General features: G+C 46.7%; 2 protein-coding genes across 3 annotated transcripts in view; one reads left to right on the top strand and one right to left on the bottom strand.

Annotated features, from left to right (window-relative positions):
• Positions 1-10,316: 10,316 nt before the first annotated feature.
• Positions 10,317-42,159, top strand: FOXK2 (forkhead box K2; the record flags this gene model as incomplete). Its single annotated transcript, XM_089662916.1, has 9 exons — positions 10,317-10,511; positions 18,991-19,132; positions 19,215-19,361; positions 24,472-24,665; positions 29,601-29,776; positions 30,301-30,597; positions 30,816-31,025; positions 33,051-33,110; positions 40,130-42,159. Coding segments are annotated over 9 exons (1,630 nt in total), but the record flags the coding sequence as incomplete, so codon positions are not given.
• Positions 42,160-59,384: 17,225 nt separating this feature from the next.
• WDR45B (WD repeat domain 45B) overlaps positions 59,385-65,717 on the bottom strand; it is a 21,164-nt gene continuing 14,831 nt past the window's right edge. The window contains exons 7-8 of one of the 2 annotated variants that reach the window (XR_016308532.1): positions 60,149-62,601; positions 59,385-60,042 (exon numbers count right to left, since the gene is read on the bottom strand). Coding sequence is in view for 1 of the 2 variants with exons in the window: in XM_089662915.1 (XP_089519041.1) it covers positions 62,495-62,601 (107 nt within the window). In the remaining variant the exon portion in view is untranslated. Of the gene's footprint in view, positions 62,602-65,717 lie in introns of both variants that reach the window. The other variant, XM_089662915.1, reaches the window with a different exon arrangement.

The raw sequence follows: 65,717 nt of genomic DNA, 5'->3' as shown, positions 1-65,717 counted from the left end.
CGTGACACGTTTGGGTATGGGGAGACTACGTGATTCGTTTGGGTATGGGGAGACTACGTGATTCGTTTGGGTATGGGGAGACTACGTGATTCGTTTGGGTATGGGGAGACTACGTGATTCGTTTGGGTATGGGGAGACTACGTGATACGTTTGGGTATGGGGAGACTACGTGATACGTTTGGGTATGGGGAGACTACGTGATACGTTTGGGTATGGGGAGACTAACGTGACACGTTTGGGTATGGGGAGACTAACGTGACACGTTTGGGTATGGGGAGACTACGTGATACGTTTGGGTATGGGGAGACTACATGATACGTTTGGGTATGGGGAGACTACGTGACACGTTTGGGTATGGGGAGACTACGTGATTCGTTTGGGTATGGGGAGACTACGTGACACGTTTGGGTATGGGGAGACTACGTGACACGTTTGGGTATGGGGAGACTAGGTGATACGTTTGGGTTTGGAGGGGTAGAATGTGACTCGCTCATCCCATATGACTGTACTGGTTCTTGGTGATTGTCCCTGGGCTGTTACATGGGGACAGGAAGAGTATCATCCCTGTGTAAGCTCTGATTAGACCATGTGTGTCCCCTTGTGGAGATGGTCTCTTTAGTCTGCTCTATGGGTATACTATAGTGTATGAGGGTCAGTGCATAGGTGCTCGTGCATCCCATGCAGACAGTGGGCATAGCCGCTGTTCCCAGTTTGACAGCTTTGTGTGTAACCATGAACTTGTCTTGCAGCGGCTGTGTCCCAATAAAAGGGACTGTCTTCACCTATGCGGGCAAACATGGCCGTTGCGCATGTAAACAAGAGTGTTCGTGAGCATTTTACTTCCACTTGCGTCTCTCCATGGTATAAACGAAAAATACCCCCCCCCCCCCCCCCCCGATTCAGGCCTGATCAGTGATGGTCATCGGGACCACAAAAAGGGGATACATTCAGGCCCCTGCAGTCTCAATGTGGCTGCAGATTGAGCTTTGTGGTGTTCAGTAAATGGTGCATTTCTGGGTTCTAAACACCTTCCTCCAGTTTCACAGATCTTTTTTTTTTTTTTTGTACTTTTTCTCAGGGAATTGGCGATGAACAACATCGTTCTCTCCCCGATTCCTGTTCAGATCAATAGTCATTCGGATTGCTTTTCTTCCTGCGCTCACCGCAATACGATTCCTGTCATCAGCTGGGAAATTTCAGGCTGCATCTCTGCTTTCAGGATCTGGAGGGGGGCCATTTGGGATGGAGGGGCTGGAAAGCGGCGTGCCTGACCCAGAACCAAGTCTTCTGCCTGTGAAAAGGGGAGAAGACTACTTTTTTTTTTTTTTTTTTTCTTTTCTTTTTTTTTTTAATTCAAATTACTTTTATTCAAAAATAAAGATCACGTCAATAAACCACATGTTCCATGACATGACATAGCTGCTTGACAAAGGATAGACCTTAGGTGTGCGTTTTTAATTCCCTTACAAGCAGCGTTTATCACATAGTACAACAGATAACAACTTACAAACATAAACCATTTAGTAAACACTGACGTACAAAGCCATCCACCATACTGCCCCGAACTACATCACCGGCCTAATATCCAAGTACCACCCAACACGCACACTCCGCTCCTCACAAGACCTCCTTCTCTCTAGTTCCCTGGTCTCCTCCTCCCATGCCCGCTTCCAGGACTTCTCCAGGGTGTCACCATCCTCTGGAACTCCCTGCCCCAACCCATCAGATTATCGCCTACTCTCCTCTCCTTTAGGCGCACCCTGAAAACCCATCTCTTCCGGGAAGCCTACCCCACCCCCTGCTAACCTGCCGACCTCCTCCACTCTTCCTACCACTCCATCCCCCACAGCTATCTCCTCCTGTACCACCACCCCCTCCCTCCTAGATTGTAAGCTCCAAGGAGCAGGGCCCTCGATCCCCTCATGTTTTGCATTGTATTGGTATTGTTCTGTCACATGTTCTGTCCCCCTTTGTAATGTACAGCGCTGAGCGAACTATTGGCGCTTTATAAATACTGTAATAATAATAAAAAAAAGCAAAACTGAATCTGAACAGCTGGGTTGGACTATACCTAAGAAAATGGTAACCTGGGAACGCTAATGAGGGGATCACCTGAAGTAACCTCCTGAGAATTAGATATAGGTCATTGCTCCAAACAGGTGATACCTATGGCCCCTTTTGCACAGGACGTAATCCGCCATGGTGATCCTCCTGCTCAGCGGGGAATCTGTCCGCTGAGCAGACGGATAACAGGTACCTGTCCGCTCAGCTTGTGCAGAGCGGACACGAACACAGCCCACTGTTTCTTATGTGGTGGTCTAATGTAAACTGACCGCCGATCCTTTTTACATCTGACTGTCATCCAATCCACTAGACCAGGGGTGGGCAACTGCGGCCCTCCAGCTGTCATGGAACTACATGTCCCATGAGGCATTGAAAGCCTGACAGTTGCATCATGACTCGCAGAGGCATGATGGCACTTGTAGTTCCACAACAGCTGGAGGGCCACAGTCGCCCACCCCTGCGCTAGACAGAAAGGGTAGCAGATCCCCCATTTCCGTCTGTTTTCAGTAGATCGGATACGGGCGGGTGCAAACGGTCGCATACAGAACAATGGATGGTCCGTTCGGTCTGCCTGTGTGACTAGGCTAGGTTCACATATGTGCGGGTGGTGCCGCTGCGGATCCGAACAAAAATCCACCCGCACAGAGGAATGCAGACCTGCGGGCAGGTGCCATTAGTTGGAATGGCACGCCACCCGCACTGGAAATCGCAGCCATACTGGGAGCCAAGGTTCCCATGCGGGCTGAGTTTTCAGAAGTGTGGGGACTTCTTCCCTGCGTGTCCTGGGGCATGGGTGTCCAATCAAATGAATGGGCTCTCGTGTCCGCGCAAAACGTGGCCCGCAGGACCGCGGAGATGTGAACCTGGGGCTATGCATGAAGGAAAGCCTATCTTGTAACAGTCTATGAAGAGTTAGTTGCAGGGGGCTAGGCCTGGAGTATCCAAAAATTCGCACATTTTTTCGGAGAATTTCTCAGTGTTTTTCTCCTGGATTAGAATATTAATTTGTTCTATCCATTTACTACAAGTAGGGGGGTTGGGAGAGAGCCAAAGTTCAGCTATTCCATTCCTAACAAGGTAGAAGATGTGTTAAGGCAGTGGTCTCCAAAGTGTGGCCCCGGGGGCCAGATGCGGCCCTTGGGGCACTATTTGATCCACTGATACCAACAGTCTGGCATTCCTCCCATTTACATCAATGAAAGGGGCACAACGCCTTCCAATGACACCAGCGATGCAGTCCAATGGCATCAAGGATAGGGTACAATTCCTCTGACTGACACCAAACAATAGGGCATTATTTTTTCCCACTGACGTCAGGACCTTTTCTACTCCAACTGGCCACAGTCTGGCCTTCCTAGGACAGTAAACTGGCCCTTTGTGTAGAAAGTTGTGCAATTGTCCTTTCCTATGCTGTTGTAGAGGACCGTACCTCGAAGTAGGAGATGCTAGACAGATGGAGTTATGGATCTCTATGGGATGTTGCTGCGCATGCATGGCCAGGCCACATAATCTGCCAGTGCGGGATGTATAGGTACAGCCATAGGTATAGTCGTAAGCATGCATTTGGGAAGGGGGGGGGGGTGGTAAAAAGACGTACAGTTTTCCCTGTGCAGTGTAGTAGAGCCTTTCATTTAATTTCCTAGATTGTAAGCTCCCAGGATCAGGGCCCTCCTATCCCTCCTGTATTGAACTGTATTGTTGCTGTATTGTCTCCCGTTATATTGTAAAGTGCTGAGCAAACTGTTGGTGCCATAAATCCTGTATAATAATATATAAATCCTGTATAATAATAATATATAAATCCTGTATAATAATAATATATAAATCCTGTATAATAATAATATATAAATCCTGTATAATAATAATATATAAATCCTGTATAATAATAATAATATATAAATCCTGTATAATAATAATATATAAATCCTGTATAATAATAATAATATATAAATCCTGTATAATAATAATAATAATAATATATAAATCCTGTATTATAATAATATATAAATCCGGTTTTATAATAATATATAAATCCGGTTTTATAATAATATATAAATCCGGTTTTATAATAATATATAAATCCGGTTTTATAATAATATATAAATCCGGTTTTATAATAATATATAAATCCGGTTTTATAATAATATATAAATCCGGTTTTATAATAATATATAAATCCGGTTTTATAATAATATATAAATCCTGTTTTATAATAATATATAAATCCTGTTTTATAATAATATATAAATCCTGTATAATAATAATAATAATATATAAATCCTGTATAATAATATATAAATCCTGTATAATAATAATAATAATAATATATAAATCCTGTATAATATATAAATCCTGTATAATAATAATATATAAATCCTGTATAATAATATATAAATCCTGTATAATAACTTCCTATGCAGAAAAGTCTAGGAAGAATATATAAGGAGAGATTTTAGGTAGTTATACTTGCATTCGTGTTTTTTTTTTTCCTGTATGTAATTGGACTGAAGAGTGAGTAACATTCACCTGCATTCCCACCTTTTGCTCTGCTGATGTGGTTTAATGAGCCTCTATATCAGGCGAGTGCTGAGCAAGTAGCAGTATCGGCTCATCCTGCATGTGCACAGGGGGGGGGGGGGGTATCATATTCCTGCAGGCCTCTCTGGTATTTTCCATTCTAGGATTAACCCATCTGAGCTGCATAAGACGATATTTTAATACAGTGAATAAGTCTACCCCCCCCCCCCCATATCCCCGCAGGAAGGTTTTGTAGGCTGCGGTGTTCATCGGTGCACTCGGATGCTTCTATCTGGTTGTCGTCGATTGGGCAGTTAGCAGCCAAGATGGGGGAGCGACTCCTGACTTCTGCCTCTGTTCGGTGTTCACACATCGCCGATCTGCTTTGACCCCAATTTAACTTCCCCCTATCCAGACAAACTGGTTCTTTTAAAGTAACCCCATAGTATTTATTTATTCCAGGTATTTATATATTGCTGTCAATGTACGCAGCACTTTACATACATATATTGTACATCACATCAGTCCCCGCCCCCGAGGAGCGTACAATCTAAGGTCCCTAACTCACATTCATACATACACATACTAGGGACAATTTAGACAGGAGCCAATTCATCTACCAGCATGTCTTTGGAGTGTGGGAGGAAACCTGAGTACCGGAGGAAACCCACGCAGGCACAGGGAGAACATGCAAACTCCAGTCAGGTGGTACTGTGGTTGGGATTCGAACCAACGACCCGAGTACTGCCAGGCTGAAGTGCTAACCATTTAGCCACTGTGCTGCCCATAGTAAAGAATTTAAATGAAGCCGGCTGTGTCTGTAGGAAAAACAAAACTGAGGGCCGGTTCACACTACAACAATGCACTTCAGATGCATTCCTGATACTACACTTCACACCACACTCAACCACAGTATGGTTCTGTGCAGAAAAAAATGCAGCATGTACTTTTTTTTCTGCATTGGAAACTGCTGCTGTCCAAAGGGGCCCCCTGTGCTCCTTCATCCAGAGTGGAACCATACTGGAACACAGCAAACTGCATCCACTGAAGGGCCAGTTCACACCACAAAAACGCACTCCGGATGCATTCCGATATGTTTATGCTTACAGTTAACACCACGCACAGTTCCGGAGCAGTTCTGATGCAGAAAAAATGCTGCATGTTCTACTTCTTCTTCTGCACTGGAAACTGCCTGGAATTGAGTGCACTAGTGTGAATTAGGGCCATTGGAATACATGGAAAACACTGTGCATGCATTTTTGATGCAGAAAAAACCCCGCACTGGACTACATCTAGTGTGAACTAGCCCTGAATGCTCACCTTGCCCACTACATATGATGCTGAACTCCTCTGCGATCCTGAGAAATCTTTGTGAAGTCTGCTCCAAAACTTCCACTTTCTGGAGGTGCTTCACCGTATTCTGTGGTCCCTCCTGCTGATCTTCACGCTTTATGGATTATATTAGTGATGTGGAGGTTGGCAGGAGAAACCAGTGAGAGCTGCAGTGGGCCCGAGACAGTGACGCACCCGGAACCTTTAAGAGATTCACTGTTGTGAATGTATATGTTGCACGCTGAGTGTTCGTATACTTTTAGAGCAGCGGTGTCAAACGCAGTTTAATCGCGGGCCACATCAGCATTATGGTTGCTCCCAAAGGGCTATTTATAATTGTTAGACTAGGTGTCCAGAGCACCCCCCCCCCTTACATCATCAGATGTCCAGAGCACCCCCCCCTTACATCATCAGATGTCCAGAGCACCCCCCCCTTACATCATCAGATGTCCAGAGCACCCCCCCCTTACATCATCAGATGTCCAGAGCACCCCCCCCTTACATCATCAGATGTCCAGAGCACCCCCCCCTTACATCATCAGATGTCCAGAGCACCCCCCCCTTACATCATCAGATGTCCAGAGCACCCCCCCCCCCTCATCAGATGTCCAGAGCACCCCCCCCCTTACATCATCAGATGTCCAGAGCACCCCCCCCTTACATCAGATGTCCAGAGCACCCCCCCCCTTACATCGGATGTCCAGAGCACCCCCCCCTTACATCAGATGTCCAGAGCACCCCCCCCTTACATCAGATGTCCAGAGCACCCCCCCCTTACATCAGATGTCCAGAGCACCCCCCCCTTACATCAGATGTCCATAGCGCACCCCCCCCTTACATCAGATGTCCAGAGCACCCCCCTTACATCGGATGTCCAGAGCACCCCCCCCTTACATCAGATGTCCAGAGCACCCCCCCCTTACATCAGATGTCCAGAGCACCCCCCCCTTACATCAGATGTCCAGAGCACCCCCCCCTTACATCAGATGTCCAGAGCACCCCCCCCTTACATCAGATGTCCAGAGCGCACCCCCCCCTTACATCAGATGTCCAGAGCACCCCCCCCTTGCATCAGATGTCCAGAGCACCCCCCCCTTGCATCAGATGTCCAGAGCACCCCCCCCTTACATCAGATGTCCAGAGCACCCCCCCCTTGCATCAGATGTCCAGAGCACCCCCCCCTTACATCATCAGATGTCCAGAGCACCCCCCCCTTACATCATCAGATGTCCAGAGCACCCCCCCTTACATCATCAGATGTCCAGAGCACCCCCCCTTACATCAGATGTCCAGAGCACCCCCCCCCCCCTTACATCAGATGTCCAGAGCACCCCCCCCTTACATCAGATGTCCAGAGCACCCCCCCCTTACATCAGATGTCCAGAGCACCCCCCCCCCCCCTTACATCAGATGTCCAGAGCACCCCCCCCCCTTACATCAGATGTCCAGAGCACCCCCCCCCCTTACATCAGATGTCCAGAGCACCCCCCCCCCTTACATCAGATGTCCAGAGCACCCCCCCCTTACATCATCAGATGTCCAGAGCACCCCCCCCTTACATCATCAGATGTCCAGAGCACCCCCCCCTTACATCATCAGATGTCCAGAGCACCCCCCCCTTACATCATCAGATGTCCAGAGCACCCCCCCCTTACATCATCAGATGTCCAGAGCACCCCCCCCTTACATCATCAGATGTCCAGAGCACCCCCCCTTACATCATCAGATGTCCAGAGCACCCCCCCCCTTACATCATCAGATGTCCAGAGCACCCCCCCCTTACATCATCAGATGTCCAGAGCACCCCCCCCTTACATCAGATGTCCAGAGCACCCCCCCCCTTACATCAGATGTCCAGAGCACCCCCCCCTTACATCAGATGTCCAGAGCACCCCCCCTTACATCAGATGTCCAGAGCACCCCCCCCCCTTACATCAGATGTCCAGAGCACCCCCCCCTTGCATCAGATGTCCAGAGCACCCCCCCCCCTTACATCAGATGTCCAGAGCACCCCCCCTTACATCAGATGTCCAGAGCACCCCCCCCTTGCATCAGATGTCCAGAGCACCCCCCCTTACATCAGATGTCCAGAGCACCCCCCCCCTTACATCAGATGTCCAGAGCACCCCCCCCCTTACATCAGATGTCCAGAGCACCCCCCCCCCTTACATCAGATGTCCAGAGCACCCCCCCCCCCTTACATCAGATGTCCAGAGCACCCCCCCTTACATCAGATGTCCAGAGCACCCTTCCCTTACATCAGATGTCCAGAGCACCCCCCCCCCCTTACATCAGATGTCCAGAGCACCCCCCCCCCCTTACATCAGATGTCCAGAGCACCCCCCCCCCTTACATCAGATGTCCAGAGCACCCCCCCCTTACATCAGATGTCCAGAGCACCCCCCCTTACATCAGATGTCCAGAGCACCCCCCCCCCCCTTACATCAGATGTCCAGAGCACCCCCCCCCTTACATCAGATGTCCAGAGCACCCCCCCCTTACATCAGATGTCCAGAGCACCCCCCCTTACATCAGATGTCCAGAGCACCCCCCCTTACATCAGATGTCCAGAGCACCCCCCCCTTACATCAGATGTCCAGAGCACCCCCCCCCCTTACATCAGATGTCCAGAGCACCCCCCCCTTACATCAGATGTCCAGAGCACCCCCCCCTTACATCAGATGTCCAGAGCACCCCCCCCTTACATCAGATGTCCAGAGCACCCCCCCCCTTACATCAGATGTCCAGAGCACCCCCCCCCTTACATCAGATGTCCAGAGCACCCCCCCCCTTACATCAGATGTCCAGAGCACCCCCCCCTTACATCAGATGTCCAGAGCACCCCCCCCTTACATCAGATGTCCAGAGTACCCCCACCGTCAGAAGTCAGGAGCCCCCACCCTCCCTTACATCACCTTGCACCCCCACGTACCTTGTGCTGCTGCCAGGAAGAAGCTGGGAAAGCAGTGCAGGGTCTGGGGGAGGATCAGAGGAGGGCTGGAGTTAGTTGAATGCTGAGATCAGGAGGGGCGGAGCTGAGGGTGTGCTGCAGCTTTGCAGAGAGGTGCAGGATCTGTAGGAGGAAATCTGTCATCCTCTCTGCTGCTAACTGCTGAGACGGGTTCAGGGGGAGATATTGAGTCCAACCTCTCTACGGCTGCATGGTGAAGCGCAGGATCTGTAGGAGGAACTCTGTCATCCTCTCTGCTGCCGACTGCTGAGACAAAGGGGGGGGGGGGGAGTGCGATGACGAGGGGGTTCCGCAGCTGCAGAGGAGGTGTGGGGGCTCACAGGCCTTGTGTGTCTTGGACTGTAGATGTGTTTTGGTACACAGAATGTAGAAGACGTATATGTTGCAACACAAGGTGATGTGCAGACAGATGGATCCTGAGCTGCTGTGTATTGAGTGTTTGTATTGGCAGTGTGTGTGTTGTGTACATACAGTATACAGGACAAACACCGGCACTGCCGTCACCCAGTTAGGCCTTTGGTCTATTTTGGCTGTAGGCTGTCGCCGGGCAGATTTCCTCACACACTGCCAAAGTCTGAGCTAGATTAATGCCCCGGGTTATTTTCACTTCATACTGGCCCCCTGCCATATCGTGGGTCGGTCCGCATTACAACTACATAGTTAGAAAAAAAAAACTTGGCCGTTTTCAGCCTTGTTTAAATAAATAAAATGTAACCCCTAAACCTAGAATTCCAAAGCAAAAGTAAACGAGGGCGAACGCCGATTCCCTCCTCACCCGTGCATAGCAATGGGATAGATTTCTCTGAAAGATGGAGGCTACCGTTAAAATTGCCAGCTCTGGCTGACAAGCTGATTATTTATTTCATGTACTTATATAGCGCTGTCAATGTACACAGCGCTGTACATATATATTGTACATTCACATCAGTCCCTAACCCTCAAGGGGTGTACAATCTAAGGTCCCTAACTCACATTCATACATACACATACTAGGGACAGTTTGGACAGGAATCAATTCACCTACCAGCATCTCTTTGGAGTGTGGGAGGAAACCGGAGTACCTGGAAGAAACCCACGCAGGCACAGCGAGAGCATGCAAACTCCAGGCAGGTGGTGCCATGGTTTGGGTTCGAACCAACGACCCGAGTACTGCGAGACAGAAGTGCTAACCATTTAGCCACTGTGCTGCCTGTATGTGAATACTCACGCCTGCAGTTCCTTCCATACTTTTGTCTGTAGAGGTCTGGGTGGAATCTAGCATCCTCTGTCTGGGTTGCTGCAGTTGTGTTTTCTAGATCTACAGAAATACTTGTTAGGCCTCAGCCATGTTCTGGGTGATTCTGTCCATTAATTGCGTTTCCTCCACCATGAAATGTAATGTGATGCTCTGTTTCTGTACTGAACCCCATTTCTCTTTCTCTCTATTCCACAGATGCACCTTCAGGTTTCCCAGCACAAATATCAAGATCACGTTTACTGCGCTCTCACGTGACAAGAAAGAGAAGCAGGAAGCCCCCGAATCCCCCATCAAACCAGTGCAGCCGCAGATTTCCCCCCTGACCATAAACATTCCAGAGAACATGGCTCACCTAATCAGCCCCCTGCCTTCCCCGACCGGAACCATAAGGTGAGGATGATTCTGCCTGTCTACTCGGTTACAAACTTCCCATTACAGTATACAGGCGCACCTCGGTTTACAAACGCCTCGGTTACCGTAATTTTCGGTTACGAATGAAAATCCATTGAAAATAATACCTCGGTTTACTAATTCTTTTTCGCAATACGAAGTGTATGTTGCCGATTTTTAAATGCAATTGCCTTTTTTTTTTTCTTCACTATAGCTCACAGAATTAGCTGTCGCTTTCCCTGGAGCTAAAGGAAACTTTGTTTCTTTTATCTCAGGAAACAAACTAAAAGGAGACATTATTATTATTATTATTATACAGGATTTATGGCGCCAACAGTTTGCTCAGCGCTTTACAATGCAACGGGAGACAATACAGCAACAATACAGTTCAATACAAGAGGGATAGGAGGGCCCTGATCCTGGGAGCTTACAATCTAAGAGGGAGGGGCTAGTGGTACAAAAGTTAGTAACTGAGGGGGGATGGACTGGTATGAAGAGTAGAAGATTCCATTGTTAGCTGACTGCTAGATAGGCTTCCCTGAAGAGACAGGTTTTCAGAAATCGCCTAACATTGTTTCTTTTATCTCGGGGAAACAAACTTAAAGGAAACATTGTTTCTTTTAACTTAAGGAAATAAACTAAAAGGAAACTTTCTTTCTTTTAGCTGGCTGGAAAGTGACAGCTGATTCTCTGAGCATTAGTGAAGAAAAAAAAAGCTGGTAATTACATTTTCAAATCCGGCACTGACCTATAGTGAGTGACTTTTTTACTTTTTTTTTCTTGCCTCTGGAACAGATGAATTGGTTTTCAGTGCATTCCTATGGGAAAACCGCGCTTCTGTTTATGAATTTTTCGCAATACGAAACGTCCCGGAGAACGCATTAAATTCATAAACCGAGGTACACCTGTACTTAAAATGACCAATGGCAGTCCTTGCTGTGCTGTACTAGACGGCGTTGTGACCTGTTTATTGCTGCCACTTATGTTACCGCTCTCTAGAAATCTCTAGATAGCAGCTGTATACAAATACAGTTTACCTGCACAAATCCGATGTCTGTAGCTGGATTGCCTGAACGAGCTGTTGACATACGCTATATGATCACCCAGACCAGGTTCAAAACCATAATCGGTCCCAGTATACACCTATCCTTTATTTTTATTTTTATTTTTTTCCCCTGAAGCTATGATTAAGGGGCTGTGTTCTGACCCCCAAAACATGTTGGTTGTGTAATAAAATTTGTTTTGATAAAATTATTTGTCAGGACGATCAATTTCCTGTGTGGTGCTTCAGTCTTAAGCTGTTCATATGCTGTTTTTTGTTCAGCCTGTATGAACGAAGGAAAAAAAAAAGAAAATTCCTCCACCCATGCAAAAAGGTGGATTGAGTAATCTCAACAGTTCAGCAGTAAAAAGTCTTTGTCCATTGAAGAGTTGTTACCCTTGTGTGTTGTCACCTTTCATGACAGAGTCATAGTAGGAAACCTGGGAGCTTTATGAGGTCTGGAACCCACTCTTGTACCAGACTTGATGAAAATGGTCATAATTGACCATTAAAGTGTTACTAAACCCACAACAGTACAATCAGTCTGTAGATGCAGTAAAGCATGCTTGTTATACTCACTGTGGAACCTAAGGGGTTAATCCTCCGCATTGTGTAAAAAGGCTGTTTGATCCTGTCTTCAGAGTCGTGGTAGTTCATTGAGAACTACAAGCCGACAGCTGCTAAGGCTGTTGGGACTTGTGGTTCGCTCATTCACATAACCCTGAATCAAAAACGCGGCCATGTAGACGGAGCCCCGCACTGCTGCGCCAGTTTTAACCACCTCCCGTCCGGCTGTTGTACATAAACAGCTGAACGGTGGCAGTGCAAGGTCGGGTGGCTGTTTATAAATGGCCCCCCTGCTTGTGCACGCTCTCTGGGAGCACGCAGCACCGCGATCCAGTGCTCACTGTGTTCTCCGGACACAGTGGAACACCACTTGTCGTACGGGACCTCTGTGCGAGGTCCCGATCATGTAATCACTGATTGGCCAAACAGTGATCACATGCAGAGTAGCGAGCAAGATGTCACTTGTGACATCATTGCTTACTATGTGTGAAATCTGTGAATGATCACAGAGGTCACAAGGTACAGGGCTATTCACAACAGCCTTGTATCATGTGACAAGCTGTGACCAATAACAGCTCACACAGTAGTTCTCAATGGCTGCAAGAATGCAGCCAGAGAGAAGTGATTTCTTTAACAGCCTTTATGGGTGTAAAAGCAATCAGTGTAAAAAAAAAAAAAATCTTCATACCCCCTACAAGTAGTACAGTGTCACCACGGTGACACTATACTGCTAGGGTGACAGTATGTAAAAAAAAAATCAAAACATAAATATAAAAATGTAAAAAAAATTGTTTAAAAATTATAATTTTTGGTTATAAACTAATTTGGGTTGGTGTTTTTTTACATAAGATAACTGCATAAATCTTGGCCAAGATTTATGATGAAATATTATTTATTTGCAAAATTTTATAAGAAAAACACTTTTTTTTTTCAAAATTGTTGGACATTTCATTTACATAGCAAAAAAAGTAAAAATCCCAGTGGTGAATAAATACCACCAAAATAAAGCTTTATCTGTCTCAATAAAATGCTAAAAAATTCATCTGGGTACAGTGTTGCATGACCGCACAATTGTCATTCAAAGCGTGATAGTGCTGAAAGCTGAAAATTGGCCTGAGCAGGAAGGGGGGGGAAGTGTCTGGACTGGAAGGGGGGGGAAGTGTCTGGACTGGAAGGGGGGGAAAGCGTCCAGACTGGAAGGGGGGGGGGGGGAGCGTCCGGACTGGAAGGGGGGGGGGGGAAGCGTCCGGACTGGAAGTGGTTAAAAAGTGACAGCTGGTAGGGGGAACTTGTCCCCATACTGCTCTCACATGGAGTGAGGGGGGATCGGGCAGCGGCTGCAACATTGGGAGCTTGTTATATAAGGTGAACTTACCCTTTAACATTTGATTTTGATATTCATGGATTTTCAAGAATAAAGACAACTTATGTTGTCTCAGAAAAAATTTCCATCCTACTCTTCTTGTCATTGCAGTCGAAAACAAGTGGTGATTTGACCAAAAATGAAAAATCGAATGTTCTTTACAGAAGACTGCTCTCCAAGTTTCAGTGAAGGTTAAACGGTTTCTTTGGACCAAGGATGTCCCGACAAGCTATTTACTAACCTATGAAGTGGCTGTTGCCGTATGAACTGTATGTAGCCTCAGCTACACACGGTATACAGCGCTGTGTTCCTGCAGTGTATCAGGGACTTCCCACCCCACTCCTGAAAACAAATCCAGTCAGGCTGAGTGTTGCTCATCCATTTACAGGGATTTTTTATTTCTGTGAATGAATACAAGGCTTCCTGTGATTGACTGAGGCAGGCGTTTGATGTCACAGTCTCTGATCAGAGGAAGCCTTGTATTCATTCACAGAATACAAAGTCCGCTGTTAATGGCTGAGCAGCCTGACTTGATTGTGTTCTGGGAGCGGGGTGGGAAGTTACCGACTTGCCTGAACACAGCGCTGTATAATATACACTATATTGCCAAAAGTATTGGTTGGCTGGCCTTTCCACGCCCATGACTTTAATGCCCCCCCAGTCTTAGTCCGTAGGGTTCAATATTGAGTTGGCCCCGCCCTTTGCAGCTATAACAGCTTCAACTCTTCTGGGAAGGCCGTCCACAAGGTTTAGGAGGGTGTCTATGGGAAGGTTGGACCATTCTTCCAGAAGCACATTTGTCAGGTCAGGCACTGATGTCGGGGGAGGAGGCCTGGCTCGCAGTCTCCGCTCTAATTCATCCCAAAGGTGTTCTATGGGGTTGAGGTCAGGACTCTGTGCAGGCCAGTCAAGTTCCTCCACCCCAAACTGGCTCCTCCATGTCTTTATGGACCTTGCTTTGTGCACTGGTGGGCAGTCATGTTGGAACAGGAAGGGGCCATCCCCAAACTCTTCCCACAAAGTTGGGAGCATGAAATTGTCCAAAATGTCTTGGTATGCTGACACCTTACGAGTTCCCTTCACTGGAACTAGGGGGCCAAGTCAAACTTCTGAAAAATAACCCGACAGCATAATCCCCCCTCCACCAAACTTTACACTTGGCACAATGCAGTCAGGCAAGTAACGTTCTATTGGCCACAGCCAAACCCAGACACATCCATCGGATTACCAGAGAAGCACGATTGGTCACTCCAAAGAATGCGTCTCCGCTGCTCTAGAGTCCAGTGGCAGCGTGCTTTACACCACGGCATTCGACGCTTTGCATTGCACTTGGTGATGGAAGGCTTGGATGCAGCTGCTCGGCCATGGAAACCCATTCCATGAAGCTCTCTACACACTGTTGTTGGGCTCATCTGAAGGCCACACCAAGTTTGGAGGTCTTTAGCTATTGACTCTGCAGACAGTTGGCGACTTCTGCGCACTGTGCGCTTCAGCATGCGCTGACCCCACCCTGTCATGTGACGTGGCCTACCACTTGGTGGCTGAGTGGCTGTTGTTCCCAGTGGCTTCCACTTTGTTATAATCCCACTAACAGTTGAGCGTGGAATATTTAGTAGCCAGGAAATGTCACGGATGGACTTATTGCACAGGTGACCACCTATCACGGGACCACGCTTGGAGTCACTGAGCTCCTGAGAGCGACCCATTCTTTCACCAATGTTTGTAGAAGCCGTCTGCATGCCTAGGGGCTTGATTGTATACACCTGTGTCCATGGAGGGGATTGGAACATCTGAATCACGATTGGGAGGGCGGGGCCAATACTTTTGGCAATATAGTGAATGTAGCTGGGGCTTCATATACTGTATACGGCAGCCACAGCATTTGTTAATGAAGTAAAATTATTATACAGTATTTATTTATTATTATTATTATACAGTATTTATTTATTATTATTATTATACAGGATTTATTTATTATTATTATTATTATTATTATTATACAGGATTTATGGCGCCAACCGTTTGCTCAGCACTTTACAATATAACAGGAGACAATACAGCAACAATACAGTTCAATACAAGAGGGATAGGAGGGCCTGATCCTTGGAGCTTACAATCTAGAAATAGTACAGTTTGGACCAACTTGGTCTATACAAATTATTTTAACTTTTCTAGAACCTCAAGATCAGCTTTAATTTGGTGCCTGATTAAAGTTATATTAAAGGTTTGGCTTTTTTTTTTTTTAAACAAATGTTATACTTTACCTGCTCTGTGTAATGGTTTTGCACAGAGCAGCCCCGATCCTCTTCTCAGGTCCCCTACCGGAGCTCCTGACTCCACCCCCTTGACCAGTGCTATCAATAGCAAGCTGCTTGCTATGGGGGTTCTGGTGCGTGCTCGCTCTGGAGCCATGCTCTAGGCTCACTGGCCGTGATTGAAAGTAGTGGGAGTCAGTGGCTCCCGCTGCTGTCTCAGCCAATAAGGAGAGGGACCCCGGGACAGCCGAGGCTCCCTTGCACTTTGCTGGAGTGTGCTGAGGCTCAGATGAGTATTAGGAGGGCTGTGGGGGGAGCAGCTCATAGAATTGCAGGAAGGTAAAAAAAAAAAAAACCTTTACAGCTACTTCAACTTTATTGGGATATCCTTTCATTTCCAGGACAGGGACATTTCTGTACGACACAAGAGAAATAAGTGGACTGGTTTTATTTCTTTAGTTTTCTATCCAAGCTAACAAACCAGACCCTGTAATACAGATGAGTGCAGCGATCTATCCTGTAACAATCGCACACATGTGACTGAAGGTTGGAGCTGTGATTGGTGCCGGATCCCCGCTGGGGACTAGTCGGGCGAAGAAGGCAGCGAACACAGCAGAGTACAAGATCGGCCTTTCATCGTGTTCCAGTTATTTCCTCTTTTCTTTTGTTTGTTATAATCTAAACACAGACGGTTCTACTTTCCCGGGATAAGGATCCATAAACAAAGCGATCATCCGAGTCAGCCATTGCCTACGGTGGGCGGCCTTGTTTTTTTTTGTAAAGACAAATTCTCATTAAATGTCTCGTTCTGGTTGTAGAAGGTTTTTCTATACTTCCTGTTTCAAAGTCTGACTTGAGATCTCACCTAACAGGTGCCGTGACCACAAGACCATAGGGATGGCGAGCGCTTCCTTCAATGGCAGAATAAACTGATTGGGAAGGCCAAAGGAGATGTGAGAGAAGGACGGCTGACATTTTCACTATGGCCTTGTGGGTGGGGGAATACACAAATGTAGGCGTGCAGATCTTTTCATTGTGGGAGGGGCAGACAGACTACTGCAGGGAAATCTCCACAATGTGGGAGGGGCAGTCACAACCTACTGCAAGGAAATCTCCACAATGTGGGAGGGGCAGTCACAACCTACTGCAAGGAAATCTCCACAATGTGGGAGGGGCAGTCACAACCTACTGCAAGGAAATCTCCACAATGTGGGAGGGGCGGTCACAACCTACTGCAAGGAAATCTCCACAATGTGGGAGGGGCAGTCACAACCTACTGCAAGGAAATCTCCACAATGTGGGAGGGGCAGTCACAACCTACTGCAAGGAAATCTCCACAATGTGGGAGGGGCAGTCACAACCTACTGCAGGGAAATCTCCACAATGTGGGAGGGGCAGTCACAACCTACTGCAAGGAAATCTCCACAATGTGGGAGGGGCAGTCACAACCTACTGCAGGGAAATCTCCACAATGTGGGAGGGGAAGTCACAACCTACTGCAGGGAAATCTCCACAATGTGGGAGGGGCAGTCACAACCTACTGCAAGGAAATCTCTCCATTGTGGGAGGGGCAGGCACAGACTGCTGCAGGCAAATCTCCACAATGTGGGAGGGGCAGTCAAAACCTACTGCAAGGAAATCTCCACAATGTGGGAGGGGCAGTCACAACCTACTGCAGGGAAATCTCCACAATGTGGGAGGGGCGGTCACAACCTACTGCAAGGAAATCTCCACAATGTGGGAGGGGCGGTCACAACCTACTGCAAGGAAATCTCCACAATGTGGGAGGGGCGGTCACAACCTACTGCAAGGAAATCTCCACAATGTGGGAGGGGCAGTCACAACCTACTGCAAGGAAATCTCCACAATGTGGGAGGGGCGGTCACAACCTACTGCAAGGAAATCTCCACAATGTGGGAGGGGCGGTCACAACCTACTGCAGGAAATCTCCCATTGTGGGAGGGGCAGAGATGCAAACTACTACAAGGAATCTTCCCATTGCAAAAGGGGCACAGACACAAATTACTGTAAGGAAATTTCCCCGATGTGGGAGGGGCAGAGACACATTACTGCAAGGACATCTCCCCGATGTGGGAGGGGCAGTCACAACCTCCTGCAAAGAAATCTGTCCATTGTGGGAAGAGCAGAGACGCAAACTATTGCAAGGAAATCTCCCTGTTGTGGGAGGGGCAGGGACACAAACTACTGCAAGGAAATCTCCCCGTTGTGGGAGGGGTAGAGACACAAACTATTGCAAGGAAATCTCCCCATTGTGGGAGGAGCAAAGACGCAAACTACTGCAAGGAAATCTCCCCATTGTGGGAGGGGCGGTCACAACCTACTGCAAGGAAATCTCCACAATGTGGGAGGGGCAGTCACAACCTACTGCAAGGAAATCTCCACAATGTGGGAGGGGCAGTCACAACCTACTGCAAGGAAATCTCCCCATTGTGGGAGGGGCAGGGATGCAAACTACTGCAAGGAAATCTCCCCATTGTGGGAGGGGTAGAGACACAAATTATTACATGTATCGATCACTGTATTAGAGGGATAAATGCACAAACAAATACAGGGAAAGTCTTCCCGTTGTGGGAGGTGCCAATAAAAAAAAAAAATCAACGGCCAGGAAATTTTCACCATTGTGGGAGGGGCAGAGACAGGCAAACTGCTGCAGAAATAAAAGCTCTGGTCATTGTGAGAGGGGTAAAAAGAGACTACTATGGGAACATCTCTGGTGAGATTTCTCTGTGGTAGTTTGCGTCTCTGCCCCTCCCTCAGTGATGAGCGTTGCCTGCTGCAGTTTGTGCTTCTGTCCCTCCCACAATGTTGAGATTTCACCATAGCAGTTGGTCTCCCCATACTACAGTCTGAGGGCCCATTTTTGCCATTTCTTAGATTGTAAGCTCCCAGGATCAGGTCCTCCTATCCCTCTTGTATTGAACTGTATTGTTGCTGTATTTTCTCCCGTTATATTGTAAAGTGCTGAGCAAACTGTTGGTGCTATAAATCCTGTATAATAATATATAAATCCTGTATAATAATAATAATTATAATCTTTCCGACCAAATTAAAATGAATGACGCTGCACCATACCAACGCACCATATCGCTTGTTACCGCACAAAGGTTACCGCAAAAAGATGGCGTAAACCGTTTACATATACATTGCAAATTTCTGTTTGGAGAGTTGATTTTTTTAAAACAATTATTGATGTTTAGTTCATTGAATATTTCTCTCCCTTTCTCCATGTAGCGCTGCAAACTCTTGCCCCTCTAGCCCCCGTGGTGCTGGCTCATCTGGGTATAAAATGGGCCGTGTTATATCTGCAGACCTGATCTCTGACAATTCCCATTTGGAGAATGACAAAGAAGCTTCAGGTGGAGACAGCCCCAAGGTAACCTCTTATCTCCGCTTTCCCCGTCTATCGTCTGTACCCCTCATTATTACATATGTGTTGATGAATCTTCTCCTTCTAGGATGACTCGAAGCCCCCGTACTCTTACGCACAGCTAATAGTACAAGCAATTACCATGGCCCCAGACAAGCAGCTCACCTTAAATGGTATCTACACGCACATAACGAAAAACTACCCCTACTATAGAACAGCGGACAAAGGCTGGCAGGTAAGTGCCCAGGAAGTGTGAGGGGGTGTAGAGCCGGAGAATGGGTTGTGGAGGGGGTGGGGGGGTGTACACTGTAGGCCAGACACACAGGGATTGATTTACTAAAACTGGAGAGTGCAAAATCTGGTGCAGCTGTGCCAATCAGCTTCTAACTACAGGTTGTTCCATTACGTTTTGCCAATAAAACCTGCAAGCTGATTGGTTTCTATGCAGAGCTGCACCCGATTTTGCGCTCTCCGGTTTTAGTAAATCAACCCCAATAGTATTTTGAAGTGCAGATTTTTGGTTGCCCGTGATTGGTTCGCTGAAATGAACACACCTTCACCTTCGGTTTGCAAACAGTTCACCACCATCCACTTTGCTAAATGAACAGCTTTATTTAGTATTGAGTGAGCTTTGCATCTAGGACAGGACATGCTTTGCTGGCAGGATCAGCAGGTAAAATTAGTGGGGGGAAAAAACGTAGCCACCATATCCAAGGACTGTCCATCTGCAATATATTGTATTTTTTGTTCAGTAAGAAAAGTCAGAATATTGTGATGTCCCTTTAACTGCTTTCCCACCGCCCTATAGCAGATATACTGCTACAGAGCGATGGGTGCGCAAAATCACGTGTATTTATACACGTGATTTTGCATTTCCGGGTAGGGGGCGTGCGCCCTTCCCACGCTGCTGTTCGTGGCCTCTGCTGTCAACCACCGGGTCCCGGACGGTGGTTACTATCTGGCACCTGGTGTTTGAGGAGCATTACAGATGGAGGGAGAGAACTGTATGTAAACAACACAGTTCTCTCCCTTGCCAGCTCCATTTTTTTTTTTTGTTCTTTTTAAATACTTTTTTTTTTTTTTTATTTAAATTAAATCCAAGCTAAAATACCCTGACCTTGACCCTAATGCAGGCCATAGATGGGCCCGTTGCTGATGCTGACACCAATGTCCACGAAAAACAGCCATTTTCCAGCATGTCCGATAAAAATAAATTAGGAGATCCGCGAAAAACGGCCGATGGGCTGGGCCCACTAACGGCGTGAATATCGGCCGATTTTTCGTGCGGTCGGAAATGTGGCTGATAAACGACCTGTCTATGGCCTGCATAACTTTAACCCTGACATCTTGCGCAAACCCTGATCTAGCCATTTTTTTTTTAACTTTTTTTCACACTTGTTTGTTGTACAATATATCTTTTTGTCCATTCAGAGGAGAAAGTGCACACAGGAACAGGCTTTACAGTGCTTAATCCAGGGGTGTCCAAACTTTTTTCAAAGAGGGCCAGATTGGATGAAGTGAACATGGTGGAGGGCCGAACATTTTTCCGAACATTCTTTGAACCATTACAATTAAATGCAAATAAATTATTTTTTGCCAAGTTAATTGCAAACGACATACTTTTCATTTCATAACATTAAGATCAACTGACAGCTGAGTTTTCACAATGTATTGAAAATAAATTTAAAAAAAACTTACCTGCACTAATGTGAAGGGTGAAAAAGGTAGCTGGAGCTGAAGTCTCTGCTCAGCAGCCGGGAGGGGAAGAGAAACACACTTCACGCTGGAAGCCCGGCCCTGACGACACCGCCCTCTGTCGCTCCCAGCGCGGCGCAGTCACGCATGCGCACTGCTCTCAAGCAGAAGACTGTCTGCCACAGAAGGGAGGGCCGTGCGACAGCCGCATTTACACAGACCAGGGAGAACGTACCGCAGTCAGGCATGCGCACTGCCCTCTGCTCTCAAGCAGAAGACTGTCTGCCATAGAAGGGAGGGCCACATTACACAGAGCAGGGAGGGCTGTTGGAGGGCCGTATTAAACCGACCCCCGAGCCGTAAATGGCCCGCGGGCCGGACTTTGGACATGCCTGGCTTAATCGCTGTGATAAACAGAGGCTATCACAGGGATCGGGTTTCTGGTTCCCAATTGCTAGTACAAGACACTTGGGGCTCTCAGTGATAGCTCCGTCCCTGTGCTGGGAGTACCCTGTGCAGTGTGCTCCCAGCAGAAAGATATGTATGCATATAAGCGGCCACACAGTAGACCCAGTTCAGTGAGGCCGTATATCTGTGTACAGTTGGTGACAAGGTATTCATCTCCAGCCAGGAGAACAGACAAAACAGTGTCTGCATGCTGAGAACGATCTGTCAAGTTGGCGACTTTTCACCTTTGTGGCTGCCTCACTGTCCATTTCCTTTTACTCTGGAAACATCCATCGTCTGTCCAGTGCGGTGTGAGATGGCCGCGGGCTTCCACGAGGGTTTGTTTTGGCTGAAGGTGTGCTTGATATCAGTCTGTCGTTTTGATCCTTTCTTGTGTGGACACGTCTGTTCCTTCCTGAGCTGACTCAGCACTTCGCTTTCATGATGCTGCTTATCGGCACATCAATTATCGGGTCTGGGGGGGCTTCACGCACTTACCCGGGTACGTTTCACTGAGGTTGTAAGTACTGACCGAATAAAAAAAACCTGTGCACATGATAAAAACACAATGCTGGCTTTTGCACATAGAGGTTCTCCGCTAAACCTGATCCTCGCGCAGGAGGCCAGAGCCCCTTCCTACATGTCATCTTGTTGTAGCCTCACCTTCTCCCATGCCTTCTGGCTTTGTTAGGGAGCGGCTGGAGTTGTCAGTGATGTGTCATGTCAGGCTGACAATGGCCAGATTAAATTTTCGGTGGAAAGAAGAGATTTTAACTTCACTTCATAGCAGTGTGACTGCTAAGGACCGAAGCAAAGTGTCACCATTTTCACTGTGAATGGCTGTATTCTCTGTACAACACTACAGAATGTCAGAGCTATATAAATGTAAAATATTAATATTATTCAGGATTTATATGGCGCCAACAGTTCGCTCAGCGCTTTACAATATAACGGGAGACAATACAGCAACAATACAGTTCAATACAAGAGGGATAGGAGGACCTGATCCTGGGAGCTTACAATCTGTTATTATTATACAGGATTTATAGCACCAACAGTTTGCTCAGCGCTTTACAATATAACGGGAGACAATACAGCAACAATACAGTTCAATACAGGAGGGATAGGAGGGCCCTGATCCTGGGAGCTTACAATCTATATAGTGTATGACTGTGGTGAGGCATTAGAGTGTAAGCTCTTCTGGTGCAGAGAATTATTATTATTATTATACAGGATTTATATATCGCCGACAGTTTGCTCAGCACTTTACAACATAAGGGAGACAATACAGCAACAATACAGTTCAATACAAGAGGGATAGGAGGGCCCTGATCCTGGGAGCTTACAATCTAGGAGGGAGGGGCTAGTCGTACAAAAGGTAGTAACTGTGGGGAATGGACTGGTAGGAAGAGTAGAAGATTCCATTATTAGCTGAGGGCAGGATAGAATGATGTGATTGGCTCGGTGTTCTCTGTACAGCACTACAGAATATGTCAGAGCTATATAAATGTATAATATAATTATTATACAGGATTTATGGCGCCAACAGTTTGCTCAGCGATTTACAATATAACGGGAGACAATACAGCAACAATACAGTTCAATACAAGAGGGTTAGGAGGGCCCTGATCCTGGGAGCTTACAATCTATATCGTGTATGACACGGGGCATTAGAGTGTAAGTTCTTCTGGTGCAGAGAATGATGTGACTGGCTCAGTGTTCTCTGTACAGCACCCTGGAATATGTCAGAGCTATATAAACGTATGTGTTCAGCTTATTGGAATGTCAGAGTTCTTTAGGGTCAGGGTTTGAAAGGTGTAATGTTCTTTGGCAATATGCTGAAGTTTTATCAACTGTGTAAATCCGATATTTGATTTCTAGGATTTGTCTGGTTTCCTTAAAGTGTGTTTAAAACTGAGAACAAAAATATATAAAAAAAAACAAAAAAAACTGCAGCTTACCAATCCTTTGATGTAGTGGCTGAGTTTGATTTCACTCTTCCAACTATTTTTTCCCCTGGTGATCCTACTGCCAGTAACATGCTTCTTGTCCCAGCATGACAACACTCAACTTAGCATAGAGAGGCTTGGTTCTGTGCAATTGCCAGCTAAAGTAGCGCAGTGCTGAATAGCAAAAAATGGCCTGGTCATGAAAGGGAACAATTCTTTCAGAGCTGAAGTAGTTAAGATGTACAGATAAAGATGGTCTGTTACCTCAAATAAATATATATATATATTTATTTTATTTTATTTTAGGTAACAGACCACGTTTATCTTTAGTACATCTTAACCACTTCAGCTCTGGAAGATTTGATCCCCTTCATGACCAGGCCATTTTTTTTTCTTGTTGTTCAGCACTGTGCTACTTTAGCTGGCAATTGAACAGTCATGCAACACTGTTAGATTGTAAGCTCCTAGGATCAGGGCCCTCCTATCCCTCTTGTATTGAACTGTATTGTTGCTGTATTGTCTCCTTTATATTGTAAAGTGCTGAGCAAACTGTTGGTGCCATATAAATCCTGTATAATAATAATAACATTGTACCCAAATTAAATTTATATAATTTTTTTCACACAGAGCTTTCTTTTGGTTGTACTTGATCACCATTGAGGTTTTTTATTTTTTAATATATAAATGAAAATAGACCGAAATTTTGGCAGAAACCCCCCAATATTTTTTACTTCTATAAAACATATCCAATAAAAAAAATTAATTTCTTTAGATTAGGCAAAAAATGTATTCTGCTACATGTCTTTTGGTAAACAAAAATCCCAATAAGTGTATATGGATTGGTTTGTGTGATAGTTATAGTGTCGGCAAACTATGGTAAATGTACTGTAATTTTTATTTTATATACTAGTAATGGCAGTTATCAGCGACTTATAGTGGGACTGTCTGTGATAGTGCGGCGGGCAATGTGACTCCAACTGACACGGGCATCTTCAGTAACACTAATACAGTGATCCGTGGGAAGGAGTTAGCATCTAGGGGCAATCAAAGGGTTAACTGTCTAGCAATGTGTGATGTGTGTTGCATTTACTAAGAGATGTGACTGTTTTATCTCTGTTGTGCAGGGAGAAAAGAACAGCCACATCTCTGTGTACAGAGCCCTGTGTTGTTAGTAACCACAGGGCTCAGTACTGTCATTCGCGATGATTTTTCACATAAATGTTTGATGATAATTCTAATTTTCTGTGTTTTTAGAATTCTATCCGTCACAACCTTTCTCTCAACCGGTATTTTATCAAAGTTCCACGATCCCAGGAGGAGCCTGGCAAAGGATCTTTCTGGAGGATAGACCCAGCGTCCGAGAGCAAACTTATAGAGCAAGCTTTTAGAAAACGAAGGCCCCGGGGTGTGCCGTGTTTCAGGACCCCCTTAGGACCCCTTTCCTCAAGGTAAGAAGTGGACGGCCTTGGTACAGAAAGCACGATCATTGGCCTGTTTGTGGAATGATGCACAGCGCCTATTTCTCTGCATTATATATAACCATTTACACTTCAGCATCCTATGACTCCCTATATCCCGGCACCTTGTGTTGGTGGAGGTGTGAAGAGGTTTGTTCTTGTTATGCCATCCATAAAGAGAAGATCAATACCCTTCACTGTCTTTAGGCATCGAGTCAACGCTTAGATATGGGAAGCCAATGCAGTTGCTGTTCCCTGTCTGTAAACCTCCTGTCCTTATCTATACACAATTCTACTGTCAGGTACAGAATGGGGCAAGGTCATGTGCTTTAATAGGTCACAGATCTTGTCCCAAAATGGGGAAATCATTTGCAATGTACAGCAGTATACACAGTGATAATTATAGATGGGCACCTACTCCTTAACTAGTTACCAGTAACAGTACTGAGACACTTTACATGGACACATCCTATACGTTCACTAGAGACCAGTGACATCACCGAGACCCTTCATATTCATGAGAACACAGCCTATCCATCACTAGAGACCAGTTACACCACCGAGACCCTTCATATTCATGAGAATACCACCTATCCATCACTAGAGACCAGTGACATCACCGAGACCCTTCATATTCATGAGAACACAGTCTATCCATCACTAGAGACCAGTGACATCACCGAGACCCTTCATATTCATGAGAATACCACCTATCCATCACTAGAGACCAGTGACATCACCGAGACCCTTCATATTCATGAGAATACCACCTATCCATCACTAGGGACCAGTGACATCACCGAGACCCTTCATATTCATGAGAATACCACCTATCCATCACTAGAGACCAGTGACATCACCGAGACCCTTCATATTCATGAGAACTCAGCCTGTCAATCACTAGAGACCAGTGATATCACCGAGACCTTTTATATTCATGAGAATGCATCCTATCCATCACTGGAGACCAGTGACATCACTGAGACCCTTCATATTCATGAAAACTCAGCCTGCCAATCACTAGAGACCAGTGATATGACCAAGACCATTTATATGTATGAGAATGCAGCCTATCCATCATTCGAGACCAGTAACATCACCAAGACCCTTCATATTCATGAGAACACAGCCTATCCATCACTAGAGACCAGTGACATCACCAAGACCCTTCATGAGAATGTAGCCTATCCATTATTAAAGACCAATGACATCACTGAGACCCTTCATATTCACAAGAATGCAGCCTATCCATTTGCTAGGGAGCAGTGACATCACCGAGACCCCTCATATTAATGAGAACACCACCTATCCATCACTAGAGACCAGTGACATCACCGAGACCCTTAATATTCATGAGAACTCAGCCTATCCATCATTCGAGACCAGTGACATCACCGAGACCCTTCATATTTGGTGATGTCACTGGTCTCCAGTGATAGGTTGAGTTCTCATGAATATGAAGGGTCTTGGGGATGTCACTGGTCTCTAGTGATGGATAAGCTGAGACCCTTCATATTCATGAGAACACAGCCTATCCATCACTAGAGACCAGTGACATCACCGAGACCCTTCAGTGATAGGCTGAGTTCTCATGAATATGAAGGGTCTCGGTGATGTCAGTGGTCTCCATTGATGGATAGGGTGTGTTCTCATGAATATGAAGGGTCTCGGTGATGTCACTGGTCTCTAGTGATGGATAGGCTGTGTTCTTATGAATATGAAGGGTCTCGGTGATGTCACTGGTCTCTAGTGATGGATAGGCTGTGTTCTTATGAATATGAAGGGTCTCGGTGATGTCACTGGTCTCCAGTGATAGGTTGAGTTCTCATGAATATGGAGACCAGTGACATCATCGAGACCCTTCATATTTATAATACTGTCCTGGCTTGTGTTTATACTGTACATGTATGTAGCATTCAGCTATGCGTTTGTTTTTTTTTAGAGAAGTGATGGGTGTATTTGTTCACCCCCGTCATGTATCTGCCTCCATTCTATGCGTTTCCTATTCTCTGATTCCGTGTTCCTGCGTGTAGTGAGATCATTGTATGTTGCTTGCCTCTATCCCCCTTATCTGTCCTCACACCCACTTAGGCCTCTTGTGTGAGTTGAGCGGCTGTACATGTGGCTGAACAGCGCTGCTTTCCACATTAGCCATTGTCTGCCTCTCTCCTGCCCTTCTCTGATATCCTTTCCAAGGCAACGCATTACTCATCCGTGCCTGGAATTCATCGCACTTCCAAGCTGCTCTTGTGCCCGGCGCCCTCTGCTGGTGTTTGTTGCTACTCTGCAGGCTTCTTACCATGGCTGTGGTTGAGCACATGTCTGGAAATGTCTATACTGTGTATAGGATAATGTAAACCAGACTCCGCCAGGTCAAAGGACCCTGCCGATTGTTCCGAGAGGAGAGATTGGCAGGCCTTCCTGGATTTTCCCAATTGGTCGCTAATTTCCTCCTTTCTCAAATGAGCTAAGCGTCTGGCTATTCTTACTGTCCAAGTGTGACTTTTCATGCTCTGACTTGACGCTAACATCGTGTTTAGGGTCCGTTCAACTGAATGAAAACTATACATTAGAGGGTATCTGAACCCAAAAACACAATACGTAGCACCTTACCAGTCCTTGCAGTTGTGGCTGCATTCATTTTTTTGAACCTGCCGATCCTTCCAGATCCAGGCACTATATCTATGGAGCAGTGTTGTTGCCCCAGGCTGCCGATCCTTCCAGATCCAGGCACTATATCTATGGAGCAGTGTTGTTTCCCCAGGCTGCCGATCCTTTCAGATCCAGGCACTATATCTATGGAGCAGTGTTGTTTCCCCAGGCTGCTGTCTTCTAATTTTGAACTACAAACACTGCACTTGGTCTGGCAATGTGTACAGGAGACTCGGATTTCCCAGGTCTCTATCTCCTCATTGGCTGAGCCATTGGCTTCTGCTTCTGTCAATCAGCCTGTAAGGAGGGGGTGTTGAGTCCCGCTGTGCTGTCTTATGGATGCAGAGAGCGGGGCTCGGGAACGTGTGTGTGTGTGTGTGTGTGTGTGTATTTATATGTGTATGTATGTATATATATGTATGTGTAAATATATGTGTGTGTGTGTGTGTATATGTGTATGTATGTATGTGTATGTGTATGTATGTGTGTGTGTATGTGTATGTGTGTATGTATATGTGTGTGTGTGTGTATGTATGTGTGTGTGTGTGTGTGTGTATGTATATGTGTGTGTGTGTGTGTGTGTGTGTGTATATGTGTGTATATGTGTGTGTGTATATATATATGCCGAGTGACAGCTACAGCATGGTCATCCAGTTCTGGGAGGGAGTCATAAGACGTCCTCCTAGAACGCACCCGGCGCTGTCTGTGAGCTGATCACATGACACGGTAAAAGGCCAGTCACAACAGCCTTTTACCACCCGATCAGCTGTGGCCAATGACAGCGACCTTTTTACCACCCGATCAGCTGTGTCCAATCACAGCTGGCCACTATGTAAATACACTTGCCGGTTATCGGCAGTACTCTCCTCACGCTGTCAGTGAGGAATGTAATGCCAGTAACCGGTGGCTGTCAAAGCAGACATCTGCACTGATTATCAGTGCAGCCCCAAAAGTGCCCATCAGTGCTACCTATTAGTGCTCATCAGTGCCCATCATTGCCCCCATCACTGCAGCCTCATCAGCGCACATCAGTGAAGGCGAAAAACTACCTGTTTGCAAAATTTGATAATAGAAACAAAAAAAACTTTTTTTTTTTTTCTTTTTTTCAAAATTTTCGTTCTTTGTGCAAAAAAATATAAAAACCCAGTGGTAATTAAATATCACCAAAAAAAAGCTCTGTTTGAAAAAATTATAAAATTTCATATGGGTACAGTGTTGCATGACCGCGCAATTGTCATTCAAAATGCAACAGCACTGAAAGCTGAAACTTAGCCTGGGCAGGAAGGGGGTAAAAGTGCCCGGTAGGCAAGAGGTTAATTTACAGTGATTTCCTCTCACTTCCTTTTTGGCTGTGGGACAGGAAGTGAAGGGAAATCTCCGCAATGAGACACTGACAGTGAAAAAAAAATCTGACGGGTTAAATCTCTCCCTTGCTCTATCCAAGATTGGGGGGGATTTGACTGTAGTTCGACTTTAGAAAAAATTTTAATAGCCCAGAAAATAAAACTAATAGTCACCACATCTAAAACCCGATTATTGTAATAGATTACGTTTTTGTTCTGCGTTGGGTATGTCTAAACTCTCATCTGCTGGGGCCCCATCTAATATGTGCCCATCATGTACACTGCATATGGGCAGCACAGTGGCTAAATGGTTAGCACTTCCGCCTGGCAGTACTCGTGTCTTCGGTTCGAATCCCAACCACGGCACCACCTGCCTGGAGTTTGCATGTTCTCTCTGTGCCTGCGTGGGTTTCCTCCGGGTACTCCGGTTTCCTCCCACGCTCCAAAGACATGCTGGTAGGGTAATTGGATGTCTAAATTGTCCCTAGTATGTGTATGTATGAATGTGAGTTAGGGACCTTAGATTGTACGCCCCTTGAGGGTTAGGGACCTTAGATTGTACGCCCCTTGAGGGTTAGGGTCCTTAGATTGTATACCCCTTGAGGGTTAGGGACCTTAGATTGTACGCCCCTTGAGGGTTAGGGTCCTTAGATTGTATACCCCTTGAGGGTTAGGGTCCTTAGATTGTATACCCCTTGAGGGTTAGGGACTGATGTGAATGTACAATATATATGTAAAGTGCTGCGTAAATTGAAGGCCCTATATAAGTACCTGGAATAAATAAAAATAAATGGCTGCATGTCATATCTCAGGGCGAGAGTACTGATGGTGACAACATTGGAACATGTGTGTATAATACCTGAAATAAATAAATATTGCCATCTCTGTATCTATCTATGGAGGTCTACATTCTGATTTGTCTGTACTCTAGGAGTGCACCAGCATCTCCAAACCACTCCGGCGTTTTGTCGGCACACTCGAGTGGAGTCCAGACCCCGGAGAGCCTGTCCAGGGAAGGCTCGCCAGTTCCGATGGACCCGGAACCAAGCGCCATCCAGCCAAAGCTTGCAGTGATCCAGGAAGCGCGGTTTGCACAGAGCGCCCCAGGTGAGAACGATGGACCCACGGAGAGGTTAGACATTAGCTTGGTATACAGCTCCTTCAGGCCACTGTCTGTCACCTGGAAAGATGGGGACCTAAGAATATGGACCTGTGTGCCGTCCTTGTTTTCACACCTCAATATAAAACAAATTAGTCATGGAGTTGTTATAAGTTACCTGGCTTAAAATTTAATAAAATATTAACAAAAAAATAAAAATAAAAGGGAAGTTTTGTATTTTTAAACTTTTTCATGACCATAGATCAACAAGAAATTTTATCTTTTACTGTTGGAATGGATGAAATGTGAAAAATGTAATAAAATATTAATAACAAAAAAAAAATAAGTTACCTGGCACTGCTATATGTTAGTTCTGGGTACCTGAGCTCTGGAGTAGCAGAATTTGGAGAAGTGGATATTTGTCATTCCTGACAGCGGGCAATTTTTTTTTTTTTTTTTTTGGATTACTGATCGTATGCTGAATATTCGATATAAAGGCGTCTCATTGATGCGGGTTTTTCTTCTTATACAGGATCCCCCCTCTCCAGCCAATCAGTCCTCATCACTGTGCAACGGCAGCTCCCCCAGACTATAAAACCAGTGACGTACACAGTGGCCACCCCTGTTACCACCTCCCAGCAGCAGCAGACCGTCATGCAGACCGTGCATGTGGTCCACCAGATCCCTGCGGTGTCTGTTACCAATGTTTCAGGCCTGGCTCCAGTCAACACCTACACGGTTGGGGGACAGGCAATGGTAGCCCAGGCCGCAATGGTAGCCCAGCCTAAACTAGAGCCGCAAGAGAACGGAGATCACAAAGAGGTGAAAGGTAAGACCTGCGATGTCAGTGTGTGGACAGTGTGTGTGTAAAGAATGATTTCTTACATTGTAAAGATCTCGTCTACAACTTCACCATGTTCTTACCCCGCTCTGTAATGACTTGGCCCAACCGAACTCTATGTATAAAAAAATATATATATATTTTGCTGATGCCTGTTGCTCTTGTAGACACTCTCACCTTCCCGCTGTCTGTCTGTTTCCCTGCAGTGAAAGTAGAAGCAATTCCTGCGATCAGCCACCAAGCGCTCAGCACAGCCAGCCGAATCATCCAGACCTCTTCGTCTGCCCCCCTCCAGACGGTTACTATAGTGCAGCAAGCCCCTCTAGGTCAACACCAGCTCCCCATCAAAGCCGTTACACAGAACGGGACACATGTGGTGCCCATCACCACTGCCATACAAGGACAGGTCACTACAGGTAAGAGAATCCCCTCATGTCTGTGTATGGGGCTCTGCGGCCGAGAATCATCCTGTCTGCCGATTACTACTGAGGGCTGAACGCTTACTGAAAGAACTGACCCTCCACTCCTTGAAATTCCCACCCTGCTGTCCACCCTGGCAGCTTTACCTCCCCCCCCCCCCCCCCCCCCCCAGCTCACTCTTATCTTACACCACCCACTCTCCACCCTGCTTCCTTCCTTCTGCAGCCCTCTTCACCCTGCCCTTCCTTCCTTCTGCAGCCCTCTTCACCCTGCCCTTCCTTCCTTCTGCAGCCCTCTTCACCCTGCCCTTCCTCCCCTCTCACCACATTCCCCCCTTCCTCTACCACCTTCCCCACCCTTCCATACCATGCACACCGCCCTCCTCCTACTACCCTTTTAACCCCAGCCCCCTTCGTCCCACCACCCTCCTAATCCTACCTCCCCTTCTTCTTAATACCTATACTCCTCTCCATTGTAATTAAAGGAAAAGTTCACATTTAGGGTGGAACCTGTAACGTGTTCCAGCAGCTGCAGCCCTCCCCTTTCCCTCCCCTTTCCCTCCCCTTTCCCTCCCCTTTCCCTCCCCTTTCCCTCCCCTTTCCCTCCCCTTTCCCTCCCCTTTCCCTCCCCTTTCCCTCCCCTTTCCCTCCCCTTTCCCTCCCCCTCCCTCCCCTTTCCCTCCCCCCGCCCTCCCCTTTCCCTCCCCCCGCCCTCCCCTTTCCCTCCCCCCTCCCTCCCCTTTCCCTCCCCCCTCCCTCCCCTTTCCCTCCCCCTTCCCTCCCCTTTCCCTCCCCCTTCCCTCCCCTTTCCCTCCCCCTTCCCTCCCCTTTCCCTCCCCCTTCCCTCCCCTCCCCCCGCCCTCCCCCTTCCCTCCCCTTCCCCCGCCCTCCCCCTTCCCTCCCCTTCCCCCGCCCTCCCCCTTCCCTCCCCTTCCCCCGCCCTCCCCCTTCCCTCCCCTTCCCCCGCCCTCCCCCTTCCCTCCCCTTCCCCCGCCCTCCCCCTTCCCTCCCCTTCCCCCGCCCTCCCCCTTCCCTCTCCCTTCCCCCGCCCTCCCCTCTCCCTTCACCCCCCTCTCCCCTCTCCCTTCACCCCCCTCTCCCTTCCCCAGCCCTCTCCTTCCCTCCTCTTTCCCTTCCCCTGACCTCCCCCGACCTCCCCTTTTTCCCTTCCCCCGACCTCCCCTTTTTCCCTTCCCCCGACCTCCCCTTTTTCCCTTCCCCCGACCTCCCCTTTTTCCCTTCCCCCGACCTCCCCTTTTTCCCTTCCCCCGACCTCCCCTTTTTCCCTTCCCTCCCTGTGACAGCAAGCAGGGGATCTTCTCCGTATGCCTGCTGTTACTATTTTGAAAATAACATGGCTGTGTGCCCAGACGGCCGCATTCAGTTTCCTGTGAATGCACAAACTACAACTATCGTCAGCCATTGCTATCTGAATGGACTTCCAGGTCACTAATGAGCGACCTCGTAGTTCATTCAGAAGCTCTGCAGCTTGTAAACAGTCGGCCCGTATGAAGGTACGGGCTGAAAGCTGCAGGGCTTGTCTGCAGGAGTCTGGCATTGCACCCCTGATCTACTGATCACAGGTACAATGCTTTTCAGGCTCCTTAGGGGGAAAAAAAAAATAAAATCACTTTTTCCCTGCAAAAACATGCGCCTTTATTATTTTTTCCCTAAAGGCGCCCTAATCCTTGTAAAGCATTGACATTTTGACGATAGAACCCCTTGGCATAGTAAGCGCAGCTCTCAGTATTAGGCAGACAGAGAAGACGGCAGCAATTGTGTCCTCTTTTGCACTCTGATGCCCCCTATGTCTGTCAGTTTCTTGGGCCCCTCTGCATCTGTCAAACTCTGGGGCCCTCTACGTTCAACTTTTCTCTGTCTGTTAATGTGTCTGTCAATATCAAATCACATGTCCAATCCCTCCCACTTCCCCGCCCCTCTTTCTAAATTTGTTACTTAATCTCGGGACGGTTGATTAGTCCCGTCTAGTTATTCAAATCTTGAGCTGAATATTTCTTTCAGCAAACTCGAGTTCCCACCTGATTGACAGAGCTTGGCAGTGGAGAGGAAATGGAAGCCGAGGTAGGAATTATTTTGCGTTTACTCTTACTTGTTCTGTGTCACAGGCAGTATACATTCAGGGCCCATCACTCGCATGTGTTAGCCACTTAAGAGATTACATACGAGTGAATGCGATTAGCTGCGAGAGCCAGCAGCCCCCCCATTGCTTTTAGTGGGGCTGCCCACTGGCAGGAACCCCCACTTGGAGTTCTTGCATCTAATCGCAGGCAGAGTGCGCTCGCAGGTGTGAATGCACGCTTTACATTGTGTGTGGGTGTAATGCACAGCAGACAATTGGGTTCCCTTCAGTCATATGCCCATTTCTGCTGCCAATTGATTTGGCTTAGCTCCGCCTTCTGCGTAGAATTGTCTTTAAGCCCCGGTTCACACCAGTGCAGCTTTGAAATCGCACTACTTCAATTTCAGAACCTCAGATCAGTGCGATTTGGATGTTCGATTTCATTGCCACTCGCGACTTCATTTAACAGAAGTCAATGCAAGCCGCTATGAAATCACCGAAAAGCAGTGCAGGAACCTTTTTCAAAGTTCCTGCAACTTGAATTGCAACGATTTGACTGGTTCCATTGCCGCAAATGGAGGTGCAACTTTTCATGCGATTCTGTCAAATCTGTTGACGAATCGCATTGGTGTGAACCGGGGCTTTGAAAAAGAAATCCAGCAAAGTCTGCAACTACCAGCCTTCACTTTATTATAATATTATTACTCTGATTAATAGTTGCATTGGTGTCCGGAAAATTCTGCCAATCAGGGAATTTGATACATCCTCAAACACTGGAAGGAAAATATCACCCGCAGCAACACACATTACCCACGCTAGAGCCTTGTGGTGTCCTTCATTTTCAATGGCACCTCAATGCAATCAGGCTGCGTACCTACATCGCAGCACACGGTACCCAGTAATGCATTACCATATAGCTTGGTGCACTACATCGGGGAAAAAAGTTCAGGTGCTTTTTTTTTTTTTTTTGGTTGGCAGCCCATTCATGTGAGTGAGATACCTTAAAGGATAAGTTCACCTTTTAAAAAAGGAAGTAATTTTTTTGCCGTTAAAAATATTAGCATTTTTTATTAATAATAATATTTTTTTATTATAATTTTTTAGGCGCCTGTAAAGCATTACACCCGTGATCTGCTGATCTCAGGCTCCTGCAGACTGTCTGTGTAGTTGTCTGCTCGTACCTCCGATGTGGTAGACAGTTACTGAGTGACAGGAAGATCAGTTAATTACCTAGAGCTCTCATGGGCAGTCAGGTAGTTAGTTGAGAACAGGGGCAGACTGACCATTTGGAAACTTGGGCACTGCCCGGGGTCAGTAGGGGGCCCCATGAGATGCCCCTGGTACCTTTTCATAGGCTTTTTTGAGTTTGGGCAAGGACACAGGGGCCCCATGATCCCCTGTTGCCCGGGGGCCCCATGAGTTGTCAGTCCGCCCTTGGTTGAGAACTACAAGCAGTCAGCCGCAAAGGCTGGCAGTACTTGTAGCTCATTCATTCACAGATCTCTGTAAATGAATGATGCGGCCGTGTGGGCGGAGTTCTTTTTGATAAGTGACAGCGGGTGCAGGGGGGGGGGGGGAGGGAAGATCCCCGGCATGCTGTCACAGGGAGGGGGGAAAAGAGCAGGCAGATGCTGAACGTGTTACATGTTGCACCCTAAATATGGATGTAACATGTTCACAAAGGTGAACTTATCTTTTAATGGCAATACACCAAAATGAAAAGATGTAAAGGAGGCCAAAAAGGTGGGGATTTTTGTATTTCTGCATCGCTCATTGAAGGACACAGCTGAAGTCATCACAGATGGGTTTGAAGGAACATTAAACCTTCCTATTCTGGGGTCTCCCGCCGGTGCTCCAGGCTTCTCCTCTTCAGCAAGTGCCCCCATGGTAAGCTGCCTTCCATGGAGGCACCTGTGTGGGCTCACTCCCCAGCTGCTCTGTCTTCAATTATTGACACAAACTGGGTGACCCAGCCTCACCCCCCCATCACAGCATTTGATTGACAGAAGCGGAAGCTAGTGTCTGCTATTAATCTGCTCAGCGAATAGGAAGATAGCAGCAGAAGCTGCTGCTCTCATGCACATCGCTGGGTGCAGATCAGGTTTGGAAAATAATTAGGGGGGGAGTCCTACCGCACAGAAGGGTTTTTTTTTTCCTTAATGCATAAAGTGCATTAGGGTAAAAATCCTTAAGGCTTTAGAAGCACTTTGGTGTCGCCACCTACAGGATGCTAGAAAAAGCATGCCTAAGGGACGGCCCTCTGGTGGTGGCTCCCCCCCCCCTTCCCCAAAGCTGCATAACCAGAATCCATTTGTTCCTGGAGTCCTCAGGAGTGGGATGCAAAGGGGTTTTCTCCCTTTTTTGTTTTCCCCGAAAATGGATTTGTGTTTTTTGGGGTGGTTTTTATGGTTTTTGTTTTTAGGGTTGAGGCTGCTACTGGTCGATGGTTCTGACTTTTACAGTTTTGTTTTAAGGTTGTTGTCTTAGCAGATGCCAGCATAGCCGGAAAGTTTGCATTTGGCGGTTTGAGTTCTGCGGTTCTTGGTTTTGTTTATGTGCCCCCCCCACCCCTCTGTTTCTGTCTTTCTGGCACTGCTTTGGGACATCCCACCCACGATGACTTCAGCTGTGTCCTTCAATGAACGATTGAGAAAATGGGATTTTTATACTCGCTGCAAAATCCGTTCATTGAAGGACACAGTACCCATCCAGTCTCTTTTGCCTGGTTTCTACCCTCTTCCTTCTGGCTACCAGCTGATTCTGGCATTGCAGCTGAAGGATTTGGCCACCACCAGAGGGCGCCCTGTAGGCTTAATTTTAGTTGCACCTAGCACCCTACTCCTGTAGGTGGCAGCATCAAACCCATCCGCCATGACTCCAGCCGTGTCCTTCAATGAATGCAAATACAAAGATTTTATAGTGAGTACAAAAATCCCATTGTTTGCGTCATTCAGCATATTTATATAACTTTTCAAAAACATTTTGTAAATGAGAAATAGACTTCACAGAATGTATTGTGTAAGAAAATGCCTTGTTTTCAAATTCTGGTTCACACAGCAAAAACTAAAAAGTTAAAAGTATTGTAAATGTGTTGTTTTTTTTTCCGGGTTAAGACCCTGTAAAGCTCAAATGCAATGCTTGTTTATGTGATAAGCAGGTGCTGAGCCATTGTCATATTATGACTGTACTGAAGCATCATACATGTGACTGCCACGTATTGCTAAGAGAATCAGTCGCACTATTGTATCACAAAGTCAATAAGTTCAGCACCATTTATATAATACATCCTTATAGGAAAAAAAAAAGAGGATAGACATGACTGAACGAAGCCAGTTCCCTTCTGATCAGTCCTTCCTATGGGCATACAACACCCTAATGTAATCCTCACCAGAACTGGCAAAAACTTGTGTTGAATCCTCACATTTAGCACTTGGTCCTGTTCAGATCTGTGCTGTGGTTGGGTATTAAATGCACTTTTTTGTGCTGTAGCACCTTCCCAGACAGAAGCCCAATTTATGGACATTCCTGTGCGCATCACCTCCCCAGACTGAAGCCCAATTTATGGACATTCCTGTGCGCATCACCTCCCCAGACAAAAGCCCAATTTATGGACATTCCTGTGCGCGGCACCTCCCCAGACTGAAGCCCAATTTATGGACATTCCTGTGCGTGGCACTTCCCCAGACTGAAGCCCAATTTATGGACATTCCTGTGCGCGGCACCTCCCCAGACTGAAGCCCAATTTATGGACATTCCTGTGCGCGGCACCTCCCCAGACTGAAGCCCAATTTATGGACATTCCTGTGCGCGGCACCTCCCCAGACTGAAGCCCAATTTATGGACATTCCTGTGCGCATCACCTCCCCAGACTGAAGCCCAATTTATGGATGTTCCTGTGCACGGCACCTCCCCCCCCCCCCCCCCCCCCCATGTGATGTGCACTCCTTGTGTAAATAGAATGAATGGAAACCTCCACCTAATACAGGGTACCGCTGTGCAAAATCTTCAGAATTAATATGTGACTCTAGCTCCAGCTTCTCTCTATGTGTTGGTCACTCACCACTCCCTTTTCTCTGCCTATGCTGTCCATTACAGGTCCCTTTCTTTGGTGCTCTGTGTGCGCTGACCATTAAATCTAATTGGATATTGGTTTTCTTCAGAGCAGGTGGTCAGACAGCGTGGGGGGAGGGGTCCTCTGCAGACTATGCTAGCTCAGCATCCACAGCACCTATCGGAACAGGAAAAAGTGCTACATGCTTTTTGTGTCCCCGCGGGTAAATATTTTACTTAATCTCCATGAACTCAGGACAACTGGAATGTTGCAGTAAGGATGAACAAGTGTTTGGATTTGTAACAGGTTTGTATCTATTCACATCCCCTATAAAACCACAGTAAGCGGTTATACACAGGGAGCGGATCTATCATCCCGCGGTATATAACCGCTTGCCGGGGTTTTATAGGGGATGTGAATAGATACAAACCTGTTACAAATCCAAACACTTGTTCATCCTTACTGCAACAGGTTTGTATCCACATCCCCTATAAAACCACGGCAAGCGGTTATACACCACGGGATGATAGATCCGCTCCCTGTGTATAACAGATTTGTATCAACTAGATACACATTTGTTACAAATATACACCGTCACATCCAAACATTTACATACTGCAGCCTGTAGGGCTAGGTTCACACTAGGACGGGTCCTTGCCATTGGATACTAGCAAACGTTTTGAAGGACACTTTCAATTTTAATGCTAACTTCCTAATGGGGGACAGACAGATATAAAACCTGACAAGCATTCTAACCCCTCTCTACTCTATCCAAAACAATTTTGGCTTTAGTTATACTTTAAAGTGGTAGTAAAAAAAAAAAAGTTAATATCCTAATGTGATAGATACACAGCATACTACACTGCTCAAAAAAATGAAAGGAACACCTTGAAAACGCTTCAAATCTCAATGGGGAGAAATCTCCTGCTGGATCTCTATACTGGTATGGACGGGGTGATGTGTAAGGAACGTAAGGATGCCCCATCGTTTGAATTCAGTCCTCTGTAGGTCGATCATTTCCATCAAAGACACCCCGAAAATCAAAGTGAAAAAATTATGCAGCAGGCGAGTCCATTTTGCTGAAATTTCAAAATGGTCCTCAGTAGTTTGTATGGCCCCAACTTGCTTGTATGCATGCCTGACAACGTCGGGGGAGGCTCCTAATGAGGCCACGGATGGTGTCCTGAGGGATTTCCTCCCAGATCTGGACCAGGGCATCACTGAGCTCCTGGACAGTCTGAGGTGCAACCTGGCGGTGTCAGATGGACCGAAACATGATATCCCAGAGGTGTTCTATTGGCTTTAGGTCAGATGAGTGTGGGGGCCACTCAGTGGTATCAATTCCTTCATCCTCCAGGAACTTCCTGCATACTCTCCCCACATGAGGCCGGGCATTGTTGTGCACCAGGAGGAACCCAGGACCCCCTGCACCAGTGTAGGGTCTGACAATGGGTCCAAGGATTTCATCCTGATACCTAATGGCAGTCAGGGTGCCATTGTCTAGCCTGTAGAGGTCTGTGGGTCCCTCCATGGATATGCTTCCCCAGACCATCACTGACCCACCACCAAAACGGTCATGGTGAACCATGTTACAGGCAGCAGAATATTCTCCACGGCTTCTCCAGACCCTTTCACGTCTGTCACATGTGCTCAGGGTGAACCTGCTCTCATCTGTGAAAAGCACAGGGTGCCAGTGGTGGACCTGCCAATTCTGGTGTTCAATGACAAATGCCATGCTCTAAGGTGCTGGGCAGTGAGCATGGGGCCCACTAGAGGACGTCGGGCCCTCAGGCCACCCTTATGAAGTCTGTTTCTGATTGTTTGGTCAGAGACATTCACACCAGTGTCCTGCTGGAGGTCATTTTGTAGAGCTCTGGCAGCGATCATCCTGTTCCTCCTTGCACAAAGGAGCAGATACCGGTCCTGCTGATGGGTTAAGGACCTTCTATAGCCCTGTCCTCCTAGAGGAACTGCCTGTCTCCTGGAATCTCCTCCATGCTCTTGAGACTGTGCTGGGAGACACAGCAAACCTTCTGGCAATGGCACGTATTGATGTGTCATCCTAGAGGAGTTGGACTACCTGTGCAACCTCTGTAACCTCTGTAGGGTCCAGGTATGGCCTCATGCTACCAGTAGTGACACTGACCCTAGCCAAATGCAAAACTAGTGAGAAACAGAAAAGATGAGTAGGGAAAGAAATGTCAGTGGCCTCCACTTGTAAAACCATTCCTGTTTTGGGGGTCGTCGCATTGTTGCCCATCTAGTGCACCTGTGGTTAATTTCATCAACACCAAAACAGCTGAAACTGATGAACAACCCCCTCTGCTACTTCACTGACCAGATCAATATGCCAGGCGTTTCATTGCCTTGATGCTAGACTCTGATTACAAAGTCTTCCTTTCATGTTTTTGAGCCGTGTAGTACATTATGACACTTACCTGTAAAGCGGATCCCTCCAATGGCGTGCTGTCACTGCTGACAGGGCTGTCCTCTTCTAGGTTCTACCGCTCCGGCCATTTGAATGGCTCGGCCGCAATGACGTCATGAACGCAGCACAGCACTCTGATTGGACGGCACACTTGATCGCGTGCCGTTCATTGCTGTTGTACTCCTGTACCAGTGACATCACTCATGTGAATCTCGCAGCCATGCACGTTCAGGAGAGATTCAGGCAAGGCGAGCTTTAATATGGGCTGACCTGGAGGTACGAGTGGAAAAGCGGCTTTACATTTTAGTAGTGCAACTGATGCTCTTCTCAAGTACTGACTTCATGTTTTTTGTATGTGTTCAGATTAGCGACAGATTGTGGTAATCGCATTCATTTACCTAATTCGTTTTCTACCCCATCGATTTTTTTTTTTTTTTTTTTTTTTTTTTTTTTTATAAATGATATTGTATATTCTAATTGTCGTGTGTATGAATGTTCGAGCGCACATACCGCGTACTGAGTGTCCTCCTCCTACCTTGCAGCTGCAGCTAGCCCCCTCCACATGTTGGCTACCCATGCCTCTGCGTCAGCCTCACTCCCGACCAAGAGGCAGAGCGGAGACCAGAACAACCAGCCAGACATCAAGAAACTCAAGTCAGAGGAAACGGAAGGTTTAGTCCTAGGCGTGATCGAGAACGCCCAATCGGAAGGAACCGTGGCAGCGTCCAATGAACAAGACAACCAAAAATAGGAACCACGCACACATTCTTTTTCTTTTCTTTGCTCTTTTTTTGTTTTGTTTTGTTTTGTTTTTCTTTTTCCCCCCCCCTTTCATTGCGGAAGGATGACATCTCTCCCCCCCCCCCCCCCCTTTACCAATTACAGCGTCAGAGGTGCCAAAAAAAAATGAACGCTCTCTCATCGTACGCACTGGGGGGGGGGGGAGGAGGCCCTGTGGTAAAAATGATGTTCCAAATCAGCACTGAATCCACATGGGCAGCCATAGAAAACCTCAAACACCTGAGAAATATAGAAAAGATTTCTGATGTTACTCGGCCGCCTCGACTTCCTCCCCCCCACCCCCGCCCGCAGTACACACAGGTTGTATGGACATGCGCAAAAGCTGACAAGTTTTTAAATTATTTTTTTTTCTCCCTTTTTTTAAAGTCCTGTACTGAGCACATTATTGTGGCAAGGATGGCAATTGCTTGATGTGGTCTGGATCTGACAAGTGATAGGTTGTATATTCCTTTTCCATGGAATATATACCGTGTACCTACCGGCAGCTAAGTCCTCCACCTCTCGCCCTTTGCATAACGGCCTGGAAAGGTCTCCTCGGCGGAAGGGGTTAGGCGTTACTATGAATTTCTCTTGCAGTATTTTTTTTTTTTTTTTGCTGTACACGGGACTGTTTTTTGTTTTTCCCAGCAGATCAGAATAATGGGTCATACATTTCATATATTCCAGCCACTCCAATGATAACAATGTTTTCTGTTGCTTTTTAGTATATATAATTTTTTTTTTTTTCCCCATTTTTGCAAAACGAATGTAGATTTTTTTTTTTTTTTTTTTTTTTTTTCTGTTTGGTTAGATTCCCACCTTCACGCATTGGATATTTTATCTGAAAAGAATACACGTGGATTCTCCAATATTTTAGTCTGAAATTTTCAGATATTTTTTTTTTTTCCCTCGTGGTTATCCTTTTTTTTTTTTTTTTTTAATGGAGCATGCCTGTTTTTGGGAGGAAGAAAGGAAAAAGAAGAAAAATAAAAAAAACCATCCGATACCTAAAGAGACATTTTAACAAATTGTAAAGAAACTGCTATTGATTTTGATCAGAGCTGCACTTAACCCTTTGTCCCCTTCTGTTCTGTGTCCCGGCCTAATTTTCCCATCTCTCACCCCCCCCCCCCCCCCCACACTGCCCCAGCCCCTGTCCCGCCCCCTCCTTCCTTCCTTCCTTCTAAGGTTATAAAAAAGAAAAAAAAAAACACAAAAATTATCTTGCTTAATATTGTGTATGTTATGGCAAAGGCTGCTGTTGAAGTCCCACTTAGGAGAAAAAAAATCCAAACGGCAAGAAGGAAATGATAAAAACAAAATAAACAAAAAAATAGTAAAAGAAAAATGTGTCGAGGGTAACTTTTCATCCAACCGCCGAATCCAAATGTTAGCGGCAGAACATGTTTTGTCCTGTTTGGTTTCCGTTATGTTTTTTTTTTTTTTTTTAATTGTTTGGCGGTCCCATAAATCAGATTTACTTGTTCCACTTGTAACGGTCATATTTCCATTTTTTAAATTTTTTTTTTGTTTCGTTCATTGAGTCTGTTGTGCAGGAAATTTCCTTGCGCCTGGCTTTGTTTTTATATTTGTTTCCCAGTTCTCCATTGTCCCTATTTAAGTGCTGGCTGTTTTTTTTTTTTTTTTTTTAAATCCTGGTTCCGTTTCATTATTCAAAATGTCTGACCTTCTCTGAAAATGGCGTTTGGATGATGCAAGGTGGCATTTATTTATATATATTTTTTTGTTTAATGACATCATTAAAATATTTATAATCTTGACATTTAATAAACCTAGGACTATGACATTTTACATCGAAACAAAAACAAAAAAAAAAACTTTTTTTTTAACTCATTTCTTGTCTATATATTTGTTCTGTTGTGCAGCTGTGTTACAGAATTTAGAGCCAGTCAGGTATGGGCTTATGAGGGAATCGGAATACAAAGTCTAAGGGCCAGTTCATGCCACATGCAGTCCAGTGTGTTTTTTTTTTTCTGCATCAAACACGCATTGATCGATCACATGGTTTCCAATGGCATCGTTCACACCAGTGCGGTCAGTTCCAAGAAAAAAAAAAAAGTAGAACATGCTTCATTTTTTTTTTTGCACTGAACTGTGCTGGAACGCATCAAAAATGCACTGGAACGCACATGCCTGTAAGGATAAATAAATTATATATATATATACCTGCGCTAATAAGAACCACAATAGATAATCAAAAATGAGGTGTAAAACATATAGCAGCTGAACACAAAAACCCTGATACTAGGCAAACAACAATAAATACATAAAAGTGCAGCGCTTTAAAAGTTACAAATAATCTTAAGAAAACTGAAAAATGTGTCAGTCGATCCAAAAATAAGTCCCAGAGGCTGTGATGAAACAAAGAAATCCAAGGACCGTTGTCACCAACCACTACTACAGAAGGCTTACCAGAAAGGCATGACCCCGTTAAGAGCGGTCAATCGCGCTTTGGTAAACAATCCAGCAAGTCGGTCACTGGAATCCTCCTCCAGATCACCAAAACAGCAGATAAGGATCTTCCAAACAATGGAATTAGGGTAACTAAACCATTCAGGATGAGGCTTGGACTTGTAATGGAAAACATGCAAACAAAGAGCGCTCCACACAGTGTAAAACCATAATCACAACATTTATGTAACGTATGATTGCACTCACATGTCAGCAAACATCATTAGGCATTGATGGGCAAAAAAAAATCCAAATTTTCCAGTTTCCAAAATGGCCGCCAGCTGTTCGCATGTGCGCGTGGCACCACCTTACACGTTTCGTCACAGGTAACCTCATCAGGGGCATGTCCACACACTTAACCACGCTCCTTATATAGGACCTGAAGCCCCAGGGGATCACACCTGATTGGCCACTCATGGTGAGTAAAGCAGGAAGTACACCTGTGAAGTAATCCGGCTCTAATCAACTGGGCACATTTCCAATTTAGTGCCAGAAGATCACATGGCATTTAAAAAAAATGTTCACAACTTGGTAGAGTAATATGGCAGGAAGCCATTTTGGAAACTGGAAAATTTGGATTTTTTGAAATGCCATTTGATCTTCTGGCACTAGATGGCAATGTGCCCAGTTGATTAGAGCCTGATTACTTCACAGGTGTACTTCCTGCTTTACTCACCATGAGTGGCCAATCAGATGGGATCCTCTGGGGCTTCAGGTCCTATATAAGGAGCATGGCTAAGTGTGTGGGCATACCCCTGATGACGTCCCCCCGTGACGAAATGCGTAGGGTGGAGCCATGAGCACACGCTGTGCGTGCGCAAACGGCCGGCAGCCATTTTGTAAACTTTCAAAAAATCCACATTTTCCAATCAACTCCTACTCATGTTTCCTGACATGTGAGTGCAACCATACGTTACATAAATGTTGTGATTATGGTTTTGCACTGTGTGGAGCGCTCTTTCTTTGCAGGTTTCCCACTTCAAGTCCAAGCCTCATCCTGAATGGCTTAGCCACCCAAATTAAAATCCATTGTTGGGAAGATCCTTATCTGCTGTTTTGGTGATCTGGAGGAGGATTCCAGTGACCGACTTTCTGGATTGTTTACCAAAGCGTGATTGACCGATCTTAACGGGGTCATGCCTTTCTGGTGAGCCTTCTGTAGTAGTGGTTGGTGACACAACTGTCCTTGGATTCTTTTGTTTCATCACAACCTCTGGGACTTTTATTTTATTTTTGGATGGAGTATTTTTTGACACATTTTTCACTGTTTTCTTATGATTATTTGTAACTTTTTAAGTGCTGCACTTTTATGTATTTTTTTTTTTTTTTTAAGTTGAGGAAAAAGAAAGGGAATAAAATGAATCGGGACGCATCAAAAACACATTGGAACACACAAAAACATGCATACAGAAACGCATCCGGACTGCATTTCTATGGTGTGAACTGGCCCTAAATCAAATTGGTCTGGGTAGCTAAAGGCCTTGCTTACATGGGCCTACCAGGGGCGGACTGACCATTTGGAAACTTGGGCACTGCCCGAGGGCCCGGGGTCAGTAGGGGGGCCCCATGAGATGCCCCTGGTACCTTTTTCATGGGCTTTTTTGAGTTTGGGCAAGGACACAGGGGCCCCATGATCCCCTATTGCCCGGGGGCCCTATGAGTTGTCAGTCCGCCCCTGGGGCCTACTACTGTACATACCTGTGCAAGGACCGTGTATCCCTACACAGGTGTTCCGTGCCTCCCCATGCAGTCCTGTGCAAGGACCGTGTATACCTACACAGGTGTTCCGTGCCTCCCCATGCAGACCTGTGCAAGGACCGTGTATACCTACACAGGTGTTCCGTGCCTCCCCATGCAGACCTGTGCAAGGACCGTGTATACCTACACAGGTGTTCCGTGCCTCCCCATGCAGACCTGTGCAAGGACCGTGTATACCTACACGGGTGTTCCATGCCTCCCCATGCAGACCTGTGCAAGGACCGTGTATACCTACACGGGTGTTCCATGCCTCCCCATGCAGACCTGTGCAAGGACCGTGTATACCTACACGGGTGTTCCATGCCTCCCCATGCAGTCCTGTGCAAGGACCGTGTATACCTACACGGGTGTTCCATGCCTCCCCATGCAGACCTGTGCAAGGACCGTGTATACCTACACAGGTGTTCCGTGCCTCCCCATGCAGACCTGTGCAAGGACCGTGTATACCTACACAGGTGTTCCGTGCCTCCCCATGCAGACCTGTGCATGTTAGCTGGGGCACAGCAGCTGAGCAGGCAGAGCTGCTGCTCTCGATTTTGACATCTGTGCGAGTGCCCAGCCCAGATCGCAGTGTGCGTTTGGGGCCATGTACCCACATGGATGTCCGATTTGGAGCAGCAGTTGTATCCATGTAGCCGCTGGTTCCCATTTAAAATGAATTGGACTTCCTGACCTGGGATGCACCGGTGCGTAATCGTGTCCCTTGAACATGTTCACCACTTTTGCCACCAAAACACCTACTTTATATTGTACACATTCCCATTAACATAACAAAACATTGATCCCCTTTTTAAGTGTTTTTTTTAACTGCTTTGGAATTGCTGTCCCTGCTTTGTGATGTTGAGGCGGCAGCTGTAGAGTCATTTTTAACATAATTAACCCTGGCTGTTCTGTGTTTGCAGTTCCTCGTTATCAATGGTAAGCTAGCTTTGAACACGGTCTTAAAAAGAGTTAAAAATCTAGAAACCGCCCCCCTGCCATGTACATGAACTCCTTTACGCCCCAGTAACCTATATGTGCTGTGGCAGAAAGCTGGGCTTTAACACCCACATGTTGCACATACAGTTGGGTCCATATATATTTGGACACGGGCACAATTTTAGATTTTTCAGGTATTCACCAAAACATTCAAGCTATAGTTCTATAATGGATATGGGCGGACAGTGCGCACTCTCAGGTTTAATTTGAGGGTATGTACATCCAAATTGGAGGAAGGGTTTAGGAATTACAGCTCTTAAGATTCCCCCCCCCCTTTTTTTCAAGGGACTAAAAGTAATTGGACAATTGAATCAAAATCTGTTTCATGGCCAGGTGTGGGCTACTCCTTTGTTATGTCTTCATCAATTAAGCAGGTGAAAGGTCTGGTGTAGATTCTAAGTGCGGTATTTGCATTTGAAGGCATGATGGAGGTTCACAGCAATAGATACCAAAGGAGCTGTCCATGCAAGTGAAACAGACCATTGTAAGGCTTCAAAAACAAAACAAATCCATCAGAGAGATCGCAGCAACATTAGGAGTGGCCAAATCAACAGTTTGGTCCATTCTGAGGAAAGAAGAATGCACTGGTGAGCTCAGCAACATAAAAAGGCATGGACGTCCACAGGAGATAACCGTGGTGGATGATCGCAGGATCCTCTCTATGGTAAAGAAAAACCCATTTACAACATCCAGACAAGTGAAGGACACTCTCCAGGAGGTGGGTGTATCATTGCTCTTGTGAAGTCTTCTCTTGAATGTAGACTTTGCACCTTGTGGTGAACCCTCTGTATTTGTATTTGACAAATACAGAGGGTTCACCACAAGGTGCAAACCATTCATAAGCCTGAAGAATAGAATAGCCAGATTAGACTTTGCCAAAAAAAATCTGAAAAAGCCGGACCAGTTCTGGAAAAGCATTCTTTGGATGGATGAAACCAAGATGAATCTTTACCAGAATGACGGGAAGAGAAAAGTGTGGAGAAGGCTTGGAACAGCTCATGATCCAAAGCACACAACGTCATCTGTAAAACATGGTGGAGGCAGTGTGATGGCATGGGCATGCATGGCTTCCAGTGGCACTGGGTCATTGGTGTTGATGTGAAAGAAGATTAAAGCAGCCGGATGAATTCTGCAGTGTTTACAGATACACTGTCAGCCCAGATTCAGCCAAATGCAGCAAAGTTGACTGGATGGCACTTCACAGTACAGATGGACAATGATCCAAAGCACACTGCAAAAGCAACCCAGGAGCATTTGAAGGAAAAAAAAATGGAATATTCAACCAAGTCAGTCACCTGATCTAAACCGAATTGAGCATACATTTCACTTGCTGAAGGCAAAACTAAAGGCAGAAAGACCCACAAACAAAGAACTGAAGACAGCTGCAGTTAGAGCCTGGCAAAGCATCAGACAGGAGGAAACCCAGTCTTTGCCTGAAGTCTGGAACCCATGGACATTACCAAAGCATCAGAAAGGAGGAAACCCAGTCTTTTACTGGCAATGACTGCCTGAGGTCTGGAACCCATGGACATTACCAAAAGACTGGGTTTCCTCCTTTCTGATGCTTTGGTAATGTCCATGGGTTCCAGACTTCAGGCAGTCATTGCCAGTAAAGGATTGTCAACAAAATATTACAAATGAACATTTTATTTATGATTATATTCATTTTTCCAATTACATTTGAGCCCCTGAAAATGGAGGGACTGTGTATAAAAATGGTTGCAGTTCCGAAACTTTGTACTTGATATTTATGTTCAACCCCTTGAATTAAAGCTGAAAGTCTGCACTTCGAATTAATTTGGATTGTTTCGTTTTAATGTATTCTGGTGAATTACAGAGCCAAAAGTATGAAAATTGTGCCTGTGTCCAAATATATATATATATATATATATATATATATATATATATATATATACATACACGCACCTGTGTGTGTTGCTTGGCAGGCAATGTTTGTGCTGGGAGCGCATTCCTTGGTTGTTCCCAACACAAAGACAGAGCTGCTCGATTCTGAGTAAACGTTGGTTGCCGGCAGGACCGGCTTCTGATCATGTGGGAAGGGGCTAATGAGGGGACAGCTCAGTCTAGGTGGGGGACAAGAACACTGTGAGACTCTCCAGGAATTCGTAGAATCAGCCATTACACATTCTCCATAGAAACACCTAAATGGTAAGAAATAATTACATTTTAATTATAATTAAAAAAAAAAAAAAAAAAAATTTAGGCTGCTTTCATACTGATCCGTTTTTTCTTCTGTGACAGTAAAATGTGTGACCATGTATTCCTATGGAACTCTGATCTGTACTCCTATGGAACTCTGATCCGTCGTGGGTCTGGTGCATTTCTCAGAGTTCCATAGGAATACAGATCAAAGTCCTGCTTGCTGCAATTTTAGTCCAATAAAAAATAAAAAACCAAAACACCAAACCCGCACCTCCCCCTTGAAATCAATGGAAAACTCACCCACGGTGCATTTTTCTGCGGTTTTAAAAAAACGCACTACAAACAAAGCAAAACCGCATGTGTGTTTTTGCAGTGGATCAGTGTGAAAGTACCTTTTTAGTGTGGGGTTTTCTCAAATTTGACTGCAAAACTAGAAATACTCTTTAAAGCCAAACTAGCTAAATGCATTCCAGACGCATCATAAGACGCACAAGGTCTTGCGGTTGGTTTTCTTTAGAAAGCAGTCTCGGCCTCAATAGAAAAGCCTGTCCCCTGCCAACCTGCTTCACAGAAGGACCCTTGCTGTCTGTGTGGAAGCAGTGATCTCCCCGCAGAGGTCTGGAGCAGGACCTGCCAAATCAGAGCTAGAGCTCTCCAGTCTTCAACCTTCCACTCCCAACTGATGGAAGAGCTCTAGCCCTGATTTGGCAGGACGTGCTCCAGACCTCTGCGGGGAGATCGCTGCTCCCACACAGCGAGCAAGGGTCCTTCTTTGCAGCATGTTGGCAGGGGATCTGCTTTTCTACTTACCCTAGGTTCACATCAGTGTGGGTGGTGTCTCTGCAGATCCACACAAAAATCCGTGCAGCCACCCTACCCGCACAGAAATGCAGACCTGTGGGCAGGGTGCCATTAGTTCTAATGGCACGCCGCCCGCACTGGAAAACTCAACTGTACTAGAAACTGAGGTTCCCGTGCGGGCTGCATTTTCCAAAGAAGTGCAAGGACTTTTTCGCTGCGTGTCACGGGCACAAGAGCTCATTCAAATGAATGGGCTCATGTGGCCCGCACGCCTGCATAGATGTGAGCCAGGGGTTAGACTGTGACTGCTTTCCAAAGAGAACCCATCTGTAAGACTTTAGTCACCTTTACCTCTCCCCTGCTTTAGCCCCTTGCTGCTGGAGCCTCCCGGTCCTTTAAGGGTTCCAGAAGCTGGGAGGTGGGGTTTTAGGGTCATGTGACTGACGTGAGTCGCTGTCACAGAGGTCATGGTGATTGACAGCCAAGGCCACGTATGGTGGTGTTCCTTCCCTGAAACCCCAAAATCACGTATATATACACACACGTGATTTTGCGTATCCCTGCCACCCTGTATCGGTACTTCTGCTAAAGGGTGCAGTTAAAATTCTGCACAATCTCAAAGCACCCCAATCTAAAATTTTATAAATAAACGTCTACACCCATCAAGTGTCAGAGGTGATTATTCCACAGCTTGTACACTGGTACTGATCCGTATTCCAGTGTGTCCCTCCTTTTCTCTCCCTCACTCTACTAATGGGACGCTGGTGCGGACGGAGAGGGACAATCAAAGATAATGTGCATGCACCCCATGTCCTCATCAGCTGCTGCTGTCAGTTGTCAGCCTGCCATCAGCTAGAAGGTCATAAAAGTGCACAATGAAAGCCTGTGGGTTTGTGTACTAAAAGGAAGGATTGATCCACCTCTGGCTTCCATACAATTTTTGGGCATTTTGCCAAGGTCCCCCTGAAGAAGCTTGAAGGTCTGCCTGAAGAAGTCTGTAGGCTCCCCAATTGAGAGAGGCTGATCTAGATCTTGTGCTTTATAGTATATCTACAACATCAGAATGGGAATTCATAAGGCGTGTCGGCCATACTCTGTAGCTGTCTATCCAGGATACAGTTGGTGATAAAACATTCTAGTCCATGATTCCTCACTGTACACTGGAGCACAGGTCCACACAAGGCCTACTTCCTATACTCCACCATTCTTAGATCGATGTGGCGGTGTACCTCATCGAATCTGCCTCTGCAATACGGACAGACCATAACATCATCGCTGCTATGAGCCCCTTGAAGCTGGCAAGTGCCTGTATGTCTGAGAGCGTTGTATGGACTTCACAGATCTGACGCACGGCTTCCAACTGCATCCACGCTGCCAGTGAGGTGTCAGAAATGCCCTTCTGGTGTTTGTGATACAAATGAAGTACAGCCCAACATAGACAGCTATTTCATGGTTTTTTGTTTGTTTGGGTGTGTTTCCAAAACTTGCGGTATATTTCATTAAAAGTGTTACTAACCCCCCCACAGTACAATCAGTCTGTAGATGCAGTAAAGCATGCTTGTTATACTCACTGTGGGACCTAAGGGGTTAATCCTCTGCATTGTGTAAAAAGGCTGTTTGATCCTGTCTTCTTTAAGCCTCCCCCTCTATTGTCCCCAATCCCTCTTATGATGGAACAGAGCCTTGGGGGCAAGCTGCACATCTGCAGGTTTTTTTTTTTTCCCTCTTGAGAGAGTGCATGTGATCATCACAGGGCCAATCAGCTCTGTGCAGACAGAAGGTCGGGGGTTATGCAGCCTCATAGGACAATCAGGTGAATGAAAAAGCCTCCTCCAAGATTAACCAGTGCTCTGCTGCCTACTGATAGAAGTCACAAGACTGCTGTAACTGCTGAAGAGAAAAGGTATTTAGCAGTTTATATTTACTAAAATAATTGCATTTCCATGTTGTGTGTACTGTGGGAGACCAGATATAGTGAATGCAGGGTCCGGGGAGACCGGATATAGTGAATGCGGGGTCCGGGGAGAGCGGATGTAGTGGATGCTGGGTGCGGGGAGAGCGGATGTAGTGAATGCGGGGTCCGGGGAGACCGGATGTAGTGAATGCGGGGTCCGGGGAGACCGGATGTAGTGGATGCGGGGTCCGGGGAGACCGGATGTAGTGGATGCGGGGTCCGGGGAGAGCGGATGTAGTGGATGCGGGGTCCGGGGAGAGCGGATGTAGTGGATGCGGGGTCCGGGGAGAGCGGATGTAGTGGATGCGGGGCCCGGGGAGAGCGGATGTAGTGGATGCGGGGCCCGGGGAGAGCGGATGTAGAGGATGCAGGGCCCGGGGATGGTGGATGTAGTGAAGGCGGGTTCTGGGGCGAGCGGATATAGGGATAGCGGGGTCCGGGGAGAGCGGACACAGTGGAGGCGGGGTCCGGGGAGAGCGGACACAGTGGAGGCGGGGTCCGGGGAGAGCGGACACAGTGGAGGCGGGGTCTGGCGTTTAGTAACACTTAAGTTGCTACTTCTTTAAGATCAGCTGCAGGCAGCATTGCCTCTGTCCCGGTGCACATGGTCTTTCTTCTGATTGTTCCCAGGCTGCTAGACAAATGGTTTTAAGGTGGATAACTTGGAATGTTTGGTGAGCCATCAGCCACCAATGTCCTCTGCAGCAGGGGTTTCCAATTTTTTTAAATAAAGGGCCAGTATACTGTCCTTCAGACTGTAGGGGGGAAGGGCGGGGGGGTGCCAGACTGAAGCCAGTGGGAGTAAACCATGCCCCATGGTCGGTGTTGGAGAGAGGAGTAGTGCCTTATTGTCTGTGTCGGTGGGAGGAGTAGTGCCTCATTGTCAGTGCCTTATCATCTGTGTCGGTGGGAGGAATAGTGCCCCATGGTCTGTGCCAGGAGGAGGAATAGTGCCCCATGGGCCAGAAAAAAAGTGAGCAAAGGGCCACAGTTTGGAGACCACTGCTCTGCAGCCTGCCCAGTGTTCTCGATTTGCTGATCCAAATGTTCCTTTATAGATGCAGAAACATTTTCCAAAAAGCTTGAAGCCGGCACTATCAGAAGAAACTATTGTATTGGTTGCATTATTTGGGCCACATTAGCCACACCCAAAGGAATGTGACCTACTGTGATTGGCTGCAAGTGTACAATCCAAACACACATGCTCCTGCGTTAAAAACATGCCTGATGAAGGGGTCCTGCGGGACTCCAAAACATTGCCTTGCTGTAACTATGTGATCATTCATTAAAACGTTTGGACCCGTACTCGTAATCCTCGGTGTGCTGGTGACATTCTCACCTACTGTGATTGGCTGTAACAGCAGCTCTCGGTCCTAAATGGTGACTGGGCACATAAACTGAACTTGGAACACCATGCCAGGGATCCACAGCTACAGGGGGCGCAACAAAGAATGGTAATAATTCATCCAATATTCCCATTGTGTGCACATGTAAGGCTGGTATAAATCTTTACTGGAGGCCACTTGTTTTCTTTGCAAAGGAGGGAAGGGCTAAAGCCTGCTGTTGGCCCACATCACAAGCTAGTCCAGGCTCTGCAAGGATCCTGACAATAATGTCAGCATCCACCTAGATGCCTGACTGGAATTTGAGTCCAGCTGCTCCTGCCCCCTCCTGGCAGTGAATGCTGGTGGGGCAGAGGAGAGAACAGTAACTGGGCAGACCAAGAGCTGAGCGATCGGTGGTCATGTGATGGCTTGTTTATTGGTATTAGATTGGCTGGGGAACAGCTGCAGCCACAGAGGTATCTATTTTTTTTTTGAGTGTCCCATTCTTCTCATGAATACAAATATCTGAAAATCTCTCTGCAGTGGCTCATCGTATAAATCATCTTGGGACTGGTCGATGGAGCTGATTATGGTACAAGAAGCCTGGCTTTTAGACTCTAGACACAGAAGTTAGGCCCAGAGCTCCCATCTCCCTCTGATAGCCACTCTTATGGGCTCATTCACAAGTACAAGGACTGCTGCCCCTCTGAAAAGCAATCCTAGGGTGGAGTTAACCCTATAACCGCCATACTACTGCACCAAAATCATGTTGGTTGCACCGTGGCCCCACCGGCCTGCATTAGTCACGTTGAGAGGTGGAAACATCCATCAAAAGTGACATGATATTTAAGTTTTGCCACGTCATGTGTATGAGCAGCAGTATGTTCACGTTCAGGCAGCTAGTCGGGGCGGTTAAACTGTGGCTCAGATACCTGGATTTGCTGCCTCCTGACCGCACATGTGAATGAAGCCTTGCTCTCTCAAAGCCACACAGGGCCCCCTACATAAATGCCCCCCTTCAAACCACCACCACATCAGTCACCCTCGTGCTACAGCAGCCACATTACCATCCAGGCATTAAAACCCACTTAAAGGAGAGGCAGCATCGAAGGGGTTAAACGTTCTGTGAACATTTGGTGCACACAAGTTAAAGGCTGCGTGTACAAGGCATTATTAATCTGCTAAAATCCCCCCCACTGCCAGCAGCCCTCCCTGTCGGGTCAAAGAAGGTGTAGCAAAGCAACAGGTTGGGACATAGCAGCTTTCTATTAGCATACTATGGGGCCCCACCCAAGAGAAGGGATCCAGACATGGGTGGATCACCCTAAATCCAGGCCCTGTGTAAACAAAGCCATTCCAAAAGCCTCGCCTGTAACCACCAATGAAGGCTTCTGTTCCCCCTTCCCAGATAAAACATAAAATTGTATCAAATACTTACCCCAATTTTCCAAACACCAATCCATGGCTGCATCGGACTCTCCCTTTCTAGCTGGTTATGTATCATATGCTATCCTTTCACTCTCCCTTCCCATTCTTCCTGGGATCTAGAGCATGGATTTTTTTTTTTTTTTTTTTATTGCTGTAGGTTTTTTCTTTTCCTTTGATCATTTTGTTTGTGTTTTTCTCCCCCCCCCCCCCCCCCCCCCATGGCTTTCCTGGGTTCTGGTGCACATTCTGGTCCCAGGCTTTGAGGTAGAGTCCACACTGTGGAAAACCCCCATGGTAGCCACCTTTACAGTGATGGCCAGGTTCACGCATGCGCAGTGGGCGGCCCCAGGAATAATGCAAAGGAAGCGTGAAAGGATTCCATATAATACCGAATGCACTAGAAGGGATGGTCCATATACTACCATGGATTGGCCCCAGGAAAGAACGATGTAATCTGCAGGAAACCGCTGCAGCCTTCTGTCTTGGAGGGTTGGCTGAAGTGGTTTTGCCCGCAGATTTACTCAGGGGATGTCCTGACGGAAGAACCACCAGCAGGCACAACATTCCCGGTTTTACTTCATTAGGGTGTCATACACCAATGGTTCTCAAACCTTTTCTGTTGGGCCCAGCTGAACTATCATTCCTATTTCCTACAAGTCATTAGAAACAAAATGGGCTAAATTTTGCATCTAACACCCTTACTCACCCCACAACCCCAATCCAACACCTCACTTGCACCCCCATTATTTATTTCAGGTACTTATATAGCACCATCAATGTACGCAGCGATTTACATATATATTGTACATTCACATCAGTCCCTGACCCTCAAGGGGCGTACAATCTAAGGTCCCTAACCCTCAAGGGGTGTACAATCTAAGGTCCCCAACTCACATTCATACATACACATACTAGGGACAATTTAGACAGGAGCCAATTCACCTAACATTTGTTTGGAGTTTGGGAGGAAACCCACGCAGGCACAGGGAGAACATGCAAACTCCAGGCAGGTGGTGCTGTGGTTGGGATTCAAACCAATGGCCCTAGTAGTGCCAGGTGGAAGTGCTAACCATTTAGCCATTGTGCTGCCCCCATTAGACACCTTTCCTAAGGACAATATCCCACATGACAGAAAAAAGCCACACTTGCCCACGTTGCCCTTAGGATCTCTACCATGCCTGGGTCACACATGAAGCAAGGTTAGTGTGAGTAGATGGCAAGATGCTAGCCTTTAGGAAAAGATAGGATGTGTTGTGTGATGGGTATCCCCTGGAGGCTGGACAACATCACATTCCATCACCCACATTCCTGGAGAAAACAAGAGGGTGTTGTAGCAACTACCAGCTGGAGATCGGTTCCATCATAAGTCAAAGCATACAGGGGGGTATAGAAAAGAATCACCCACCCTTTCTTTTTAGTAATCACATCTTGTTGCTTTAGAGCCTGAAGTGAAGACAGACACAGATTTTGTTTTATCCAGCTGTATAACATCCGAGTGAAAGACATCCACCAACATGTCAGAAGAAAATGCGTTTTAAAATTTATAAAAAAGAATCATTGGGTTGGAAAAAGGACCCCCCCCCCCCTCCAAATAATGACTTGTAAACTCCATAAGTTGTAACTAACCACCTTCTCAATAGCACACAAAGCCATTTGACTTTCAATTGTGATCAGCTGTGGCCATTTTGATTAGCTCAGCATGAAAAGAGCTTTCCTGGAACATTTCAGTCCCGAGTAGTGCAACTAAAGCAAACAATTAACTATGGTTGGCAAGGCACTGGCAACAGATCTCCGGGATAAAGTTGTGGACAGGCACAAGTCAGGAGATGGATACCAAAACATTCCAAAGGCTTTATCAATGCACAGTGAAGTCTATTAAGAAGTGGAAGGTATTTGGTACAACACAGACCCTCCCTGGATCAGGACATCGCTCCAAACTGGATGAAAGAGCCAGGAGGAAACTGGTCAGGGAGGCTACCAAGAGGCCTACAGCAACTGTGAAGCCATGTCAGGAACTGAGGACAAAGAGCGGTCATTGTGTTCATGTGACACCAATATCACAAATCCTCCACAAATGTGACTTGTATGGGAAGGTTGTAAGAAAAAAGCCGCTCCTCAAGAAAGGCCACATGCAGTCACCACTGAGCTTTGCCAAAATGCTCCCTGAAGATTCTGAGGCCGCATGGAAAAAGGTGTTCTGGTCAGAGACTAAAATTGAATGATTTGTCCTCAACACTAAACAATATGTCTGGATGGTGAGCTGGATTGGATTTCTGACAAATACCATCATGGCATGGAGGGGGGGATATCCTGTTATTGGGGGGGGGGGGGGGAGATATCCTGTTATGGGGGGTTTCTCTGCATTAGGGACTGGAGCATTTGTCAGGATAGAAGGAAACATGGATGGGGAAAAATACCGTCACATTCTGGAGGAAAATCTGCTGCCCTCTGCCAGAAAGCTGCCAATGGGAAGAAGGTTCACCTTCCAACATGACAACGAGCCAAACCACAGAGCAAACATGAGCCCCCCAGTGGTTGGAGAATGTCCTTGTCAGAGCCCAGACTTAAATCTCACTGAAAATCTGTGGAATGACTTGAGGACTGCAGTCCACAAACGGTCACCATCAAATTTAACTGAGCGCGCAAATACTGCAAAGTCTAGATGTGTAGTAAAGACAAATCCCAACAGACTACAGCCTGGAATTAAAGCAAAGGGTTGGTTCAACAAAACAATGACACAAGGGGGGGGGGGGGGGGGGGGAATCCTTTTTCCAACTCATTGATTCTGTTTTTGAGGTTTTTTTTTCCTGACATGTTGGTGTTCTACCTTTTATTTAGATGGCAGAGTAAATACAGCTGGATAAAACAAAAACGGTGTCTGTCTTCACTTCAGGCTGCAAAGAAACAAAATGTGATTATTTTAAAAAAGTGGGGTTAATCTTTCCTATACCCGCTGTATATTGACCACACAAAGGATCTTCATCATATAACCATCAATGGGGTCACATCACCGCAGCGACATGCCTGGCAAAGCGGCTCTACGTGACCCCAAAATCGAGGCAACTTAGCGCTGTGATCACCTTATTGACCGTTTGGCAGTTATCTTGGTGTGCCGGCAATATACGCTGGAGGCAGGAGGTGTCAACAAGACCACCAGGCCTGTCCGGCAGCAAGACCACCAGGCCTGTCCGGCAGCAAGACCACCAGGCCTGTCCGGCAACAAGACCACCAGGCCTGTCCGGCAACAAGACCACCAGGCCTGTCCGGCAACAAGACCACCAGGCCTGTCCGGCAACAAGACCACCAGGCCTGTCCGGCAACAAGACCACCCGAGCTGTCCGGCAACAAGACCACCCGAGCTGTCCGGCAACAAGACCACCCGAGCTGTCCGGCAACAAGACCACCCGAGCTGTCCGGCAACAAGACCACCCGAGCTGTCCGGCAACAAGACCACCCGAGCTGTCCGGCAACAAGACCACCCGAGCTGTCCGGCAACAAGACCACCCGAGCTGTCCGGCAACAAGACCACCCGAGCTGTCCGGCAACAAGACCACCCGAGCTGTCCGGCAACAAGACCACCCGAGCTGTCCGGCAACAAGACCACCCGAGCTGTCCGGCAACAAGACCACCCGAGCTGTCCGGCAACAAGACCACCCGAGCTGTCCGGCAACAAGACCACCCGAGCTGTCCGGCAACAAGACCACCCGAGCTGTCCGGCAACAAGACCACCCGAGCTGTCCGGCAACAAGACCACCCGAGCTGTCCGGCAACAAGACCACCCGAGCTGTCCGGCAACAAGACCACCCGAGCTGTCCGGCAACAAGACCACCCGAGCTGTCCGGCAACAAGACCACCCGAGCTGTCCGGCAACAAGACCACCCGAGCTGTCCGGCAACAAGACCACCCGAGCTGTCCGGCAACAAGACCACCCGAGCTGTCCGGCAACAAGACCACCCGAGCTGTCCGGCAACAAGACCACCAGGCCTGTCCGGCAACAAGACCACCAGGCCTGTCCGGCAACAAGACCACCCGAGCTGTCCGGCAACAAGACCACCCGAGCTGTCCGGCAACAAGACCACCCGAGCTGTCCGGCAACAAGACCACCCGAGCTGTCCGGCAACAAGACCACCCGAGCTGTCCGGCAACAAGACCACCCGAGCTGTCCGGCAACAAGACCACCCGAGCTGTCCGGCAACAAGACCACCCGAGCTGTCCGGCAACAAGACCACCCGAGCTGTCCGGCAACAAGACCACCCGAGCTGTCCGGCAACAAGACCACCAGGCCTGTCCTGCAACAACCTCCTCCCCCCCAAGTCTGAGGACTGCTGGCATACACAACCGTCACTTATGAAATTCCAATTTTCTTAGCCGTGGATAGAGCAGGGAAACGTCGGGTTCCTTGTCAGGTCATCATTGCCATGAGTCCCTGATGAGACCTCCCATCATTTCCTGTTCTAATGATACAACAGAAAGCAAGGGGGACTCTCAGGGGACACAGCAGTAAAAACCTGCCAGAGGGTTAACTGTCACTTCTCTATCCAATGTTACAGGATAGGTTCACCTTTAAAAAGGAGTGGCAGGGGACAGACGCAGCATCAAACGCCAGACTGAGGCTGCATCCACCTAGGGGAGTATGTTAATTTTTAGAAAGAGAAATATAAACAATGCTAATTTTTATTTTCATGGTAAAAAAAATTGTATTTATTTGTTTTTTGGGGGGGTTTTTTTCAATGTTTTCCATGAAAATAAAAATTTGCATTTTTTATTTTTAATTTTCACAGGAGCCTGTAAAGTCTTGCCCGTGATTAGTGAATTGCAGCACCAGGCTCCCGCAAAATCCTTCCTCCAGCTTTCTAGTTGTACAGAGGAACGGCTTTCAGCTGCAGAACTGGAGGAAGTTACATAGTTAGTCTGGCTGAAAAAAGACAAAATAAAAAAAAAAAGTTAGAATCCTACACCCAGTTGATCCAGAGGAAGTGTCAGTGGAGTAATGGGGATTACCACACTGTACTGTTCCATTGAGAACTACAAGTCCGTCTTCCACCGTGGCAGATGGGACTTGTAATTTATTTATTCACAGATCTCTGCAAATGAATGATACAGCTGTGTAGGAGAAACCCCACCCATTTCTAAAGTGACAGCGGTTGCAGGGGAGAGGAACCCCAGCATGCTGTCACAGAGGGGTGCATTTTGAGGGGGTGTCATTTGCACCACGTGACACCCTAAATACGAGTGCATCATGGTGCCAAATGAGTGCTGGTTGGGAGTGCTCTTTAACCCCCCTGGCGGTATTCCCGGGGTTAACTTTCAGCAACAGAAGCGGAAACCCCGAGCTACACTCAGGAATACACTGCAGCGTTGCTCCGGGATCCCTCCAGCTCTTACCTTGTCCTGCGCTCCCGCGATGTCCCCCCTGCAGCGTTCCCAGCAACGTCCTCCAGCCGATGCCGGCATCTGTCTTCAGGGTTCCGTTCCCTGCGAGCGCCGGGACATACGGGGGACGGAACTGGCGGGAATTTCAAAAATGTAAAAAAGTGACATTCACTAAAATCACATAGTATAACATTCCTGTATCAAACCATTTCACATACATTTTGTCCCGAGTGCTTTGTCCGGCGCCCTGCCTGCATTTTTACTGTTCTTTCTGCCTGGAAACCGAGAAACGTCCATGGCGTCCAAAAAGCGTCCCTTTAGGTCAGACGCGGTTTTAGACCGGCTAGAGAACAGCGATAGTAAATCAGAACCACTTGCAGAATTGAGTGATAATGATTCGTGGGGGAAATTCCTCATCAGACACTGAAAACGATTCTGCGACTTTGCTCAGCGATGTGCGAACTTGGCGCTATATTTCACATTTCAGTGTTTTTGGTTTGATTATATTATTGAATTAAATTTATTATTAGATTATTAATTTATTATATTATAATTTTGTATTTCAAATTTTATCATCCCCGGGATGTTTACTAGACTCTTGTTCGGACAGATTTCAGTGAGTTATTCCTAAAAATTACAGGCCTACAATAAAAAAAAAAAAACTACATATTTCCATGCAAAAAAAGGTACCGCTTTGAGCACAGAAATACTGACATCATCAGACCGCTAGGGAGGGTAACAAAAGCTGTACATTAGGAAACAGTCTCATGGTCTGGTCATATTTTATTAAAAAGCATTACATATCTTACAAACAAAGTGTGCAAAACAAAAACTGAATTCATGATTAATTGCACTAAGCCACATGCAGAAACTTACACTCCAAAAACTACCTAAAAAGTTACGTTCTCCGTCATCGGGAGCCTTTAAAAACGTCTCCGCCCACACCGACTTCTCCTCCCACACCGACTTCTCCGCCCACACCGACTTCTACGAACGCCTCGTACACAGCAGAGCGCCAACCGCACAGGGAAGAAGCGGAATCGACTCTGAAGAACGACTTGAACTTCTTCCACACCGAGAAAAGGGGGAGGGGCACGTTCAGTGATTTATAGCCCTGAGCTCGGTAAAGCCAGTTTTGCGATTTCTTCCAATAGTTTAGGCCAAGCTGGCCCGTGCAGACCGCTTCCTGGACATGCGGCTGCTGTCAGTGCAGTGTGAACTGTATGCTACATACCGTATACCACGATGTGTTCCAACAGCAATTCGGGGACTTCCTGACACATTCCTGGAACAGAATCCAGTTGGGCCGAGTGCTGCTCAGCCATTCACAGGAAGCCTTGTTTTTTCAATCAAGGAATACAAGGCTTCCTTCAATTCAACCGAGAGGTAGAGATGGTGACGTCACGTTTGCCTCTCTCTCCACCTCAGCCATTCATAGGAAGCCTTGTTTTTTTTTTAATCAAAGAATACAAGGTTTCCTCTGATTTCCCTGAGAGGTGGAGATGGTGACATCACATTTGCCTCTCCACCTCAGCCATTCAGAGGAAGCCTTGTTTTTTTAATCAAGGAATACAAGGCTTCCATCAATCCCCCCGAAAGGTAGAGATGGTGACGTCACGTTTGCCTCTCTCTCCACCTCAGCCATTCATAGGAAGCCTTGTTTTTTTTTTTAATCAAAGAATACAAGGTTTCCTCTGATTCCCCTGAGAGGTGGAGATGGTGACGTCACGTTTGCCTTTCCACCTCAGCCATTAAGAGGAAGCCTTGTAATCCTTGATAAAAAAAAAAACAAAAAAAAAAAAAAAAAACACACACAAGTCTTTCTGTGAATGGCTGGGCATCACTCAGACCAGCTGGATTTTTTTTTTTTTTTCTTTTGGAACAGGATGTCCCCGTACCGCTACGCTGCATACTGCGCTGATGCCATGTAGTTTATACAGCGTGAACATTGTCAGTATGAAATAGTTCATTTGGGCCAGCTTGGCCCAATAGGACTGTTCCAAGTGTAAGCAAAGCTGGAGTAAGGCTTTAACGTCCGCAGGAGAGCTGTATGAACCCTGAACCCCGGACCGGATATCAGAGCTCATTAGCCGCATCTGCCCCCAAGAGCACGGCAGCACCTCCCCCATCCTCATTTCAACTGACTGGTGGTAAGAGCACAGGTTTGCTGGTAGAAATTAAAGAGGCCCTGTCACCTTGCCCATTTTACTCACCATTAGTGCCCATTCACACCACTGCATTAGGAAACACACACGTGTTGTTAAAACGCCAATGCATGGTAATACAATGAACAATGCGTTTTACATGTTTTCTTGGTGCGGGCAAATGGGAAATATGGAATTAGGACTTGAAAAATGCACCGATCAAACGCACAGTGTGTTTTCAGGGCATTTTCCATGTGTTGCATTGGATTACAATGTAATGCATTATGCAGGATTTCTCTAAAAATGCAACACACTGCCCTCTGACACAATGCACGGATGTGGGGAGCTCCATAGACGAATGGAGTTTTGGGGCGCTCTTAGCACGCTGTGCTCCTGCATTGTGCCGTACCTAAATCACAATGGTGTGAATGGGCCCTCATTTGGTTGGAGCCACCGCATAATATATGGTGCTTTTGCGTATGAAGGATCATGTGACCTCTTGGCTGATCACTAGGCCTGTGCACTGCCACGTAATTGGGGAGGGCGATATTATTGCTCGCTGAAAGCCCAAAACACCAGTTGACCCTCCTTGGTAGTTTACAACACAGAGGAAGGAGCGTTGGTGAGGGAGGGGCCTGAAGAAATGGAGTAAACTGGTTGGCTTCAGAGTCCCTGGCAAGAATGAGGCAACGTGACGGTATATTTAAAGCAGAACTCCGGGCACAGAGATTTTGTCTAAACAAATGTTACCTAAAGGTGTAATGAATATCCAGATCACTGCTCAGTATTAAAACCAGTACATTTCTTTCTTACCAGATAGCACAGCTCCCACTAAACCTCTGGCCCACACAAGATAAGACCGCAGCACGACTGTCGTTTTTGTCTCCCCTTCCCCTTAGCCATTCACAGAAGGCTGTGTATTCTGGTTTGCAGGATGCCTCCGAGGCTTGTAAATCACTGAACAGCGACCTCTTTCCCCGGAGAACCGCTTTTAAAAAAAAAAAAAAATGGAAAGCCTTGAAGAGCAAAGCTGACCACCTGGTGAACTACAATCTACAATCGGTCTGTCCATCGACTTCGGAGGTGCAAGTTGTCATACATCCATGGCCTGCAAAACTAAAATGCGTCTTCCCAGCTGAGTGCTTCAGTGGAAATCCTGGACCGTCGGAGCTCTGGACGCAGGCCGGCGCTATGTTAGTGGTTGCTTTGTCAATGTTAGAATGTGCTGTGTTAGTGTGACATTGACAAACTGGGACACTGTCATGGGTTAAGCAGAAACACAGGGTGAAAAACATTCAAAAAGGGAAAAAAAAAAAAAAAATAAAAAAAAATCAGGGAAGGATCCCAAAGTGGCTACATGTTCCCGGAGTCTCCGGCCGGCTCGCCAACAATACTGCTGCGGCTCATTCTATAGGATGCGAAGGACGTCTATACGATATTATACGTGATAAATCTCCATTTGCTCATCAGAAATTTGTGATCGGAAAAAAAAAAAAAATAAAAACTTCCCGGATGTCTTCTGATCTGAAGGGAAGAATGTAACGGATGGAAAGAGATTTTCAAAAGCACTATAGTAATACGATGGATTCATTTCAAAGCTAAAACTCTGGGAAATTGGAACATAAAGTCTAAAGTACTCGAGTTGTCAGTCTGGGGCAAATTTCCGGCCTCCTCCTCTGATAGGACAGTAGAGGCTTCTGAGAAGAGTCCATCATCTCTCTGCAAACCGTCTCAGAGCTTGTCGTCTGTCATTTCCAAAAACTGTGCGTACACGTCCCTCGTGCATTCTCCTTTCTGGTTGAACTGGAATTTGTAGTAGCTGCCGTCTGCACAGATTGCTGAAAGAGAAGGGAGATGTCAGGCCCTGAGGAAGGGTCCTACAGCCCGATAACTGGAGCAGGGAGATGTCAGGCCCTGAGGAAGAGTCCTACAGCCCGATAACTGGAGCAGGGAGATGTCAGGACCTGAGGAAGAGTCCTACAACCCGATAACTGGAGCAGGGAGATGTCAGGACCTGGAGCAGGGAGGTGTCAGGACCTGAGGAAGAGTCCTACAGCCCGATAACTGGAGCAGGGAGATGTCAGGACCTGGAGCAGGGAGGTGTCAGGACCTGAGGAAGAGTCCTACAGCCCGATAACTGGAGCAGGGAGGTGTCAGGACCTGAGGAAGGGTCCTACAGCCCGATAACTGGAGCAGGGAGGTGTCAGGACCTGAGGAAGAGTCCTACAGCCTGATAATTGGAGCAGGGAGATGTCAGGACCTGAGGAAGGGTCCTACAGCCCGATAACTGGAGCAGGGAGGTGTCAGGAGCTGAGGAAGAGTCCTACAGCCTGATAACTGGAGCAGGGAGATGTCAGGACCTGAGGAAGAGTCCTACAGCCTGATAATTGGAGCAGGGAGGTGTCAGAACCTGAGGAAGAGTCCTACAGCCTGATAACTGGAGCAGGGAGGTGTCAGGACCTGAGGAAGGGTCCTACAGCCTGATAACTGGAGCAGGGAGGTGTCAGGACCTGAGGAAGAGTCCTACAGCCTGATAACTGATTGCTGGAGAAGGGAGAGGTTTGTGAATTGTATTGATGTATATTGAAGATGAACCCCAGTCAGGCAGCCAAATACAAGGGTGTAATACATTCAGTGTAATACAAAGTATTCAGACCCCCTTCACTTTTTTCAATGTTATGTTGCAGCCTGATACTACAGTGCTTTAAATTCATTATTTTTCCCCATTAATCTACACTCAGTACTCCATAATGACGAAGTGAAAACAGAATTTTAGAAATGTTTGCAAATGTAAGGAAAAGGAAAAACTGAAATATCACATTGACATAAGTATTCAAACCCTTTGCCACAGCATTTGTTTATCTCAGGTGCCTGCCGTTTCGCTTGATCATTGCTGAGATGTTTCTACACCATGATTGGAGTCCATCTGTGATACATTAAATTGATTGGACATGATTTGGAAAGGCACACACCTCTCTATAAAAGGCCTCACAGCTGACAATGTATACTGCATCAGAGCAAAATCCATGAGGTCTAAGGAACTGCTGGCAGAGCTCAGAGACAGGATTATTGCAAGGCACAAATGTGGGAAAGGCTACAAATCTGCTGCACTGAAGGTTCCCAAGAGCACAGTGGCCTCCATAATTCTCAAGTGGAAGACGTTTGGCACAACTAGGACTCTTCCAAGAGCTGGTCACCCAGCCAAACTAGGCAATCAGGGGAGAAGGGAGTAAAAGAAGTGACCAAGTACCTGATGGTCACTCTGACTGAGCTCCAGAGATCCTGTATGGAGTTGGGATAAAGTTCCAGAAGGACAACCATCACTGCAACCCTCCACCGATCTGGACTGGATCTGGCAGAGTGGCTTCTCCTCACAACACATGAAAGCCTGCTTGGGAATTTACAAAAAAGCACCTGAAGGACTCTCAGATCGTGAGGAACAAGTCACTGGTCTGATTAAACCAAGATTGAATGGATTGGCCTCAATTCTAAATGTTATGGCTGCTCATCACCTGCCCAGTACTATCCCAACAGTGAAGCATGGTGGTGGCAGCAGCATGCTGTGGGGGTGATTTTCAGCAGCAGAGATTGGTCTGAGTTAAGGAAATGCTGAATGGAGCAAAAGTACAGAGCGATCCTCAATGAAAACCTGTTCCACAGCACTCAGGACCCCAGACTGGGCTGAAGTTTCACCTTCCAACATGACAATGATCCTAAGCACACAGCCAAGACAACACAGGAGTGGCTTAGGGACAACTTTGTGAATGTCCTAGAGTTGCCCAACCAGAGCCCTGACTTGAACCCTATTAAACATGAGACCTGAAAATGGCCGTCCACTGATGGTCCTCATCCAACCTGACTGAGCTGGAGAGGATTTGCAAAGAAGAATGACAGAAAATCCCCCAATCCAGGTGTCACTGGAACCAATCTTGTGGTGTCATTCCCAAAAGAGACTCGAGGCCGGAATTGCTGCCAAAGGGGCTTCAACAAAGTACTGAGTACAAAGTACATGAGAGATTTTCCCTGTTAATAGATTCACAGACATTTCTAAATGTCTGTTTTCGGTTTGTCATTATGGGGTACCGAGTGAAGATTAATGGAAAAAGAAAAATATTTGAAATCACTGTAGTATCCGGCTGCAACATAACATTGAGAAAAGTGAAGGGGGTCTGAATACTTCATGAATGCCCTGTATATAGCAGTCGTATTACCTGCTAGAGAGCAGGGAGAACTCAGCGATTGCTGCTGGTGGCTATAACCAAATGCTAAAAATCAGACATCCTGGTTGTACCCAAGTTGATCGATGGATCAAATCTCGGCTGGTCCCTGCGGAAGCAAACAAGATTTGACCCATCTATAGCCAGATTTAGCCCTCAAAATTTCACTCATGGACTCAACAGCCAACCAACCTGCAGCAGTTCAGATGACCCACCCTGACCTCACCTGCAGATGCAGCGTGTGTTTGAATGAAGGCGACAATCTATTTCTTCAGCCGGCCATACACGGGTCCAATTCTGAAAGAACTTTCTTTTGAAAATCTTTTCTAAGTATTTTTGTTCTAAATTTCCCACCATTAGTGGAGCCGCAGCAACGGCCGATTTTCGAGTGACCATCGAATTTGAGTAATCGGACATGTTGGAAATTTTTTTTGAAAAACGAACAAATTTCTAATCAATGATGGGAGAATCGTGTGAGAATGTAATTGAAAAAGAAATGAGCTGTGACCTGAAAAGAAAATTCTTGGCTACGAAAATTCTTTTCTGTAGCCACATTAAAGGCTTGGCTGGTCGAATTTCAAAATTAATGGTGGCACCTGTGCCGGGACTCACTTTGGGTGGGGGGCCCATGGAACACAGCTCACTTTGGAGAGGTGGGGAGACCCCTGTCTCAGCTCCCCAAATCCCTCTTATGTGTAAGTCACCCTGTGCCTGTTAGGGGTACAGGGTGATCTGTA

The sequence above is a fragment of the Staurois parvus genome, unplaced genomic scaffold (genome assembly GCF_062004578.1).
Source record: "Staurois parvus isolate SC_StPar_1 unplaced genomic scaffold, SC_StPar_1.0 ptg001587l, whole genome shotgun sequence".
NCBI lineage: Eukaryota > Metazoa > Chordata > Amphibia > Anura > Ranidae > Staurois > Staurois parvus.
The sequence above is the reverse complement of the archived record's forward strand: the minus strand, read 5'-3'. Positions and strand labels throughout refer to the sequence as shown.